This window comes from Colletotrichum gloeosporioides, assembly GCF_011800055.1.
Source record: "Colletotrichum gloeosporioides strain Lc1 chromosome Unknown consensus_26, whole genome shotgun sequence".
NCBI classification, from domain to species: Eukaryota; Fungi; Ascomycota; class Sordariomycetes; order Glomerellales; family Glomerellaceae; genus Colletotrichum; species Colletotrichum gloeosporioides.
Window position 1 is genome coordinate 63,858 of NW_025544671.1, and position 72,089 is coordinate 135,946.

Here is a 72,089-nt window from a genome sequence, read left to right on the forward strand (position 1 = left end):
CGACGTGAGCCTGGCGCTCGTTAGGACGCCTGGCGCTGGGGATGATAGCGCTTTCCTAAAACGGCTTCGCGGGGGAGTTGTGCAGTGTGCTCGTCAGGTTGTCAGTTGTTCTCGACGTGACGTCCGGGGGAGGAGATGAGGACATGGGTACATTTAGGCGAAATGGCGGCACCCCTTTTGGTGGGTCGTCGTCCCATTGATGCATCGTTTGCAACCTGCATTCCCAATTCGAATGTCAGCTGGTTCGAGCCACTGACATCTTCGATACTTGCCGTCAAGCCAAGATTTGATCGCAACAATATGCTCCCTTAGGTGGATACGACCAGCCGTTGATACCGACTTTCTTCATACATGCCTGGTGATCAACGTCGTGGGACCGGACGCCGCTGCAGATGCAAATATAATCGCACACGTCGTCCGGTATTGAGAGTGGCTGCTGAACAGCTGCGATGAGATATGCAGAGATATATGGATGAGATAGACCTAGGGCCGTAAAAGCCGAAAACGCTGGCGGTGGCGACGTAGGAGATGGCGGCGGAGGAGATGTAGGAGGCACGATGGCCGGCCAACCGGAACAGAAACCAGATGTCGAGCCTGTAGAACGACCTCCAGGACGTAACCTTGGGTTCTGCTGCCCGTCTCAAATTAAAGGATGCTGAGATATCAAGAGTTCCATCTGCCTCTGGGTTTCGAATACTGACAATGATGGCTGATCAGCCGTTGATCCCCCCTTTTGAATTTTCGTTCATGTTTTTGTTCAGCAAGTCTCAGCCTGCGGGCAAGGCAGTGGTTTTCCTTTTCGACCCCAGTGAGCATGCCATCAACGTGCACCCGGACACGACACGGGGGCCGCAGGTTTAGTGTGCAACACAGTGATTACATAAGACGCCCAGCGAGTGACGTAGGGTTCTGGCTTTTTTTCTGCCAGAACGCTACGTCACCAGATCACCTGATGGAAGACATGATTACATAACAGAGCGTTCTGGCTTTTTTTCTGCCAGAACGCTACGTCACCAAGTCACCTAATGTAAGGCATGATTACATAACCGGGCGTTCTGGCTTTTTTTCTGCCAGAACACTACGTCACCGCAACCTTAGCCGTGGTGCGTGCGCCCGTACTCACCCCGGAGTTAACTACCAGCGGGGTACAGCGCGCTGAGCTGCCGCCGGTCGATCACATCAGATAATTCTTGTGCATGAGTTTATTTCCTCCTATGCCTCTGTCTTACTTTGAGAAATCTCCATCCTTCCAGCTCTGGAGGAAGCTCGGTGGGGTGAAGCAATGGAGCATCAGCCACGTCTGGTGGTGTTTTAGACCCCGCCAACCTGCCCTCCGCGCGGTCTCTGGGCGGACCAAAGCTACATTAACCTGCACGCCTACGAAAGCCAACAAAACAGTTCTTCTCCGTCTTGAGCACTGCGTATGGACATGACCAAATTGATGTCGGCAACGGCACAGCGAGACTAGCGGTCGGCAGCGCCCCGGACATTTACGCGATGCACGTCATTTGCTCGTAGTTTTTGTAGTATTCGATAGACTTTATTCATCCGACTGCTGGGAGTTCTACCTCCTGTACCATCATCCGCCCCGCGGCATGCACGTTTGAAACTGCATATCACACCAGGCCTCTATCCTCCCCATCGACTGCAGTAGGTCGCGATTCCATCCGCCGATATCGTGCGGAGTCTGGCGCGGAGATGATTCAACTGATTGAAACTTCATTTCTCCCCTTTTACCGCCCCTCGTCCACTGCAGCAAGGACAACGAGTATAAAGGAGGAGGTCCACCAAGTCGATCTACCGGATGGTCATCTTGTACTTGGCGGGGGTCTCGAAGGGATCGCCTCGCGCAACCGAGGCCAGGTCCCTGTCCTTGTGGCCTTCGTCCGCTCGGTCACCCTTTGTGTCGACGGTTTCGATGGTCTTGTCCTTCGGGGTTTGGGCACCGGCATTTCCGTCAACAGTCTTCTCGGCATGGGCAGCACGCCAAGCCGACATGCGAGGAACGCGGGAAAAGACGCGACCTTTGAAAGGACTGGAAAGCCTGGGAAGAAACATGAGAGAGAGGTTAGCAAGGTGGACGTGATGGACTTGGTGGCATTGACAGCCAGAGGGAGACAGGAAAAGGAAAACCAAGGAGCACCCACCTGGATCTTGCGGTTGGAACCTTTGTCGCAGCGGGGAACAGAGCTTCGGTCAAAGCACGCTTGAAGGGCGAGTCGGATGGCTTCTAGCCAGTCGGCTTCATCCTGCCACTGGAAGACGTGTTGGCGGTGTTGGCGGTGTTGGTCGTGTTTGAATTATTGGTCTTGTGGGTGTCGAGTTTGTTGGCGGATGCGAGGATGTGGGTGGGAGGTTTGTTTTCGCTGGCGCGGGCGGAGCTGGGCATCGTGACGATTCCGTTGTTAGGCGGGCGAGACGAGGAAGATGGGACCGTTCGCGGCAAATCAGGTTGATCCGGAGAAGAACTGGAGTTGGAAGATGAGCAGTAGGCAGGTCGCATGAAGTTGGGGACTGTCGAGGTGTTGGCAGCACGTCGCACAGGGCGGGGCGAAATCCAAGGTAAACTGTCACATTCGACTTTTCTCCATGAACTAAGGTAGGACTAACCACGGTGCCTTCCTTGTTTTCCAGGTAAGGCAGTATGCGCTGCAGGCAAGGGCAGATCTTTTTTAGGTGCGTCTGAACAAGCGGGGCGGGTACGAAGAACGAGAGGCAGGCGCGGTCCACGTGTCGGCAGGCACAACTACCACTCACTTGTCTGCACAGACTTCAAGGCAGTCACCACCTCAGGTCAAGGGAGGTCCTAAAGCAGGCCGCTTTGAAAAGTCTCGGCAATGCAAGTTGGTGAAACCTCAGACTTGGAAAGCTCCCAGTGCAGTGGAAGCTTTCGGACTGCGGCGACTACTTACAGCCTGAAAGGTGCAGCATCAGACTAATGCTTCAAGTGCGGCGGTGATGATGGTTCAAGGCCCCGTACTGCCAAACCGCAAGCCAGCCTGCCATTGATGAGGGTGCAATAAGGCATCCCAACCCAAACGGAGGACGTTGGGGAAGGATTAACCCAGGCGGGCGATGAACGCAGATAAGCGAGATGGGTGAGATAAGCGGGATGGGTGAGATAAGCGAGATGAGCGACATGAGCGATATAAGATCTGCCAATGAGCATGTTGGACAGGTCCTCGTCCAAGCCCCACTCACGAGATGACAAATTTCGTTATCTCGTCACCAAACAAGACGCGACAGCGTCTAAAATGGTCGCAGTGAGGCACGCGCTGGTGTGTGCCATTTCCCAACCACACTGCACCTGTCCCAATCGCGGCCGTAACCTCACCGTCTTGCTTGTTATCGCGAAACCATGGAGAACGGCATTGCAAGGTTGGAAAGGAAATGGGAAGAAAGAAATCTCACATCGCCAGGTGAATGGTGCCTAATTGGCAGGAGAGCCGTTCGCAGTGCATGAGTTCATTTGAACCGTTTATGGTGACCCTCGATGTCAGGATCTTCTACTCTCCCAACAATTACTCCACCACACTTGACCTACAGACTGCAAATTGTCAACGCCCATGGCCTACATGACGGCAACGCCGGCCAGACACGAATTGGCATCATGCACGCACGACGAAGGCATTCAACGCCTCGCCCATCCTCTCATGCAGAATGCCTTCCCCTCTGGGCAATTGGCTTGACTTTCTGTCGTCTGGCGTTGGTTCCACCGAGGCATATCTTCTGCCCGGGTGAGAGAGGTCCACGGGTGTCACGCAGTGCCGGTTTTCTTTCCTTTTTTTCCAGGTTCACAGGCACTGACTACGAATTTCTCCAGTGGCTGACGATTTTACATATCGGCAGGCGGCTAGAACTCAGCAGTTGGTTAAAAACCGGCAGGTGGTTAGTGGCAGTTGCTGAAAGTCGGCAGTTGCAATGCGTGTTGAGAGGATACGTATCCGCGCCGTTCTAATGCAGTTTCCACTAAACACCTTCCATTCAGCAGTACCTGCTTTCTGTCCCGTTTTGGGCGTCTCAAATCCTGCCCCGCCATTCCCAACGAGACTTCGCATACTTGCCCAAGATACATTGTTGGAAGGGACAGGGGAGTCCTACTGACCTTCACCGTCAAGGTGACACCAAACAGGTGCCTTTGTTTTGGTGCTCTGATGTAATGTGTGCCCGTCCATGTCCTGAATTTCCGGGACATTGGACAGGTTCGCAGGTAAATACAGGTACGACCTTGCTGCACTAGAATCCAAGCAAGACTTCATTTCGTCTCCCACAATCCCTTCCACGAGCCATTCCTCCCATTCCCGCATGTGTTGGATCGAACCTCAAGACTACATCCAGCAGCTCAATAATGATAAGGACGGAATCATCACCGACAAATCGTCCGATGCAGTGGATGGCCGATCGGAGAAACAGAACCACAGCAATATCACGAACCACTTAGAGGACGAGACCCTCGCAGATAGGAGGACGTCGACCGACCGAGACACCCAAGATGGAGAGGATACCATGTCAGACGGGAACAACACCGGCGTGGTTGACCCCATTACAGACGTTAAACCAGACTAGTGATTGGCATGGACTTTCTCACACTTCCAAAGGATACAGACGATTACACGGACGAGCATACCAGCGATATCAGCGGGGATACCACTGAGGCTACCACCATGGACGCAGGCGAGGGAGTATGACGAGTTACAAATCTCAGTGCAGGGCGCATAGAACCTTTGAAGCGAGAGCGCAAGCAGGATTTACCTGTTCTATAGAAAGCGCTTCTCGACCATAGATAGAATCAAGGCTGAGGTTGCCAGTGCTTCTTTTGTCAGTCAAAGTATTGCTTTTAACACAAAAATCGCGATCTCCGCCCCACCACCTTCAGTGACAAGCTATCCATCAGTTTCCAGGCAAGACACTAGGCGACAATACGACGATGTCCAGACTCAACCGCACACACGGACACTCGACTCTAAGAGTCTTAGGCCTGCCATCTACTGTGGCATCCCCCAACCTTGCCCGCAGCAAAGCCCTTCTTTTAAAAGGCAAGCAGAGATCGCGCATTTGACAGGTGAGGACCTTAGGGGCACTGATGAAGTGTTCGCAGCCTAACTGACAGACAGCATCTATGCGAAAGGCGGTTGCATCTTTCTATCATCCATAAAACCTGCATTACGCATCCCAGGGGCGAGCTCTTACCTCCCAAGGCCTCCATAACAGCGCTTTTCCGTCGATGACCTCATCAAAGATCAGCTGAAGTTCGCAGTATTTCCCGGCTATAGGTCCGTACGCAGCCAACCAGCTGCTCCACTCGCCTCTGTCCTTGCCCGACAATCAAGCTCCTCCCGCACGAAGACCATGGTGTGACAGCGCGACAGCATCATCAAGCAAGCTACTGCAGCGCTACCAATACAAGACACTCAGTGATAATGTTCATGAATTGATCGGATTGCTGGTCCCTTGGCGTCATCAGGAAATGCCCCCTTCCCGCGATCGATCCGTTAGACTCGTCGTCAAGGCGAATGAAGGCCGAACGCTTCAACTACCAGACACCTCTTAATTGCTCGACGTGCGAAGTCGGGTTAACGTTGCTCAATATGAAGCAAAAATGCCCTCGACTCGGAACAGGCTGTTCCTATCAAAGCAAGCATCAAACAGCTTCATACCACCGTTTGGAACAAGAACCTGCCTGTAACCTGTTGGATCAAAGAGAGGCCAGGTGACTAGAGGTGGCTTTAGAGAATGAAACCCGCTCTAGTAGGCTTCTGATGAACAGACGATGCGCCGACTCCGAAAATCTTTCCACAAATCTTGCGGCGAAGGTTTCCCCCTGCGGGATATGCAGGACGTACCATTTCTTGCAAATCAGATCTTGTCATTAGACCCGGCGCGGAGATACTCGATTTCGTCGAATCACCTCAGCCTGAATCACCTCAGCCTGAAGGTAATTTTTGCAATGAAAACGCTGCGGAGAGCACACCTTGATGCTGAGGACTGGCTAGTGATCGGGAGTTTACGTGGACTCTGTGGATGAACTACGATGCTGATCTAACTACGACCAAATGCAGCAATCCCACGCCTGCGACGTCAACACTCATCGCAATCACATAGTGGACTTGCTGAAAGAAACAACATCTGCCCTTTATGACCTTGATATTCTCCATCGCTCTCAAATCCGCCATAATATGTGGATTTGATTTCAGTCTCCTTGCGTGTTCAGTCTCAAACGCAAGGCTGGCCATAGAAGCAGCCATTCTTCAAAGGCTTTTTCCGCCTGAATAACTCGAACACATTCTCGCGTTTCTCTAAGCATTGAATGAGAACTGAGCCACCGGCATGGCAGTCACAGGTTGCGCGTAACCTGAACTTCAAGAATAGTTGCCATGGGATAGAATGGCCTCAGAAACCGACCCTTCTCTTCTCATGTTGGTGTCTGTTATCCGGCAAAGGCAGATGTGCCCGGTCTCATCACAATGGACAGAACTCAGCCCACATGGTGATGAAAATTCCATTTCACCCGCCCCGAGAAAAGCGGGCTGTTGTGGTATGCAGTGGCACGCTTGCGAAGTAGGCTGTCAGGTGACTCGTGCAGCCTGTGCTTCGCGACCCGAGGCGCAGATGAGCGGTGGCGATACTTCCCTCACTGAGGAGAAAGTGCGAAAAGCAAATCCAGGGTGCATGCTTCCAGCCTGCACAGGTCGGATCCCAGATTTTCCCGAACTTTCACGTTGACGGTTGAGCCGTGCAATCGCCGTGTTGACTTAACATTCGCAAGCTCGGCGTGATTTCGGGTTGTGGAGAAGAAGCGCAGCGGGAGGCCGCCGGGGGCCGCTTTTCCGGCCCTTATTCTGCGCCAATGTTGGTGTTTTATTTTGGTTTAAAAACGCCGGCGATCGTCAGGCAACTGAGTTTCTTCAGGCAATGCTGTATATTTTTGACGCGACTAAAGGTGAACAAGGCCCGGAATCAACCTGTGGCCCGTCTAAGGACCGAGCTCGCTCACTATGAAGACTATAAACCCAAAGCCTCTTCAAGCTCCCACGAATCGAACCTGTACCGCGGGTGCTGACGTGAATGTTGAAGGCTAAGGTGGTAGATATCGAGGGTGTGAAAAAGACAGGCTGGTTGAGTGTTGAAGCGACCTCAAGACTCACTTCTATAATGCCCTGGCACTTCACACCAAGAGGCAATTTGGACGCTTAAGGCTACCAATTGACCAGCAAACCTTCAGCATCCTTGCTTTTATCTGAAGAATCTTGCGTCTATAGATTCCCTTCGAAGCTGATTAGCGAGTCGCGTTATTTGTTGCGAAGGATGCGTCCTTGGAATTCCAAAACTTCGCTTTAAAGCAGCCTCGCAAGACGTAACTGATACAGCAATGTACACAGAGATGACAGAGATACACACAAAGCTATGTGCATAGACAGGAATCAATGAAGCCTCAGACTACGCCTGATACCTGATAAAATATCATCTATTGAGCCATAGTTGAATATTGCTTGCGTAGCCTGTGTGTGTGTGTGTGATTTCTCACCCATGCTGGTATGTAAAGACTAACTTCTCACAGATTCTTGGCATTCATACATCTTCACACGTCACTCAAGCTATCCGAACATGCAATGAATCATCTGCGCTGTCTTAGCTATAGCACTGGATGTGAACGGCACCGTCTGGCGCTTCAGAAAAGCGAATTCTATCCCTGTATGGCTTCAGAAACTGGCGTCGGGAGGAATCATGAACAGCCAAACTAGCACGGATCGATTGGATGACGGATCTTATGGCTCTTTGTTGACACCTTGACATGATGAGATGGCGGGTATGAGAACGCCAGCTTTGTAAGAGATCTGCTTTTGAGACTTTTAGACGCACTTAGTTTAAGTGCGTCTCTTTAGAAGCCAGATATTACATAATGCGATATTACTGTTGCGTTCATCTCTTGCGTTTGGTGTATATGAATTGTCTCATCCTCTCTTTGGTAAGGGAATGCGCTGGATTTTCCAAGATAGGGAGGAAATCTCTGCGAAGCGAGATGCAACGCGCTTGTGGGAATTTTATGATTCTTTAATGGGCCATCTGGTGAATTGTCACCTCTACACAATATCCTAGGTATGAGAAACACATTATGTAGCAGCATGGAGAGACATCTATCAGCCATTCACTTCTGCAAAATCATATCTTACACCGAAGCCTTTTGATTCGGAAAAACATCTACAGACCTATTCTATCACATTAGACCGCTTGAGCTCTTGCCTTGCCTTGCATTACACAGTTCTAAGTCTCTGCAAATTGAAACCAGTTTATTTTTCTGGATGGGATGAACAGTTTTATTCTTACAACTGCCGCGCCTTATGGTCTTATTACTTGTGCATAAGGCATACTTCTCCTAGGCTTGCAGAGGCTCACTAGGCTAGTTTCTTCTATGAACCCCTACTTTTAACGCCTTTCGGTCTTCCCATTAAGTGAAGCTTGCAGTCGACAGTGTCTAACCGGCTTTTCGTTCTTGATCATCAACCGACGGTGGATTTAGGTAGCAGGTGAAATGACGAGTCTGATGTAGACGAACATTCAAAAGTATGTGATTCGTTGCTGAAGTATATTGAAACTCACAAAGTATTGCTAGGCGCAATAAGCTGAAAACGCAATTTCGGACGCGCAGCAAATGACCATCAAGTCAACTGTGATTCACTTCAATACGTCTTGTTCTTTCTCTCGGGCGAACATTCACTTCAGCGAGTAGAAGTTCATTTTTATGAGTGGAAGTTCATGACTTCATCTCAATTCGTATATGTTCACTTCAATGTTCTCAGGTTCACTATAGCTTAAAATGGTGTAAGGGTCTCACAGTTCTAAGCAAATACCGAACATGCGAATTATTGCTTTCATGACGGTGGTAGATCAGGAGTGCGCGGTGGTGGACTGTGAGAAGCCTCTATGTTGGGAGCATTATGAGAAAAGCAAGCTTTCCGTTCAAAGGCGGCGTGTAGATTTCGAACGGCAATTTACTAGACCAAAATGCTGTGTTCATGTTTTGATTGCCTGGAAGCATACCATCCTGCAGAAAAATATATAAGCTGCATTCACGGGCCCAACTTGACGCCTTTTGCCTTGGCCCTCTTCGTTTCTTCAATCAATATAACTCAACAGTAGCCGGCAAGGTCATGGTTGAGCTACGAATAACATTGAATTACCAGATCATTGCAATTATTTGGCATCTTTGAGCAGTTATTGCCTTGCGAAATCTTCTAAGCAGATGGGCTTCGGAACTGAAACCCACTCTTGAGTCTGAGCCTGACAGTCCGCAAGTGAGCATAAAGCAGAAAGACTGTTTCGCGATGACGGTCCGGACTCACTCCGGTCGACAATGTCGTGCCAGATGCGTCGTGAACTACGTCGATTCGCCGAGCAGGAATATAATTCTCGTTGAGGCTGCTGCGACAAATGCATCCGACCCAAATGGGTCCTTGTGAGCGATCCTGACCGCACAATTTCGATGTCGCAAGTATTCTTTGATGGAGAGGAGAGGATATGCGATGATTCCCAATAAAACTTGCAGTTCTTATTAAAGGAAGAATGCAGTAGTAACCATTTACTCCCACTAAAAGTTCCTTCCTTCGCGCCGCACGTCATATTCGTGTTTCCGGAGCTACCCCAGGGTGGCATGAGGTCGGATAATGACACGAGGCTGGGATGTTTTCCGAGACGTCAGGTATGGGCTGTTCGGAACGGTTTCAACTACTCATGATGAAGCAACTCGTGGATATTCCGCCTCCTGTTCGACTGGATCGATATTTCCGGAGTGAAATCAATAGTCTGACTGACCTTGTATTGTATAGGGGATTGAACGAGAATTATCTGTTTCATTGCAGCATGTTTCTTCTTATTTGCTAAGTTGCGGGATATCCATTTCGACAACGGCTAGGCCGCAAGTAGAAGTTCAGTAAGATGCTTCAGCGAACATGCAGGCGGCGAGTTGACCAAAAGGTTACCTTTGCTACTCACACCCTAGCGCCGTCTATGTCAGTTCAGTAAAACAGCTTCCCGGACGGCGTATTCTAATGTTCTCACATGTCCTTCTTTACTTCTTAGTTCTTTTCATACTTTTGTTTAGCAAGTCACCGCTTGCGGGCCCGCCTTTGTAACTTACGATGACGGAGAAACACTTTCATGTGTCCCAAATCGGAGAGCACATGTTCATGCTTCAGCTTAGGCCTTTTGTCCTGATGAAGGGCTGACCTGGTCTGTATCTGTGTGTGGCTAACTCTAGCCTGCTCAGGAAGGAGAGTATAAGGATTGGCTGGCTGTCCTGTCAGCAGTCGCTATCTTTTCACACCGAGAATCGACTCGAATACCAGGAGTGTCTGCCCAGATGTTGCCATCGAGCAGAACTCTGAGGTCAAATGATATTCTCCGGCATCCGTCGTCTTGTTTAGTGGTTGAATTGACGTCGAAGCGTCAGGTTGGTGGGTGGAATTAGGTGGCATGGCTCTTATGATCAGTAGCTATGCATCAGGCATAAGTTGCTGCTGCATCAACTCAGCGCACGCGTCGATGGCAACAGTGTCCTTGGCATGGTAGCGGCTGGGATCGGCCACGGAGAGCAGGTGAAAGCGCAGGCCGGTCGTGGCGTGAAGCCCTCTACCTCGTGAACAGCGTGTCCGACGATATGGCCGAGAGTCTGGAGCCGCTCTGGCCGGCCGGTTCAACATTAAAAGGTGCTGGTGGTCGCCTTGTAGGCGTGAAGAAGTCGGCCTTCCAGAAACTCGTCAAAGTCAAGCGGATCCGTGCGCCATCCGTTGTCTGCGACGCGAACTGTGGGCCTCCAGACGTTGTTGGTGGCAATTAATAGCCGGGTGCCAGTTCTACAAGTGGCCACCAAGTTTTCTTGTACAGTCGCTGACCGCGATGACGCTGCATGCAGTCGTCGCGCATGCTGGCCTCGATACTGGTGACCCGATTGGGATCTGTACGCTCAACTGCGCCGCGCTGGGCTCGAGGCGGCTCGAGGAGATTGAACGAATGGTCTGCAAGAGTGAGTCGCCGTAGAACTTTGCGATGGTGCTGCCCGACGAGAAGCCGCCAAACGTTAGGTCATTGAAATTTGACTCAGTTTTGCACGTCAGTGAAGTAGGTGGCATGCATCAGAGACAACGTCTGCTCCATAACCCTCTCTTCGCAAAGGGGTCATCAGACGACCCCCATCACATTCAGTTCAAATCATTTATACCCTGATTTGGACTCAAGGTTGTTGACGTGAACTTTTGGAGGAGCAAAAGACTTAGGTTGATCAAATTCTACAACATGTGGACAGCTACCATCTTGACCGAAAGAAATGAACCACCTACCATCCCACAGACGGCTATTTTCGCCTTCATCAGTCCCAGTCGTCCAACCTTCCCATGCCATACTCAGTGTCTATTGCAAACATCACGTCGACTTGCCTCTCAGGCCTGAGGCTGGTTGAACTTGCCGCTTCAGGACGCCCACCACGACACTCGTTTTCAGGCCCAAACCTTTCCAAGCAACAAATCATCCCAGGCCAGTCTCTCCATGTCGTCCTTCCGTCGGTAAAAGCACAGAATCCAGCACTCTGCTTTTCCGCTATCCCCTTTGTTCTCCGCATCGCGAACGAGTCTCCTAATCACACAACCCCCAAACATCAACCACCATCGCCCACACATCTTTCAAAACACCATCGATCAATATAAGTGGCATAGGAGGGTGCCAGCGAGCGAATCTACATGGCAGGTGACATTATAGATGGGCAGGCTCGGCCAAGCCGATGAATCGACATGCCCTGGCCTCTGGGTAAAATTGCGATATGATGGAATAATGGGAACGACAGACAGGACTGGCTGCAGGCGGCAAGAAGATGCCTGGCTGAAGCTTGGGGTCTGCAGGATCAATAGCGTATCCCAAGCGTTCGCTTGAGCCTCTTGGGATTGGGCATACGACTTCAGGGTGATAGATGGAAATCCCCGTCAACCATACATTATTTATTTCAGACGTGTAGGCCTGCCCTTCACGACGTATGCCCCAGGGAGCGATCCGGGGGTAGCTCTGACGTCGAAAGATAGAACAACAATAACAACAACAACGACAATATAGCCTGTGGTATTCGTGGTAGTTATAGTTGTCTTCAACTTTAGAAGCTTGTTCGCAAGGGGCATCGCGGTCCTGATGACGCAGGATCTGCTGATAGTTGTCGCTAGTATAATGAGCGCTTGAATACAGCGGCGAAATGTATGAATATCCTCTGGGACGATATCTGGCTCTTTGATAACATAGCGGTCAACTTCAAAAGAAGTACTGGTGGCGCATAAGCGGGTGACGATCATTACCTCGGTGCAGTCCTGGTATACGCGAGTAGTAACTGCAAAGAAATTTCCAGTCTGCATAAGTGGACTCGGTTTAGCTGCTATTATCTCCAACTTACAAACGGTTCGTAGTTTGCGTCGTGGCGCACGAAAAGAAACCAGTTGGAGAAAGGTAGTAGCAATGCGGCACATTTGATGGGTGTGATTTCTGGCTGTGCAACGCTGCTTGGTGGTCGACGACATGTTCTCTGCACCTTCTGATTTCCAGCTATGGCCAGCAGTCAGCTCGGGCGTCAAGAACAGCAGGGGCGTCATTCCGTGTTCAGCCGAGCCCATTCATTTTCTGCGAGATGATTAAGACCCCGGTTAGTGTTTCCAGCACTTGCTGCACTTTGATAGGCATTCAACAATTTCTCGGGTTGCGGGGTGGCTATAGCTCGACGGACGGCACGGAAGTTCATTTGGCCCAGGTGTTTGTGTTGTTCGTGATCCGCGTAGATTCATTTCAAGGAGCACCTCGGACATCGCCTCGAGACGGGACGTTGGTCGCCTATGTTTTGGAACTGCTGGAAGAAGGCATCCTTGAGAACCGATACCGCAAGTGTTGCCGGATGAAGGCCGGTGTCGGGGAGGTACAGGCCATGCCTGGCGCTGTTATTGGGGACGGCGTTGGTCGCAAAGGTGTCGGTCGCCTTGTCGGTAGGAATGGGGCATGGAACATCGGTTTAGCAGCAACAAGGTACCCTGGCTACTTTCAAGGAGTTGCGTGAGCGATGGGTTCAGGCGTGGGGAAACCGAACCTCAGCAACGACCTGGGCCACAAATCAGGACCTTGATAATCGGGACTTGGAATGATAACATCGTCGCTCGGGACCTTGATGACAAAGGTAAGACCTTGACGACCAGGATTTTAACAGCCAGGACCCAGCTAGGTCCTCGACGAGCAGGTCCAAATCGCGTGTCTGATACTGGACGCATTCTCTCGGTTTTCATTCAGCAATGCCGACAACAGCTACACCTTGGACCCAAAGATGGGCGGCAGTGAATCGCACGAGGTGCACAGCGGCCAAGCTTACTAGCTTGAATTCAAGAGGTCGACGCAGAGTTAAGTCGGAATACATTATCAACCTGAAGACAGAGAAGAGTTCGATCTGACAAGATTCGCAGGGTAGCAAGCGCCCAAGTGGATAAGGCAGAATACCTTCGGTGATCAGATTCACGCCATGCCAGCAGGTCTACCAAGGGACAAATCACCAACTCACCTTCTGCCGATTTTACCTGGGTTAGCAAAAGATCTGGCTCCCTGTGAGTGAGCGGTGCGGCAATAGAGACACTTAATTATTGACTCTTTTTGTTATTTATCTATACACAGCTGGCGTTTAAAGATGTCCTCGCCGCCATGGGCTCAAAAAACGCCAACGTCTCCCGATTCACCACCACGGCGTTGTCTTCTTGTGATAGAAATGCGGCTTGATAATCAGCGGCGGAGCTGACCAAGTAATGGAACACGGATTGTAAGACATCGGAACTCTGCCTGTTGTGCGCAGACTTTAGAAGATGGAAGACTCATCTGACATACGCAATGGGGGTGGCACGGATTCTGGCCGTGGACTCGAATGGATGACGGCTTGCGCAGTCTGAGGCTCATCGAGCTGGGAGCATGTGTACTGTCAGCTACCTAGAGGAATCGGGACGATCTCCATCACCTAGCTTCTGTTCATTTACACTTAATTACACTGAATGGGCGAAGGAATGGCCGAGCTGCTCGTGCTGTTGTTCATTATGAAGGGACACATGAAACTTACCTGATAACGTCTCTTGCATCTTGTGAGGAATAACCTTGATGAAAACAGGATAATATCCTGAGAATTCACGCTGACTCCTTCGCCGCCGTTGTCGAGGTATGTCTCAGTGACGTCGGACGTATCACTGATATCGTCTCCTTTTCCGTCTTCACGTTTGATTCCCGGCCGCACGGGTGCAGCTTGGCCTGTTCTTGAGGGGATAGGTGAGAGTTTGAGTGCTGTAAATGGTAACCTGCCCGCCAGGGTTCCCAAAGCTACAGCGCCTCTCCGGGTGCCGCGGCCCTCGGGGTTCTCTTTGGTTGCGGCCAGCCATGCACCCAGTATGCAACGCGAACCTTGAGGCACAGCTCCGGTCTTCTCTTCCATCTGCATGTCTTCCCCCTCAATTGTTTGAATCGCATGCAGTGTCTGCACCTCGTCAGGTGGGAGGAAGCATTGACGAGACTGTGTACTTCGTAGTCACAATCACAGGCTGCTTCAGTGGGTCTTTTCCAAGTAAGGTATCTCAACTTTAGACCGTCTTTGGCAGTTTCGCCTGTCTCAAAGTGTCTTCACTAGGAGACGCGCACTCAGGCTCAGTGGTGCACACAGACCAGCTAAAGATTTCACCTCCTGCTGCTTGCAGCAACTGCCTTCATAGCGTTCGTTCCGAAGGTCTCGCCATATTACACGCATTCAATTGACGGTTGTATACTGACACCGTAAACGCAAGAAGAAAAGCTTGAAGTTTGCATTTCACTCGTAAACTATAGAGTGTTTAATATCTTAAATTCAATACCCCCCATGCTTGTCGTCATCAGACGGGTGAGTGGATCCTGGAATGTCTCCGTATGATTCAATCTCATCCATAACCGTTGTCAAGATCTTCAGTCCCTTCTCCAGCTCCTCATCCGTAATGGTCAGTGCGATATGGACACGAATGGCTGCCTTGGTTGGGTAGATAAACAACCCTTTCTGCCACGCAAGTCGGGCGATTCGGCGAGGTGTTACCGTGCCGTATTTCGGCTCCATTGCGATGCTCATGTCAGCACCCCGGGAGGTGACGTACTTGACCCAAGGGTAATTCCACTGGCTGGTGGCCTTCTTCCACTTGTCTTCAATGATCAAAGCCTTCTCGGTCAGCTTTTCTTCGTCGTAGATCTTCAGTGCTGCCATAGTTGCTGCTACCGCTGCAGGGGCCATGGTGAATGTGCCGCCAGTTTGGAATGAACCGACCAACGACATAGCTTCGTTGTAACCCAGAACGTACGACGCCGGAAACGCTCCCCCAGTGATAGACTTGCCGAGTGTAATCATGTCGGGCTTGTTCTCTAGACCGAGCCAGTCACTGCAGAGAAACTTGCCGGTCTTTCCGGAGCCCATTCGGATCTCATTAGAGATGAAGAGGATGTTGTATCTTTTGCACAACTGGCGAACTCCAATGGCAAAGTCAATCTCCTCTTGAAATGTTCTATTATCGCAGTTGTGTCAGCAAGTGGCCTGCCTTCCCCCCCAACTGGCGGATCTACACTGACGCCGCCAGAATGAATGTCTTTTCGAATTGTTGCAGGCCCTTATGATGAGCTAGCGCACTTCAGAGGAGGGACAATAATACTTACGGGAGCTTTCCATGGATACACTCCATAATCACACCGGCAATACGGCCGTGAAACTCGCTAAAGACAGCATCAAAGTCTTCAACATATCCGTAGCGAAGCAGTTCACCCGTTCGGGGGTGACGGTCAGTCAAGTTCTTGTTGAAGGCATCGTAGCCTGGTAATACCAGTCAGTCTCTAATATTCATAAAGACGTTGTTATCCATCTCACCTGCCTGATTGCCTGGATTCATGATGGGCCAGATGCCCGAGGTTAGGCCATGGTAGTTGTCCGAGGTTCCAAGAACAATGACTTCTTCCGCTGGGATCTTCCTGTGCGTTATCCCCCACTTGCGAGCAATCTTGCAAGCAGTGTCAGCTGCCTCAGCGCCAGAAACCATAGCAGTGACTTTATCGTAGCCGAATCGCTCGCAAAGCTCTTTAGCTAGCTCTAGCCATCCAGCAAAATAAGTAGACATATTGATCAGAGTAGCTAATGAAGGGTTTAATTAGCATAATAGAAACCTAGGGAAGTTAGATGCTCACCGTTCCGCATGCAATCAACAACAGCCTCAATCAATTTTAGGTGGCCATGTCCAATGTTGGTTGCGCTGAACATCGTGACAAAGTCAATGATTTCTTTGCCATCGACATCCTAACAACGTTGCCTAAGATCAGCCAACCTCTTGAAGATGCGAAATCAACATACCATAAGCGTAGAGCCTTTTCCTGACACAAGGAATCCTGGCGTGGGTGCAAAACCGCCCACAGAGTACTTGTCCTCAAGCTGCATCAGCTTCTGAGCAGCACTGGACAGAGGCTCACCGGTTTTCAGGGCCATTTTGACAGTATTTCTTTTTTGATAGGAGTAAAAGTAGAACCTGCGACTCTCTGCGATTGGACTGTGTAGCGTCTTAGTGTTGGAGTCCGAAGTAAAGTGGCTGATTAACTAAATTGAAGTAGTCGATTTCACAACTTTGTTCGTCTTTTGTATTTCCACCCTTGTCACCAGAGCCTAATTGAAGTGCTGTTTTTCAGTACGAATATGAAACTCCGCTCTGAGTTATTGTTTGACAACGTGCTGTAGGTCTCTGTAAGTCCGCGATAGCCGAAGAGTCAGCATTAGCGACTGCCAGATAGCATACTAAGAAAGCTTGGCAGCCTACCTGATAACGGGGAACTATCCTCGGAATAGAAAAAACACCCCAACACCCCAGTGAGCGTGAGGCAGCATTGAAGTTAAGGTGCTACACATTCTACAAGCACAAGCCAAATACAGCAACACGGCACTTCCGGGACGGAAAAGTGGAGGCGAGCAATTGCTCTCCTTGAAGCATCATTGCGTAGTGTCGGCTGCTTGGTGAAATTAAGATCTGTGCGCATGCACTGGTTTCCGAAGTACCAATTCATCTCATTCCTGAGAGTACAACCAGAGAGCTATGTCATTCGGCCCAAGGATTGAACAGCACCAGCTGAAGGCGAGCTGCGACACGGCCAATGTACACTTGCTAAGTTATTTCGTCTCCAGGTTTAGGCTGCACTTAAGGAGAACTGAGAACTTAAAATTATAGTAGCTTCTGGTAAGCTAAAGGGATTGGATTTTGGCAATCTACCTATGACACGAGTCGCAAGAGCTCTTTGGCTCGAGGTGTATCATCAGCTACACGTAGGTGCAGACCGTACGAAAATGAGCCAGAGATCGCTGCGATCCTTTCGTCAGAACACGCGGCCTTGATAGAATACAAGTCCTATGCATCAAACGTCACTTTCGCGAGTTTCAAATGCAAGGAAATGAGTTTAATTCAAAGACGCAAACAAACATACGTGGTGCGTGGGCGTATTCAGCATCCCCATGTCCAATCTAGACCATCTTTGACCATTTATTCCTAAAAGTGCTCCTTCCAAAATTTGTACAGTACGAATGCATCAGACGCTTCTTTGCACGTCGTCCGGATACTCCTAGCAAGCCCGCCCGGCCCGCAAAAGTATACCCCAACCGTAGTTCTCGTCTCAACCTCAAGCCCTGGAGCATAGGTGCCGTTCGAGATCTGCTCTCGCATCGAGACAAAAATCTTTCCGAAGTCCGGACGACCGAATTGAGTTCCACTCCTTAGTTTCGTGATAGCATCTTCTCCCCTCCCCGCAGTGTTGAGCATAATGTTGGCCGCAGCGTCACTGTCCATTTGCTGGGTGAGATAGATGTGGATGTTAAGGAATGAGCCGCCGATGTCCTGCGCCTCAAGTGACAAAAGGAGCTGACGAAACCACTCCGACGAGGAAATATCCCGACACAACCAGACAAATTCCAGTCGCCGTAGACGACAGTCACTTTTTGTTCGACGCATGTTCCAAATCTGCTCCAAGTTCGCCGCCCATGGAGTAACGCCGATACCTGCCCCGATGATTACAGCAACTTGATGCTTAGTGATATCCTCCGCTGGCGCTCCGTATAGTCCGTCGATTCGAAGGCACGGCAACTTCTGGTCTTGTTCGATAGCGACTTCGTATATGCCGTTCGGATCAAGTTCTTCATACATCTTGGCTTGTTGGGGTCCTGCGCCGACGGCATTACCTAGCGCCTGGGTGAAGTCTCCGACTTGCCGCACGTGGACGCTGATATATAGGTCAAAGGGACAAGATGTGATCGTGAAGGGGTGCCACTGGTAGGGGCTGACTTCAGGGCAATTAAGAAACAGCCACTGGCCAGCTTTGTATTTCATGCTGGGCTTGCGAAATTGAATCTCGACGACGTCTAGATGAATCTTGATTAGTTACATCAGTGGCGTAGGGAAAGAGGAACGTACTCGATGGATGATGAATGACGCGTACAATCTCGGTTGCTCGGCGCGCTCGTATTTCCCTGTAGATGCGTTCTACAAAGTAAAGCCCGCCGGTCCAAAGCTCCCACCTCCATCCCATGTACCCAAGGCAATGGTCCCAGAATCCTTCAGCAAAGGGTGACAGTGCCTCTGGGGTATCGCGGACAAAGCAGCCGGTGGTGTGGGTGTAAATTCCGGGGAAAAAAGGTATGAAGAGATGGTGAGTGTACCAGAAGGTTTCAAAGGATTGTTATCGAATTCTGTAGTGCGCCGTGGTGTATATTAGGAGCATACATAGCAGCATGACATGTCCAGTAATCGGTCCAGGCTGCGTGTAATGAATCTGAGCTGCAGTTTCCGGACGGATTTAGGATGCCTCGATGTTGAAAAAGCTAGAGAGGACACGATCAGCTCATGATATTCAAACCAACAGCAACTGACATACTTGATGTAATGGCCAGCCGTGTGAACAATAGTAAAAGTTAGCATGGCATAGGCAAGCTGCCGATGAAACCAGATGGACTCGTCCAGTGGAAGCCATCGCGCCGTCGGCCGCACCCACCGCATCAACGTTCTGCACATCGGCAGTAGGGTTAGCGTCGTGTCGATGCTCAGCACCAATCCTGCGCCACGCGACATCCATATTGAGTAGGCTAATGCATTGACACCGCTCAGTCGTTCATTAGTTGCTTGGGAGTACCAGCCGTATGCGAAAACTCCCCAATGACCAACCCAGAATATGATGTTGAAAAGGAGCTTTTTGGCTGTGAAAGATCGCAGGAACGTCTCTGCGGAAACCATGACGTGGTCCTATGAATCCCACTGATAATAACAAAAGCTCGCTAAGGGTACTCTCGTGAGGAATGTGGCTGTTGACGGTTTGAAGCAAGCCAGCTTGCTTAGAAAGAAAAAAGAGTGTGAGTAGTTGCATCAGATACAAGACAAACTCTTCAGATAGTGCAGAGTAATTTAACACAGTCTTTCCCTGATTGCCAAGCTAGCCTAAACCAGGAACTAAATAGCGGAATCGATTTCCCCTGTTTCAGTCATTCATAGGGGGCTCACCCATCGATCCCCGACATCCGCGAGCTACCGAAACACCCCACTGTAGGGGTTACACACCACCCGAGAGTACCAATAGGCAAGCCGCGTCTCTTTCTCTTAGAATCTAGCACCCGTCATCAAAGCTATATAGCTGGCTGGTCAGCCGGTTTCAATGTGTATGTATTTAACGTAAACATATATAGACGGAAATGGCTAGTCGCTTAAAGAATAGCATAGAGGATATGTTCACTCAAAAGCAGCTAAAGAGAAACCCGTATGGTATCCTCCCAGCAAACCTCAACAATATCCTGTGATGATCATCTTGTGATAATATAACTCAATTGTTCTGCTTCAGCTTTTGAAACGGTTCTAGTTGTTAATTAAATATTTATTATTGTGGGTGGAATGACAACCCGCTTCATCAGGCTTATAGTGCCCAAACTTATGGATTGGAACACCCTCATTAAACATAACGTCCACCTGCTCCAATAACTTTCCTTTACACTCAGGTACAAACAGCCAGGTGAAAAGTAAGGAACAAGCCGCAACCAAGCCAAAGATAAACCCAAATTTACCTTATAATGCAGCATAAGGTTCAAATAGCAGATACAGAATCGAGAAGTTGACAGCGAAGCTAGAATGGAAGTAAGTAAGCAGATTCAGACGTGTCTTTAGGTGATTCCCATATTAGTTACCTTGTGACGACGTTTACCACAGACGCAGTCCTCTGAGAAGCATCTCAGAGCCGCGGAGCCGCAATTTCTGTGGTTACAACATAGACTAACGGTGCCCAACCAAGGCAATAACCACCAGTAAACAAGGGCAGCATGGCAACAGTCGCTCTTTTCACAGGCATTGAGGGGTTGGAAATGGTCCCAAGCCCGCCCACAGCCATGACTGCAGCCACTTGACACAGGGCTCCTGCCATCAATAGAGGACTGTAGTATAAGGTAGTCAGCATAACAATCTCGTCGTTTAGTACGAGCCTTAGACTTTGCATTACCGTCTTCCGATTCTGTCGTTAAGAACCAAGGACACTCCGCACATGAACAGATTGACAGACGCATTAATTACCGTCATATTGAATGGGTTAACACTCCCAATACTGCGAACAAATACGGCACCGTACGACGATACAAAAGATTGACCGCTGGCCTGTTGAAAGAAGTTCATGACCACAATGATAGCAGTTCGAGTTCGATTCACACCTTGAAAGATCTCCCAGTATGAGCTTTGTCCTGGGTCTAAGGCTATAGCGGCCTGGAGGGCTGAAAATTCGTCATCGATTTCGCTTGCGGTTAAAACTCCAGAGCGCAACTTTATAAGAGATGCTCACGCTTGCTCTGTTCAGTCCTCAGTGAGAAGCCATCGAGGCGACTGCGCGAGGGAAGTGGTCAGTTTGATGAAGGTCAAGCTCAAGAATTATCGAGTTACCTCAGGAATAAACCAGATCACAGCCATAACAATACTAGGGACGATAAAAAACAGGCCGAGGGGGATTCTCCAAGCATTGTTTGTGGACAGCATGCTAGTTCCCCTGCATATGCAACTCATAGTGAGTCTCCCAGCCTAAATAGTCTCAGCTCTAGTGAATACCTTCGAGTCGGGATTTGAGGAGGGTTTCCCACCATCATGCTGAATTAGTAAGATCCTACAGCAAAGCCTCGAATCTCGGTCGGCATGATCTCTGACTGATAAACTGGAATAACAGCCAGCTCCATCCCAACATAGAGGTCTGTGCGAAGCATCGATTAATTAGTTTAAATTAAGACGCCAACACAGTGTGGTTTGTACTCACAGTTCAAAACACGGGCAACCATGATTTGTTCTCGACTGGACGAAGTGACTGCAATTACGGCGCACACAATAGCATGGGCGCTCATTGAGAATATGCACCATCTCCGGCCAAATCTGGCACTAACTATACTACCAAAAATCACACCTAAGGCAAGGTATCAGCAATAGTCTGCTAACAGATGTGGAGATATGCGTTCGCTGGTCAGATAGAATAGGCAACGGACCAAAAGCAAAGCCAATATAGTTCAAGCTGTTGAACATAGAAAGCCATGCAGGGTCGAGCTCATATTCTCCCGTTTCTTGAGAGAGTCTGCCGAATTGCCGTATGAATGGCTCCATGGCTTGAGTTGTTGTGTAGCCATTGTTGTTAAAGCCGTAGTTCAGGGTTGACGTAGCAATGATCAGGAAAGCTAATAGCAAGGTACGATTGAAATGTTTTAACACTGGATAATTCGATAGAATAGCCAAGATAGTTCACAATGCTTCATTCAGGACTGATGCAAGATGTGGACCAACTAAATGGTTCTAGAGTCAGACCTTCAGCTGTTGCAGGCAATCAGAGAAAGTTACCTAATGGAGTAATAACTCTAGTGAGCATTTTCTCACGTGATGTTCAAAAACAGGGGCTACCCTTGGTGGGGCGGCACTCGGGGGGCAATTAAAAACGGGCACAGATCCCGCGAGTGCCTGTGAAGCGAGGCGCTGCATGTCCCAACTCTGCATGTTTCTTTTGCTCAACGACCCGCGTCTCCATTCGTCTTCAAAGAATCCACGTTGTCACGAGCGGTTATCTTGGCGGAGTAACCGGAATGGCGGACGCACCAAATCCTAGCCGCTCCCGCCGGCAAAGCGAGATATGCTCGCAATGCCGAAATAGGAAGGTAGGCACTTGGACAGACGTTGCTGGTGTCCGCTCAGGGGCTGAAGATCTTGTCTTTGTCAGGTGCGCTGCGATAGTACCCCTGGCGGCTGCGACAACTGCCGTCGTCTGGGTTTCGACTGCTCGCTCTCGTCGCCGTCGTCGTCTTCTGCCACCCGGCCAGCTCCCAGTCAGCTTCGGTTGGACCGCTTGCGAGCAGCCAAGGCTTGCGTCGCATGCCACGAGAAGAAAGCAAAATGTCAAGGCGGCACCCACCCTTGTGACCGTTGCCGGATGTATGTGATTGAATGCCGCTATCCACAGAGTCGCCGGGCCCGGGCGCCAAAGGGACGTCGCGGGCCCCCGGCGGAGATCGGAGATGCGACAGCTTCAGCCCGGCTGCCGGTGTCTCCTGCCGGCCCCATTTCTCATTTTCCGGCATTCACCAGCACTGTACCAGTAGACCCGAACACTGAACATCGGCTGTGTTCACCGAGGTACTTGGCACCCCTTCGCCTGATGCTCGTGTCTACCGTTTGGTTCACTTCTCACATTCTCATTAGCAGTACGGATATCCCTAAAGACACTGCCAGGATTTGTATCGAGGCCTTTTTTGAATATGTCTACCCTATACCAGGTCTGTGTTTTATTCACCGTGGCACACTGATGCAAACCTTCCTTGACGGTACACTCAACAGCAAGCTGCTACTCGCGATTTGTGGTGTCGCGTCCCGATTCACCGCGCGAGTGCTACCATGTTTTGCTGCTGCTGGCGACGGTCCGAAATGGCTTGAGGCCGCTGAAAAACAGATTTTGCAAAGCCCGCACCTATTGAGAACGGATGTCGCAGCACTCGCACTCATTGCATTCGACCATGGACTGTCACGCAGGTTTTCAAGGCTAATGGGAGTGCTGGCCTTTGCGATCCGAATGGCCTACGTGATGCGTTTGAACCATGAAGATAAAGATATCTCATTCGAAGGCCAGGAATGGAGAAGACGCATAATGTGGGGATTATGGATGATGGAGACAACCAGTTGCGATGACTGGCCTAATTTGTCATTTTGCCGCACCGAAAGTATTCATCTACAGCTGCCATGCAATGAGCGCAGCTTCAACATCAATGTCCCCGTTGACGTGGGCTCTCTTCGTCAACAGACTCAGGACCCCGGCAAAGATGGCTATGGGCTAGCCACGTACCTAGTTCGGATTCATGACATCCGCCGCAGGGTGACAGAGTGAGCTGAACAGATATCACCAAAAGGCTGTGGCCATGGATTGGACTCAACTTACGTGTTCGCAGGTGGACGCATTCATTTCAATCTCCCGCACAGACATCCACAGTGGTGCAACTGGAGAATTCCATTCGAGATTTCGAGCAGGAGCTTGAAAGCTTTCACCGCCTGCTACCGGAGAACCACGTGATGAATCGGCGGAATCTCTCTCGCCGCATTTATCTCCCTTCGCGCACCACATTTGTCATGCTCCATATATGGTGGCACGAGACGTACATCAACCTCTACTGTGAAACTTTGAACAAGATCGATGAGGAAGAAACCTGGCCAGTCAGCGATCCTCCAGCGACGCGACCCATCGAGTACTACCGCAGTAGGTATCTTCAACATGCCGTGGCTATGTCAACTATATTTTCGACCATCCTATCATCCGACAACACTGTCTGTATAAGCGATCCCCTTCTAGCTGATTGCGCTTGGTCGGCGGTAAAAGCTATCACCCTCACCAAGCCCCCTGCATTAGACGGTCACAAAGCCTTCAATCCGGTTCCGCATCTTCAATCATGTGCCGATATCTTGATGAATTCGGCCCAGTTTTATCCCACAACTATGATGGTTCGCGAAAGAATTATTGACATTTTGTCCAATATGGAACAGATTCTGGATCACCCCCAGCTTGCAAGGTTAGTTTCTCATTTCGTATCCTCAGTCTGAGAACTGAAAGGAGCTAACGGTTTCTCAATGCCGCCCTACAGATCCAAGTTTACCCATGAATGTTTCCTCAGGAACGAAATAACAAGACTAAGCTTTCCGCCCGAAGATCCCGACCTGTTACCCAAAGATGGCCAAGGAAACCGGTTCTTAGAGGACAACCAATGCTGTAGCGCGTCCGTTTTCTCAGACCAGATGAACGATATTCATGGTCAACAATCGCATGATGGGTCTAGCGTACCAGAAGCCCTCGGAGTCATTGTAGCTGCTCGAAACGAAGATGGAAGCGATACCCAGCCCGAAAGCACGGCCTGGTCGTTTCAAGGCCTGGACTGCCGGGTCTTGGAAGAACTAGAGTTAGATATGGACATGTTCCACCAGCAATAATACCTGACAGCACACAAAGTGTTTCAATGATTTCTCCAGCAGGAAGTTCACAAGTGATTCAGCTCATGAATGATGGTAAGACTGCGTGATTCCCAGTACTGAGGGCAACGATCCTTAGACCTAGACGTCATATAAGTGGCTTCGACGTGTCAAGAACCCCAACACATCACTCAAGGAGACTTTTAAAACTAGCAAGGATACGTCTGAATTGTAAAGCGACCTAATCCTATAAAACAAGCAATGGTCTGACTATAATCAAACACCATGTATTGAAGATCATCTTGATTTCAGGCAATGATCTTCTTCTCGCCGGGGGTAGCCCAGCAGATCTGGTCTGCAATTCCCTCAGCCTCAAAGATCGCCCGGAGCTCCTCTGCTCCCTGCATGAAATGGTGCCATGACTCAAAGTGGACGGGAACCATCATGTCTGCACCAAGCTCGCGCATAAGCTTCGCAGCATCCTGGCCGTTCATCGTGATCTGAAGTGGTACTTCATATCCTGGCAGAGGAATCCGCGCTTCTCCAAGATTCATCACAGCAATCACAACGTAAAACCGCTTCCGAATTTCCGATAGCTCAGGCGTCAGGACGGTATCGCCAGTAAGGTAAACCACATTGGGCAGGCCATCCGGACTCAGACCAAACTTCTCGGTCTGCAGAATGAAACTGGTGACTTCCCACCAGGGAGATGAGTGCATGGCGTTCCGGTGATCTTCCACTCAACTCCTTGAATTTTGAAAGTCAGGGTCTCCCATGGCTTGATGGGTACAACCCCTGGCCGCGGGGCAAGACGATTCGCCCCGTCAGAAGTAGTAATGACCCGACGACCGTCGAGAAGCTTGGTCCTTCGTCGTCCAGATTATCAATGTGGTCCTCGTGGCTCAAGAGGACGGCGTCAATGATGGGAAGCTGATGGAGCCCAAGAGCCGGGCCAGTCTCAAACTTGGCAAACAATCGTTGGGTTCCCGGCGGCATAAGATGTGTTATTTCGTATTCGTTTGGAGCATCATTGAATACCGGATCCGTGATGAAACTCACGCCATCGATCTCCAAGATGACTGTGGCTGTTGTGATGTGTGTGACGCGAACGGTGCTTTTAAAGTTGGGAGGCAACATCTTTAATGAAGGCTCGAGCTGTATGAAACGTTGTCTGGATCGGAGTCGTGTATTTCCGAGGTGATACTGCGAGATTAACCCAAAGTACTTGTGTGGTTGTGGGCAAGGTGTTCGTCTTATAGCTAGATGGCTTGTTGAAGTCACGATCATTGACAATCCACTATTGTTGAATTATCTCTTAAAGGGTAGCTCACTTACAGACTTTGTGTGTGTTGTCATGATTTGCAGGCTTAGCAATCCTCTCATCTGATGCGATTCATAAGCAAGATCTTTGCCCTGACTTAGAAGCTGATTATTAAGAAAGGGTTTAGCTGGACGAGACTCTTGAGACTAGAGGGGTGTGGGGATCAGCATAGACCACCGATTGCCGCGATGCCCGCGAATGGCCTAGTTCCAGCGAACACTCCATTTAGATTAACATCCCTGCTCAGATTGCACTTGTCGGGGCCCTCCCGACTCGTCCACGAACTGAATCAGCCAGTGGCGCGCCTTCAGTTCCATTTCCTTTAAATTCTACCTGTCGAGCTACCCATTTCTATCACCAAGGCCAAGAACGCAAGTACGTGAACGCCATATCAGATCAAAATGCCGTCCATACAGTCTACTCTCTTCTATGCAGCCGCCGCTATCAATATCCTGATTATCCCCAAACACGTCAAGGTCAGTGCAACAAATATGTCAGACGCTATCAAGACTATCCCTGAGCATTCCCCTGCTATCAAGCGAGGAAAGGAAGTTGTTGGGACCACCTGGGATTTGTCGAATGGAAGTCTCATCATTTTGGGTATGAAATCTATTGTTTAACTCTCCTTTGGTATTGCTTAGAGACTGATTGTGGTAGCTCTGCTTAATTATCGATGGGCTAAGACACAGGGACCTTCCAACGTCGAGGAGAAGTTGATGGCCGTCGTGAGTGTACTCTCAGGCTGGTATGTCGGCCTTCAATACTTCAAAATCGGCATGTACGTCCCACTCAGCGTGCTTTGGCTAGCGCCTGCAGTCAGCCTATTTGCTTGGCTTTGGTAAATCCTGTGACTAGATCAGGGCTTAGAAGGCCAAGTCAGGAGTTTCAGTCTTTAACAGATTTTATCGACGACATGAACCCCAGTCAGCTTTTCCATCCTTGTGACCACGTCGTAGTTTGAAGGTTAAAACAGGATCCCGTTTAAAGTGAACAAAGCTCGATTATTACGTTCATACGGGAATCAAGAGATTCGAAAAGTCATCGGCACACTCGTTGACTGCCAATCGTCTGAGCGACCAGCAGTGGAGCGATGCGAGACGGAAGTCGGCCAGGCCCCAGCCCGAGGCTCGAAACCCGGCCCGAACCCTGCCTTAACATACCTTAAGAAGTCGGCCACATCACTTTGTAGCGGGGCGAGCCCGGCGCTTGTAGCTAGATTGGTCGACCCTTTTCACGCAAGTGACTAGGGGTCCATGTCTGTTAAGCTCAATCCGCTGAACCGCTTGAGGACCAAGGCTCAAAATGAACTGTAGCTGGAATCTATTTCCCACCTCAAACATCACACCTCAAAATTCGAATGGGCAAATAGTACGGCGAGTACTTGGATTGGTAATGGGTGGGTTATCAAAACGGCCGAAGCAGTCGCAGGGATCCACATGCTTAGACTTTGACTTCCCCACTTCCCCGACTACCCCGAGTTCCGCGAGTTCCCCGATTTTCCCAAATGCTCCGCTTCCCGTTATCGACCTCGGACATGTGTCTCCACATCACCGCTGCACTTTGATTGAGTTACTTAGTAGGAATTGCTGAGCTAAACAGACCACAACTGATTTTGTGGGTCACTTATTCCCAAGCAACCCGCTGCTACTCGGAATCATTCGTTGTACAGCAAGATTATCCTAATGAAGTTTAACTCCCTTACCTTAACAACGACGACATCTCATTTCGGATTCTACCATTTTCAGCCATGGACCTCGAGACAGACACCGTTGACGAACGAATAGAGTCTCTCGCGCTCGCTGAGAAAATTGCTCTTCTGTCGGGAAGAATATGCGGCAAACGATTAACATCGACCATGTCGGCATTCCCAGCTTGAGGACTACTGATGGTCCAGCCGGCGTACGCGGGGCCACATGGATAGGCGGCCGCCGAACGACCTTCATTAATGCCATGCGGAATTTCACTGGCTGCGACCTTCGATGTAGACTTGGTTCAGCAGGTCGGTGTGGTTTTAGGCAAAGAGGTATGTGTCAAAAAATGTTCAGTCCTCCTTGCGCCAACTATCAATCTCAGCAGATCACCCCTAGGCGGCCGAAGCTTCGAGAATTGTGGCAAAGACCCCTTCTTGACCGGGGTGCTTGCAAAAGCGATAATTATGGGTATTCAGAGCCAAGGGTTTAGTGCATTATGTTAAAAACGATATAGAAACACAACGATATAACATCGATCAGAAGATTGACCAACGCACATTACGCGAAGTCTATCTTCGACCCTTCAAGATTGGACTTGAGGCTAGGCCTTGGACAATCATGACCAGCTACCAGAAGATTAATGGCGAGCACGTCGACATAAGCATCTACCTCATAAAGCGCATTCTTTGGGAGGAGCGGGGTTTTAAAGGGGTCGTCATGAGTGACTAGGGGGGGCTTGAACGATACGATGCAGATCCTTCTGGCGACAACAGATCTCGAGATGCCAGGACCTGCCATTCGGAGGGGTAATCGACTCATGGCCGCGGTTCTCTCAGGCTAGGTTGATGAGAAAGCTCATTTGAATCCCTGTGTGAAACGCGTGCTTAGATTGATTAAGAAAGCGAAGCTTCTCCCGGCACGAAATGGAGAATGGATATATCGACAAGACGGCCACATCGACCAGCAGATAGAGGAGTTGGAAGCTGACGATGTCAGCGGATTCCAAACTCTCGTTCGGCAGGCGGCTCGTGACGGCCTTGTCCTCCTCAAAAACCAAGACTTGCCCCCCATACGACCACAGAACCTCAATACCGTCGCAATCATTGGCCCCCACGCAAAACAGCCAACAGCTGGTGGTAGTTGAAGCGCAGCAGTCAACCCCTACTACATTACGACCCCGTATGACGCCATTGCTGCTCAGCTTCGCGAACAAAATCAGAGTTTCTGTATCAGTTTTGAACAAGGAATGCCGGTCTCCCGAACACCGCCGACTCTTGGGAACCAGATCGTCAAACTGGACTCCGCGTGTGACGGCCTACGCATGGACTTTTACGCAGGGAACAGCTTCGAAGGGGACATCGTCGCGACATCATTCTGGAAAGACTCTCATATCTACCTGATGAGTGATGGGGACATACCACAGTGTCTTAGTGGAACCATCTTTTGCTATCGAGTTTCAGGCGTCATCAAACCGAGTGTTTCTGGCCCTCACATCTGGGGCTTAACAAATACGGGAAAAGCTAAGCTTTACATCGATGACCAACTCATCATTGACAACACCGATGGGAGCGAGACGTCTGGATCGTTCATGGGTTGCGTTAGTCGCGAGGCACAGGTCAACATGTCTCTCGTCAAAGGGCAATCATACCACGTACGGGTGGGCAACATTGTGGTTACGCCCTCGATCAAAGCGTACGATAATACTCTTTTCGACAAGGCATCAGGCATCCGCATCGGTCTTTTGCCAATTCATGATGAGAAGGCGATGCTCCAGAACGCTATTCAGGTTGCGAAGAAGGCTGATCTCGTTTTGATAGTCGTCGGCCTGAATGCTGATGAGGAAAAGGAGGGGGGTGACCGTTCTTCAATATCTCTTCCATTAGGTGCCGATCAAATGATCCAGGCAATTACGTCAGAGCCGTCTAACGTGGCTATCATTGTTTAGTCGGCATGTGCCGTGGCTATGCCTTAGGTTAATAACGTTAGCGCTATTGTCCAAGCCTGGTACCAAGGCCAGGAGAACGGAAATACACTCGCTGATGTTCTCCTTGGGACGTATAACTTTTCCGGGAAGCTCCCTGTAACCTTCCCACAATATTTAGAAGACCACAGCTCCTGCTCGCATTTTCCAGGAGATATTAAACACGACTACGCTGAGTATAGCGAGGGTATACTAGTAGGGTACCGTTACTTTGAGAAGTATGGTATTAAGCCCCTCTGGCCCTTTGGGTTCGGTCTATTATACACTCGATTCGAAATGTCTGATGTTGGGGGTGAAGATTGGGCATATGAGGGACGTTGGAGAATGGATGCAGGATCGTATCGTTGTTGGGTAGGGAACAGCTCAGTTGACATTGTTTCTGAGATTGATATCATAGTTGGAGAGTAATCAGACTTAAGGCTATATGTCTGATGTTTATGATGTTTGAGGCCCGACGGGGAGGGGGCTTATAGTAGGAAAATATACCATGACTGCATTTCGGTCAGTGTTCAGTCTTCAACCTCCAAATAGCTCTGGGGCTTGTGTTATGGCGCTTCAAAGCTGCCAAGTCGGACTATGGTGCTGAAGTACTGTGAGCGCCAGCTTGCTTGCCTGTGTTAATCCTGCATCCATCGCGAGACAGACGGTCGCCTTTCTCAGAGTCTCTTCGCACAGCGACCAGTTGCCCTGCTGATTCTAGCCCTCAAGTCATGGGATTAAGAAGGGTCACTCATGCCAGCTGCCGATTTGACCAACTTTGGGTTTTCAACAACTGCTCCCGTTCACCTTCTGCTAATTTTCGCCTGCAATAACTGCCGAGTCCAGCGCCAGAATCGGCAGTTGCCCGCCGAAGGCAAGGTTGGGTGAAGGAAGACGATGTCAACCACGCATCGACGTCATAGTATTCGTCGACCGTACGTCCATGAGAAACCCTTTCTCAATGCCATCTCCAGACGGCAAAGAAGAAGAGCCATTCTCCACCGACCAGCCTTCGGCTCAATCAGTCAGCTGTCGTCAATCGACCGCGCGATACGCCGGAAAGTCATGGATCGTCTGGAGCACTTCGACCTCTCGTATGTCGTCCCTACTGCCCCTCCACAGTGGTATTTCGTAGTCGCCTCATTTGAACGCTGCTTTGCTAGCTTTAGCATTCCGATAGCCGATATGAATACCGACTCCTTTGGCCCCAGACCGCGAACAATACCTCCTTTTCGACAGCCAACGACCCTCGCGCAATGCTTCTGTGCAGGCCAAGCCCAACACTCTGCAAGAATCCCGCACCCTGCCCATCGTCCTGGCCCCGACCGCCATCGCCATGACCCGAGCATGACCCAGAACTACAAGATCTGCCCTTGGCAAGCCTGGTTATGGAGCTGGCCGGGATGGCGTGCATCTGCATGACTGATCCAGGAAGCAAAGGGGTAACCTGCCACTCAACATAGGATCTCTGAAAGGAGCACGCAAGTCCCAACCAGACCAAACATCATGCGCGACAACTGGCGACGGAAGCATGCCTAGACAATCAACATCCTGACAGTCCCATTTGGCCCGTTGGTTGTGCGCTCTCAATGCCTCGACTCCACGCCCACGTCCACGCCTTCACGCATGTGCCCAACCCGGATTCCTTTGGGCCCTTTCAAAAAGACCACTCCCCAAGACATCACCCCTCCCATCGGTCGAGCGGCCTGGAAACAAGACTGGCAAAAGCTTAGAGGCCTCTGCTGGGCCACCCTTGCGGCCATCTCATCGTCGCAAGGATGATCGTCCGAGGCCGCTTATGACATTACCCTGCCCGTCATCTCTCAAAAAGGCATCTCCTCTGCTTGCACAAAGCATCAGCTCCAAATCACTTTCCACCCGAGCTGCCGCGGCAGCCGAATAAAGCCTACCCAGTGCGATCTCTAACTTCAAGGTACGCATGCCAACCTACTAGCTTCTTTCACCAATGACTCTTCCTAGGCCACAAACTCACACGCACCACACACTGAGGTTCACGGTGTCCCTCATGAGCAGAGGGCCCAGCCTGAGCCTCCTCTTTGGCGTGGGAACTAGCCACATCCAGGAAGACCTACCTACGACACGATGGCTACCTAGATTGCATTGGAGTCCTTGACAACCATGGTTCCACCTTCGAGGCCAGCAATATTGTTTCCAATGTGGCAGCAAGGAATTTACCCCCTCCTGGGACGTCTTGGGACCGACAGAAGGGAAATCAAGCCGGCCGACCAGAGACGCAACGCCACACGGTGGCGAAAGTGATACGGGTGGCCTGTTGTGTACATCGTGGGAAGGAACGAGCATTTGAGCTGCCAGACGTTTGCTAAGCGAAGCAAGGATGGTAGATCAAGCATGTGGGCCAAAATACTCCAGATACCGCTGCCGCAAGAAGCTTGTGTTCCAAGATACGCAAACTAAGGACGAGAATTCTCTAACTGCTGCATGCGAACGAATGGAATCTTAGTATTTGAAGTGCAGTGTCCCTGGCAGAAGGCGGGGGCGACACCAGAGCTGGCCAAATCCAAGCAGCTTGCTCATCAATAACTGTTGTTCATGTTACCATGAATGTTTCCTTCCGCTCCAGGTTTCAGAGGTGATTTATCTGTTTTACACGACATGACCTAGTCCCTCCACCACAGTGACGTTTCTGCCGTCCACTTACAACCCCGTTTGCCCCGCGCAACACCCATGACCAGGCACATACTCTGTGTGGTTTGCACTCTAATGCACCGCTGGCCCCCTTGGGCCCCGTCGAGCACTTGGGGACCACAGCGAATGCCGCACACGACGACGAGCTTTTGTTGGAGGCCTGCTGGTACTCCATACACATCACAGGTATTAAGCTTCAAATACACTGCCACATCTGGTCCTAAGAAGCGTTCTTCCATCACAAAAGTGAGTTTAGGGCGTACTCTACTCTTATAGGTACAGCAGAGTCGGGTGCTACAGACGTTGATCTGGGTTAGGAGATTATTTCACTAGACTGGACACCACTTCACGGCCACTAATGTGCCCTGTAAATTGAGCGACTCTATTGGCCCGGCTTAGGTCTAGATGAGTACTGGATTCAGGAAGCGCTTCGTCGCTGATTTTGGTTTGTTCAGCTAAACCCGAGCCGTGGCCTTCTGTCTCGGTTAACAGTGGCCGGTGGGCATAACTGAGGCTCCATCTCGCTCGAAGGGAGCTTTTCACAGCATGAGGAATCGCGGGAAACTGTTTGATCGCTCCTTACCGCCCGACTTTGATGTCGGATCCAAAACGGCATACCAGCGCACGGGTAGAGAGGCGAGGCGCTTTTGTGCCAGGCCGCGCAAGCTCGCCATACTTCGCCGACCCCACGGGCATGTGTGAGGGTGCCGGTCGGAATAGAAAGGGGAAGCGGTCCACGAAGACACTCAAACACCCACGCGCAACTATATAATAATGAACTAATGCTTTGAGCGAGACCATCAATTCAGGCCTTCGCCGTGGACTAATGGAGCGATGACGCGGCACACTCAGTTGCTCTTTCGATATTGATATCCGTGAAACGAGTGTCTCACGCGCTCAGATTGCGTGACGGTATGCCCTGTGTGGAGGACTTCTGAATATCGCTGAATATCCGCGGGAAGACAGTGAGCGTGGACAGATAAAAGGGTCATGGGTCCTTCAAAGAATCCTGATTCCCGGTTGAAGCTCACGGATGGGACACGCCTTTTAGATGTAACTCGTTTGGGATTCTCGAATTCCGCCACACTGGTCTGGCAAGCTGCAATGTCCATGCTACTACGGCAATATATGTAGACACTGTGTCTCTTGCGCGGAGCGTATGCACAAACATTCAAGAGACATGAGAGGTCATGAAATGTACTTCAACAACCGTCCTATCTTTCTCAGATCGTCCAGAAGGTCCAATCATGCTCGACGGGCAATTTTAGTTCTATCGCGAGAAGAGGGATGTGTTTGAGGCATACCTGCGTTCTCAATCCTTTACAGAAGTTTATGACATTCAGGAGCAATCTCTAGATACAGTGAATACCACCTCGGAAACATAGGACATCAGCAGAAACGGGAGATAGCAAAGGAATATGTGCTTAATAGCATGCTTCCAAAGCTGAGGACGTTGCACCGGGATCAGGTTGCGTTATTACGTCCCTTCGGCCATCAGAACAGCATACATACAACGTTATTGTTGGTCTTGGAGACAAAAGTGTCCGTACTAGGGAAGCCTTTAACAGACATCAATACCCGCGCTGCTGGGCAAGTCGAGACCTGAAGATGGGGCTTTAGAGCATTCAAGGTATCTACGGCCTCTGGTTTAAATCGTCAATCTAACGCCAGTGAGTTCGTGCCTAAACAGCAAATGGATTTGCAGTTCTTCATCATGAAGTTAGTTGGGCATGAGATGGATGCCAAGCTCGCTGCAACGATCGCTCTTGATCACAACGGACACATTCGCGGTCGTCTTTCATTGCTTGTTCTCGTGTACTCCGCCAGAATAGATCATGATGCCAGGTATGCTGTCCTCGCAGTAGAGTTGTGGGCACGCCAGAACCACGGCCAACAAACATTGCGCAAGTGCTTCTGCCAAAACAGCGCACCATTTCATCAGGTCGCGAGAAAGAACACGTCTACAAGGTTCACCTTAAATAATCACGGAGCTGGAGATGACAGCTTCTGTCTTCTGGTTGCGTCAACTCTGATGCCGAACCTGTTTCTCTACAATGATGGGCATAGCACAGAGAGAAGATCCTGGATAATTCAGAATATGAATAGCAGAATATGAATAGAGAGACTCTGGACAGCGGAGGAAATAAAGAATGGCGACTTGGTGGTAAGTCGCGCTCTCGCAGTGAGGGCTTTTGTTGCGACGTCGGAACCGTCAGTGGACTGAGCTCTCACCAGACTGATATATTTACAACCCCAATATTAGGGATCACGACTGCCTATTGCAAGAGTAACGGCTTATATGTGTGTGATATCTTCTAGCAAGCGGAAAACGAGATGTGTCTGGGCTTTGAGTCTGAGGAAAGATGACTCATTACACGGCATTATCCTCGATCTCACAACGACGATTTCTCTCAAGGTATCAGTTTGTATAACACCACTGAATATAAGCATAAATACTATAAAAAGGGAGATAAATGAAGGAGAGCAATGAGATGGTGTCAGAGAGAAGGGCTGCAATGTTGAGCGTGACACGGCTTGCCCTCAGGCAGTCACGCTCGATCAGTTGCTCCGCAGTGCAGCTAAGACAAACCTATCTCAAGGGACTTATTGCCTTAAAATTAAATGTGGCTGCCGTTTTGGCTGATTATATAGACATCACAGCCGCTGGTGTGGAAGACTGAGCCAAGATAGTGAGGGAGGGACAGTGAATTACTGACATTGCCTCGACTTTGAGTTGAGCCTCAGAACTATTTCGAAATGTACAATGAGCGGGAGTGGGAGTTGGAGTCGATGCGACTCAACAAAGGGCGGTTTCCTGTATGCCAGGCTCGTTTCAAGGGCTCACTCGGGGACGAATTCCATGCTGAAAGGGGTGAATAAAGTAGCAGAACTGAGGGATAGCAACAGCGAGAAGCCAAGCGAAGGGCTTGAAAATTATGTACCTTTGCAGACGTCTTGGATGCGGGTGGAAACCACAGTCTAATCTCAATTAATGTACTCAACCCTTTCGAACATTACTGCTGCGCTGAAGGCTTAGTAATAACGGGGCATAGATTAGCTTTTCACTCGCTGCTCGGGGCAGAAGCAGCATGATGATACGTCTGGCCGATACTTCGAAGAGTAAAAGAATACACCCGCCAGCCCGACCGATGTCAGAGGCCATCGGCCACATGGAAGGCTTGAAACGTAGGTTGCTTCTAGACTGGTCTCCAGTCCGGCGACTTGGGCAAACGCTGCCGTTTTGAAAAAGGCAAAATCTCTAGGAAGGATATTGAAGAGGGAGCAAGGGCGTGTCTGCCGTGGCTTTTGGCGCATTCACGACACAGGGAACACCACAGGCCACGAAGCTTGAGATGCACAGCGACAAAGAGTTGTCTTATCCACGATGAAGACATGAATGCCATTTCGGCATAAGGTATGCTACTGAACATGCTTCCATCCTTTTAACTACAAGACTGATGCAGTCCCGTCGACCATCCAAATCTCAGTCCATCTCTGAGCCAGGCCCCCTCCAAATACAATCAATAACAATCAATGTAGATCGAGGAGCAACGAACATAGCATCCTTCTTCAAGTGAAGCAGTGGGTCATATGGTTAAGTGCCTGGCTGTCAATGCTAGGCGATGTTCTCGTCGTATGTGAATTCATAAGGTTGGTGATGGAGCCACTACGCCTGCGTCTCATCTGATGAATCCATCACTGGTCCTCTGATAACGGGGAAAAGGTCTCGCCCGCCTGCTCTTGCCGCGTCAATGTCAGTCGTATCGCCTTCGACTCGCAGTGATGGCGAGGGAGTCTTGGAAGCGGAGATGTTACAATCTGAGGTTTTGAATTGGTCAACATGATGCACAGCTAGGAAGAAGACGAAAACAAACAGCAGCTCACCTTTGCAAGGTGATTTTTCTAGCGTCCGGCTAGCAGACCAGCCGGTCCACAGGTAAAAGACTTTTTGCAAGACGGCTGAGCAGTCTGTCTTCGAAGTCAAGGCCAGGTTTGAGAATGGGAGATTGAAAATACCGAAATCAAAGTGGGGGAAACGCAGTGAAAGCATCTCGGCCAGTACTCTTTTCAGTAGCATTGCAATGTCCATATCCAAAGGGCGGAGTTCCATATCATGCGAGCATCTTGGCATGACTGGCAATTTCCGGTCGCTCTGATGCTTTGGTTCAATTGTTGGTCTTTAGCAGGAGATTACTCTGTGGAATGACCGCAAATTTCCGAGCCGACAGTCTTCTCGTGGTCTTGATACGACGCATACGCCATATTGGTTGCAGCGACATGATCATGCGGGTCCAGCTAGCGACGGAGGACGCCACAGTCTGCTGGATGGCGACGTCAAACTTGAGAATCTCTCGTGGGATCAACTGGGCATTATGACCGACCTCGGAAAATGGCACCAATGTCTCCAATTTGGTTATCATCGGCGTCGGTTTCTTCGGAAGAACAGTAGCGCGCCCAGGGTCGCAATCAAAGGATGTGAATGGCTGAGGGAAAGATCGGTCGCACTGGTGCTTCGCCTGGTGGAGCTTTTGTTAGTTCGATGAAGAGTTGGAATTCCTAAACATCCGCGCAGACTTGGATTGAGGTTGGAGATATTGGCGACAGATGGGAGCAGGGAAACAGTCCTTTATGCAGACCGGGAGATCCTGTGCCATATTCAGGCATTGCCCATGATTGGCGAGGGGTGGATGGGTGATCCTACCTTGACAAACCAGCTGGCCATGGATTCCAGAGAGAGTTCGGCATGCCCGTGGTTCATGGCCGGATTATCGACCATGATGCGAGCGCGTGAGCATCAAGGTGGCCTTCCGCGGGGAAGGGAAAAAAGGGTTGTCAGGCTCTTCGTCAGCTGGTACACGTTCGAAGGGGTGTGTGTGCGCATGCCTCATGGGAGTTGACCAGGGCGTATTTGGAATTTGTCGCAAGGGGAACGGGCGGCGAATGATTGGGAGTTGTGGAGGTCGTCAAGCTACCAGCGCGGATACGAGAACCAGAGTCGCGACAGGCACTGCGTCTTCTCTGATGCGGGTACTGTGGGAGCTGGCGAGCGATGTATGTTGGAGAGGTGACGTCTGAAAAGTCCGAAAAGAATGGCAAACTTGGCCGGGACAGATTTCGTGGTGTTTCGGTGTGTCAACGGCGAGGCGCGGACAATGGAAGGGAAACGGACGCCTGGAACCAATCACCACCGGCACGCTTAGCTGAAAGGGAAGGTGGGCTCAGCGCCACCCGCGAAAGTTGATGGTGGTGCCTGCCGTGCTGTGGCTGCAATAACGCCCAGTGACGTAGTGTTCTGGCGGAAAAAAAGCCAGAACGCTCCACTTTTATGGAAGGCAGGGGAAGTCACTCCCGCCAAGGTGTCGCCTGTGCTTGCACAAACGCCTGGATAATTGTACAAGTACCTGAGTTGTGTGCACGCGTCTGATTTGTGCACAAACGCACATACTCGTAATGCAATTGAGAACACACGACTTCTTCCTCGCATATTTGCCCACTCTTGCCGCCTGAACGAGAGTCTTTTCGCAACACCTTCTCTTCCCCTTTGCTGCTGAGCTCCGACCTTTCCCTCGCGCAAACGCGCCGAATCTCCGCCGTCCATGACCACCGCCCGTCCGACACAACATTTGGGGATTTGCCTATTGAATGCCGTTCCGAACAGCTCCAACGGTTTGCAAACGCCTTGGGCGGAACGACATTACGACGTCCACGGGCAACGGCCACGAGCGACGGCATGCAAGCCTCAATATCATCATCGTCTCCTGCACTGCCAAACACCCACAGGGTCCCGCAAATGCCTCTGCTGCCGACAACAAGATCAGCCTCGGCCACCCATAGAGATCTCTTTACACCTACTGTTCCGTCGCCGCTGTGTGTCTGTCTCTTGCTAACGCTCCTTGGGGCATATTTCACTTCAGGGACATGCGAGTCCTCCTCCGCCGTTTTTGTCCTCCAGCCCTCTGGCAAGATCCAACATTAAGACTCGAATTCTTCTCCCATCACGCAAGCTCCTCCATCCGTCTCATTCAGACGACATCGATAATGGCGAAAAGGATTGATGGGAATACCTGGACGTGGCATTGAGATGGATGATTACAGTGTTTCCCAAAACGACGATCGAAGTGCATACAACCGTCAGGTGAAGAGCCTGAAGAGATGCCCAGCTAGCACGAAACTCCCATCGATATCGATTGCGACCCCGCCTAGCCTGGTGTCGTAAGGACCGACGGTCTCGCAGAAGCTCGAGGACGTCTGAATTGACCGCTTGAAGAATTCCGAGAGTTGCCGGGCAAAGATCAACGCTCATCACGTCGCCATGCCTTAGTCGACCTGGAAGCCTGTCGATACGTGGTGCCAGTTGCTTTTCTCCACATGGCCAAGCCCTACTTCAAGTCGACGGTAGATCGAGCGACTCTCGTCGGACTGCCAAAGGTAGAGAAGCCTAACCGTACAAGGGGGGTTACTTCGTGATCATGATGACCACAGCTTTGAATGTTACCAATTCTATCCGGCAGGTGTTGCTCCCCCGTCCAAGACCAGATCCCAACACGTCGTATCAACCCACCACCACGGATCTGTCAAGTGCGCCTGGTGGAAGTCTCCGATAGGTCGAGAAAGTATTGAGATGCCGTTATCTTCGGGGGCCAGGTCCAGGGCGTCGCCATATGGCAAGACTTCAAGAGCTTCAGGTTTCCTCTGGCCGACAAGTTGACTGTTGTAGATGCCGAATTGCCTCCCGAGACCATTCCGGCTTACATGTATGACACCAACCGTCCAGTATCGCCAGCATGATCGTCCGCAGGCCTGCTGGTCACTGGGTTCGAAGTATTGATGGGCATCGCTACCCAACGATCCCATATAGTATTGAGTCTTTTGTACCAGAATACCGTGACGTGATAGTATCGAAACGTGGTAGGCAGAGGACTCGGTGACGGCTGCTGAAGGGCAAATCTACACTTTCTGCAAGACGTTTACTTCCTGAATAACAATGACATTTTTGACCCAAACGACCTATCATGGCCCTTAGAGTAAAACAACGACGCATTACGGTGTTTATGTCGCTTCAATCGGGACAAGTAGCCAGATACCTACATCTTCATCCTTTCGCTAAGCGAAGGTGCCCATTTCGCGAAAGATGTTGCCCATCTATTCTCTCTGACCACAAAGTGCCGCGACAAGAACAAATGGATCCGAGTCATCATTTCGCGGTGAAAACAATTCCACAACGCAGCGCTCTCACCTGCGATTCCTCCATTTCTTGTCTAATGAATGATGGTTCCTTAACTCAGCGCCATGATATTCAAATTGCTGCAATGTGAATGATTTTGTCGCATGAAGTTGCTCACTGTGTTGCTGGTGCTACCGAGCCTCCGGCGCTGACGTGGACAGTCGCACCAAATTCGTCCTTGGACATTTCGGGTGTCACCTTCCATCATCGATCCAAGTCCTCGGGAGAAACGCCGTCCTTGACAGAGATGCGGAGGGACTCAATGTGCAGCTGGAGATGAGGAGAAATCCAAAGCATCTTGGTGTAATTTGATCATGAAATCGAGTCTGTTCATGGTTCAGATCTATCTCAACAGCATGGAGGAGCTGTGTTTCTGGGTTTAGCTTGGAGTTGTCAACCCCAAACCCAGAATTCGATACCATCCGAGCAACGTTGGTACCAGGCTTCTATCCCTATGGTAAGCCGAGCAACTAAGAGAAGGTCACCATCTGGCGTTCCTATAAGTGAGACGCAGTGATCATGCGGCCTCGTCAATAGAAGAGTTCTTAAGAGAAAGGGAATAAATGAGAAGACGAACTGAAAGCACGGCGGAAAGCAAGAGCACGGAAATCCTGTGTTGTATGACCAAATGATAAACATTGAGATGGCTTTCGGAAAATCAGAAGTGACATACCAGCGACATCTGCAGCAGAACCCAGGAAAGGGGCTTCATTCGGAGTTACAACTTGCATTTCGATATCATGCTGGACGACGCCCGCCACGGACCGAATCAAATATGCATTGGGGGATACTGCATCTAGTATCTGGAATACTTGACTGTGTAGGAATGATGGACCTGCGACGCGGGCACCGCTTCCCCTCTGGATTCGAACCCATAGCAGACAGATCGGTATGCAATCTTGTAAGCATTCTTGCACTCTATTTTTCATTGTTTGAGTACGCAATGGACTGAATTTAGAGTAGTCAGATAACGAGACGATGATGATTTCAGCTTGAGCCCTGTGGGGGAATTGTGTTGGCGTCTTGACCAGCGATGACGGGAACTGCGGAAATGGTACCGAAATCCCCCCTCAAATCCCCACCTCAGAGATGTCACTGGATTATCTTTCAATCTGAAGAGAATAGATATGGAACGCTCCCTGCACGCCCCTCCGGCCGCCATATTTTCCGCAACATACGTCCCATTTTAAGCAAGCGGGCTGGACTTAAGATGTAGTCGACGAAACGGACGGCTTTCACCGAATTCAAGAGTTTCATTGCCCTGAATAAATCTATCATACCTTGCGAGCGGCCGCTTCCTGAGTCCTCCGGGCTGATGCAACCTTTACTCGTTGCCAGACGTCTCCGCCACCGGGTTGATCCACTTTTCGAGCGGCGTCATGATGGCGGCTTGCTCCTCAGCGGCCGTTCATGATGACGGAATGCAACAAATCTTTGGCGACGACAACTTTACTAGCTAGCATTGGAAAAGTCTCCATGTGACCGTTTCTTACATGCATTCTTTCAAAAGATTTCATCAGGCTGTGCTACTAGTCGACACGTTCTTCCGATGCAGCTTCAACACGCCGTCGGCCACTTGGTAGATGACCATACTCAAACAGACGCCCTTCTACCCGTTTTCAGTCTTGCTGTGTATATGGCCAATGTGGGCCCTTCTTGCTGACTGCAGAGGAACCCCTGCGACCTAATCATGTACATTGCTGTTGGACCGATCGCTTCCGAGTTCATTATCCCTGCCGTGATCATCTGAACGGAGAAGCCCCACAATGACCCCGGTCATCACACGGAGGCGGACAAGAGCTCCGATGCAGGGCGCGGGGAAGCCCAGAGGGCCGATGTTGCCGGGTCAGGTGTCATCACATCACATTTGTGTTGGTTTACTTTCGCTCGACCAGCGGTTTGAGTAGGCATTTTCGGTTTCCCACACACATCAAAGGCGAAGGAGAAGTCAATCATGGTAAGCCCATCCCTTGCTATATCTCCCAGGCTCTACTAACCATACAATTCCCAACAGGACCGCGAAAATGCGGGAGTTGCAGACCCGAGCTTAATCATGCCGCCCTCCATCCCAATCACCGCCATGACGGCAAACCCGCTAGGCTCGAGCCCACAAGTACCAGCCCCGGAGTTCTGGCTGAGCCTCGTCAACTTCAACTTTAATAAGCTCCAAATCTTCATCTCGGAACCTTTGCAGACGCAGGTTACATTGTGCATGAGCCTTGTTGACGGAATAACAAAGTACCTCCAAATCTTTGAGAGCTGCTACCGTTCCATGTCTGACCTTCCATGCCCGACGTCGCCGTCACAAACGAAGTGGCCTGCGGGACAATCTGAGTGCCTTGCAATTGCAGCACCAAGCGGGTCAAATGAAGCGCTTCTGTGGTGGATGGATACGAGCATAACGTTAGCAAATGTGTATCTTTGTATCCTGAGGGACGGTCTTATTGAGTTTGAGACTCGATTCGACTTTGGGGAGGAGAAGATGCGCAACGCAATGGATCTTTTGGCGCGCTGGTTCAAATGCTTGACTTCCATGTACTCGGAGTATCAAAGACGACTGGGACACCCACGTTAACGTGGCCTTCTTTTGCAATATGTGCGCGCAGGGTGGACGTGTTAATCTTGATGACAGCCTTGGGTGAAGATGAGACGATTAACTCATGGCGAGTAGGCTAGGAAGACTGGAATTCAAATTGGTCGTTCGTTACACGGGACGAGCTTTTTTATCGCCGGAACTTCTGACGTTGCACTTGCGCAGGATTCAGTTTGGGCTCATAATTTGGTCATGAATGGGTTCGTAGAGCTGGCTAATAAATTCCAACGACACTTCGACGATAGCTCTCCCCACAAGAGCGACTAGCAGCTCAAATCTGAAACTGCACGCTCATCTAACAACGCCATGGAATTGATGCTGCCATTTGCAACCGACGCCATAGGTTCAATCAAGTCGCGTCACTTGCATATCGACATTCATTTAGCTGCGATACTCAACACATGAGGTTCTCAAACTGGAGATCTGGCCTCGGGAAACCGTCAGTGACAGCCGCCTGCTTAGCATGACGGGACAGGGAGGATGTCGCCGATCACATTACTTCCGCTCATCTGAAGCTATTTGATGTGAATGGTTGAGATGATGGGTGTGGTCAAACCCATCGATTTACCCGCTTTAGCCGCATTTCCATCTCAGCATTCCACGCATTCGTGGAAATCCTTTCTAGGACAAATTATTCGCCATGTTCGCGTTATATTCAGTCAAAGCTGCGCGTCACACTACAGACGTCTGGCAAACCTGCGTCTTTTGAGACAACTCGAAGAGCTGTGAGAGGCCCCCGTCATTTCCGGGCTTCCTCTGACACCAGACGCACGGCCTGTGGTTGATATGGTTTTTAGTCCTGCCAGTCTGTGGGGTAGTTTGACCTTCCAAGATTTATGAAAGTTGAACGACTGCTCACGCGTTCATAGAACCCTGGATTTACAAGGGCTGTCTGTTCGTTCGCTGTGCCTTTGAACCAAAAAAGGTTGCGCAACGGGCGTCAACGTTGTTTTCCCGAATTTCTTCGCCACATCCCCGAGGACTATTCAACCAGCGAAGGAAACAGCACCAACTACATCATCAGTAACCAAGTGGCGATGTCTTCCTGCTAGACACAGGCAGACTTGTCGATGATGTCAATGCAGCAACCAGTCTCATATCAAAGCGGCCCAATTGCTCCTTGAAGAGCGGGATTACCACTGCTCAAGATATCTTTCCTGGGATTTAGGAGATGCTGGAAATTTTTGATGTCATCAGCCACGCCAGGGAAGAGCCCTGGGACTCGAATATTTCCCTGTAAGAGCCATACGGCAATCAATAAGGTGCGCCTCCAGGCGGCAAACTGCGATGGAAAAGGTTAGAAGGGAAGAAAGGTACAGGAACCCTCGGACTGGCTTGGTATCAGACCGACAGCTGCGCCTTGTCATCTGCCTGAACCAACAGCCCACCAGGGACCATGCCCGCTCCATGGAGGCATGCAAGGGGGGCAGAAGAGTGTGCTATTTATCATCAAGCAGCCATCGTGCGATGATAGCTGGGTCTCGTACTACAAATCACATTGTCCTTGCTTCACCTGCGCTTGACCTATGAAATACGCGAGTATGTCCGTTGTGTGATTGAATTCTATTCTGGGCGTCCTCAAATTCGTCAATCAGATGATTACATTGCTGCTCGTGAAGAGTGCGGAACAATACTCTTTATAATTGAGTTTGAGACTCATTTGCCACTAGATACCTGCGTCTCTGCGTAGCCCGGTGACAGATAGCTCGAGAGGGCCGAGCTCTTGAACTCATCCGCACGAGTGCTTGTTTGGCCCTGTTCAATCAATACGAATGCGTCTGAGCTTGAAGCAGAATTGTGGCAGGATAGCTGAGACCAATCGGCTCGGCACGAGCGATCTCGGATCATGCAGCAGGAAATCAATCAGATTGAGTAATGGCCGGACATGGTGAGCTGACAGAAGATTGATGCAGCTCGTGGAACATGATTCACATTTGGATATCTGTCATAATTTTGTCATTTTTAGCTAAATCCCATGAGTCCACAGAACAACATCCACTGCTTCAACAGCGGAGTCGGGCAGCCGTGAACACGCCCTTCAATAATCGCGCCGCCCAGAATAGGCTGCGCGCCCCGTCGGTGGGCCCCACAGGCCTTCAACCTGATTATCTTCAGTTCTCCGAGCGATCTTGTTTCCGAGAATTTCGGCGAGATTGGTGTACTGAGCCCCATCAGGGGCGCATGTCTTGTTGGCGATCGTATGGGGAACTTCAGTGGCGCGGTTCTTTTCAGGAGTGAAGTCGAATCTCTTGAATATCGAGGACGTTTTGAGACCACCTAGTGGGGAAATTTAGCAGTAGTGTAAGAGCAGTAAACAGTGCTCAGGCCAGTGGCTTCGCAGTGTATGTATCTGAGGGTCGGGAGTCAACTCTCTTGAATAATTTGGGTCGGGGTGTAGTGAAGGGAACGGCGGGCGGTGCTTTCTCGACCTCGGCCTGGGGAGCGGGATCTTACAATACACCAGCAGCAGGCTAGCGGCTGAATTGCCGTTCCGTCTCCTGGAGGCTGAAAAGCTTTTATGGTGATGGAAATCGCTCGTTGTGCCGGCCTTCTGCTTGGTAGGAAGTACGTCGGAACACAGACTCGGCGACCTGCGAAGCTCCTCAGAGATTGACGGCATATGCTCCATTGTAAACTGAGGATGGGTCGAGTTCAGATTGAAGGGGCTTGGTGGTCCTGGGTGGAAGCCAGTCAGCAGGTTATCAAGGTGTTGCCGGCGTCTGGTCCCAAGCCGGGCAGTGACATACCTGTTTCCGTGGTATTTCCTCGGCTTTTTCTGCCAACGTTGTGGTTCAGCTTTGGATGTTTTGTTTTGGAAGCCTCTTGTCGCGGGGAGTCAGTAGGGTGTGTGCGGATAGCACGGCGACGTGGCGTCGAGAGGTTGAGGCTTGACTGATGTTAGGAGCTTGTGCTACTTCGGTCGACGTTTTCAAGGAGGTGCTGCTTGCAACGTCCAAAATCAGCATCGGGCGGGCGTTCGACAATTAAATGTTGGAGTCAGGCGTGCAAGGCGATAGTACGGTACGTTGATGAAGTCGCTCAGGTCAACGTGGCGGGAGGATGACGGCCAGATGGCGGAATGGCCGATTGCTTGGGACGGAAATGGAACCGAAAGGGAGAGGCAAGTCCGAACACCGGTGCCTGCACGATGACTCCATTCATGTTGCAAAAAAAAAGAAGCGACATGCCTTTCGGTCCTGCCTGGGATGGTTCTGTTGCTATTTTATAGGCAGGAGCCAGTCTTGTCCGCCATGCGCCTGTCCGAAACACCAAAATAATCCCTTTCCCTTCCTTGTTTGTCTGAACACCGTTTAGCAGTGCACAACCTCCTCACGAAGGCTCCCTATTTGCGTTGAGAGTGGTGTCTGATGCACCTTTTGCGTTGGGTCTTTTCGCGTTGCCGCAATCGAAGCAAGTCTAATTCATCATCCTGGTCCATCGTCTAAATCGTGGCTCCCTTCGACTCCGGCTTGAACCAGCGACTTCAGACCCCGAACATCCAAGCCGCGCCCTCAACGCGCAGACCATGCGGCACGGCAACATGGGCACCTCTGCGATAGTTAGTTCCGAAGATTACCTCGACATGACGGATCAAGTAATTGATGCCGAAGTCGCCGATGTCGAAGATCGAACTCGCGCCACGCTGGAAGAGACTTCGTTGGTCTAGCCGACCTGAAACTGACTCGCGAACTAGCCAGCCTGTGGGGTGGCCAACAACAAACTCGAACCCACGCTGCAACCGAGATCACCCATTCGACTGGGTTCACTTCTGATCCTGACAGTGTCTCGACCGATGCCAGCACACATAACAACGACGGTCCATCCAGCAGTACCGTATGGCCAGAAGAGGATAGATCGGACCGGAACAACACCACTGGAGTCGAGGGATCCACAAGCAATGCCACATCATCTGACAACCAGATGCCGATGTCAAACTTCGAAGACATTGATCCCGAGTCTTCCGACATTGAAATGTCGTCCTTGGATGGAAACGTTTCAGATGGGGACGACTTCGCGGGCTGGTTCGATTCATGCGGCGGAGGGTCTTCTCAGGGCGGAGGCATTCCCCCTTCCAACACCACCAACAACAACAAAAAGCGGAAGGTCCTTTCCGTCACCGACGAGGGTTCCGATGGCGACATAACACGAAGGGCTAAGAGAGCGAAGACAGTGGAGTTTTAAAATTCGGCTGAGCCAGATGTGTCTCTACAAGGGGTTATTTGTTTGGGAGCAAGGGAGCCTCAAACTGCAGTTCATCTTCCCAACCCGGCTAGGAGTGTTGCTTTATGGTTGAAACATCGTATTGAGATGCAGTAGTTCGACGGATGACGGATGGGAGCGATTGTCTATTGCCTAAATCAGGTACGATAGGTTACCACCTCACTTCATAAGAAGCTGCAGGAAGGCTAGTTGGAACTAGAGAAAGCTTCAAACGCACGGAGGCATCTTATAGAGCGCCACACAGGCATCATCACAACAAGCGGATGCTTTCATACCGCAGATTTGTAAAAGTACGCCCCCTGCAATGAGCCAGTATGTTGCTCATCCAGTATACTCAACATTACGCAGAGGCCTCTAGGCCACTGTCTATTGTAACGAAAAGGACCGTTCCATCTTCTTGTGTCTCGCGAGTCTTCTGGCTTGGCCGTAGTGATCGTGGCTGAAGCGGGAGATCACGTTGCCCGCGCTGCGTGACAGAGTTGGGAAAACATGGGAGACCTGTGGAGCATGAGGTGGTGCGTATAGAGGACGACGCATCTTTCTTCCCTTCTAAGTTTTCTTCTTCGCAGTTTCTAAGTTTTCTTCTTCGCAGTTTTCCGCCTGGAGGAGCACCTTGTTGACTGTCATATGACTCTCACGGGGCATTTCGGTGGTATGGCCTTGAAATGGTGCTGATCGTGCAACGAGGTCAACTTGGTTGGCATCCTATCGTATTAGCAGAAACCAGGCCATGTCCCTAATGTAACAGATATACGGAGCAGAGACAAAGCTTGTGGCCCGAGGCGGGACATGAGACGCTGCAATTTTGAAAGTGTGTGTCCAGATTCACCCGCAAACAATATCCAGTGTCGTAAAGTAAATGTATTGGCGTCATGCAGCAGTCGATGGGATACGAGCTGGGAGTTGGGACTCGGGACTTTGAGACGACTACGGGCTGTGCTATTGACTCATGGTGCCACAACAAAGTGAAGAGGCAACATTGCAGACATTGAGATATTCAATCAGCGTTGGGTGGCTCTCCGCTCATACTGAGCACCAGTGCCGCCTTCTCTGACATGGGCAGGGCAGATGGTGGACTGGCTATCTGTACCGACAGCTTTGAGCGCCCCATGACAGATGGCCATCCTAGGGACGTCTTTCAGTCGACGTGGTGATCCCAGTAGTATGAATCAATGCAGACTTGACTCGCGAGGCAACAGCAATCAACACGAGCAGAGTTCAGGCTCATTTAAAGCCCAATGAACTCAGCCGAGGCACAACAGCGGACGTAACCCATCACAGGGAATGAAAGAAGGTTTTGGTAATGTGGCTTTGGCGCAGTCCTGTGGACAAACAGAGTTTCCATGGAAAATACCCACTCTGTATATTTCTCTCAGCGTTGAAATGTACTCGATGGAACTGGCATCTGCCATGCCCGTAGGCGGTGATGCCAGCCGCGGCAACTTATGCCTCTTCGCGGGGCCTTGTCCTTCCTGGCCTTCTCGTCGCCATATAATGACTGCGCCGATCTTACGGACTGTTTACGGCGTAGCTCCTGCTTGTCTGCCTCGTCGAGGTTGATGAGGGACTTTTTCTCGGTACCTTCGCGCTTCGTGACCACGTCCGGGTTGTAGAGCTGGGTCGGCACGTCTACCTGGTCTTTTGCACGATCAGATGACAAGGAGTTGGTTTATCTATAAGCGTCATTTATTCATTACGCCAGAACAACTAGATCATTCAGGGAACAGTCACAGTGGGAATTGAGATTCAAACCTTCACTGCCACTCGTATGGGTAATATCACAGTAAAAATAGACTCATATTGAGATGTGAAGATGAAGCCTAAGGACGCTTTCAATCAGCCTTCTGACTCCTTAGGTTCTGCTCTGATCAACGAGCAAAAGGGAACTTTTTGGTGGTCTATAGGGATGTTGGGCGATGGTAGAAGACATATAAAGACGTTCCACATCTCTGTCTCCGTGGCTTAGATTTGGGCAAGATCACCTGTCGAAAGTCGTCGACGCCTGCATCTCAAAAACCCTTCTATTAAGATTCGAGTCTCTGGAGACTCTCAATTGAGTCCTAGCGTCAAGCCTGTTTGACCAAGGGGTTAAAGAGTCCTGGAATAAAGACCGGCGTCAAGAATGAAGTTTACCTTGACAAAGATGGCGTACACGGAAATACCTACTGTCTTCTTTGATTACAGTGGCAATGAAAGTCCCATGCAATGCTGATGGAGAATGTGGCGATATGGCTGATTGTCAGTGGCGAAGAATTCGGATACTCACGCAGAGCTGACTCTAAGATGTGCGACGGGAGTGATGGAGGAATTCAACGAGATTTCAGCAATGGTAATGATGGTACAAGTCTTCTCCGCCTTCGGTCTCGGGTAAAATGTGCATCGCTACGCATATGTCCATCATCTCCACCACAATCTCGGAATGCAGCTGAGGGACGGCGTCTATGTCCCCCCTCAAGCCTTTCCCAGCCTCTCCCTCAACTGTAGCCTCTCCCTCAACTGTAGCCTCTCCCTCAACTGTAGCCTCTCCCTCAACTGTCTCTCCTTGCATATCACTGAACGTCAATGGCCATCTCAGCCTGTCCACATCGATACTACTCGCCCCAAAACATCGATTTCGTGATGAAATCTGAATTCTCCACGCAAGGCCTCCGCTTGGGATATGCTGCTTCTCCCCGCCAGAAAGCAAGTGAAGATCTGCTTGCTTTTGTCTCTATCACAGATCTTAGTTTGGTGTCTCAGACTGCTCTACTTGCTGTTTAAGATGCTGCAAATGCTTGTGCGCCTAAGTGTGCACCCGTCAGACATTGCGGAGACATAAAGACTTCCCAAGTTTGCTGTCGGAATCCTCATCACCAGGACAACCCATTTCTGGCTTATGAAGAGAGGTCTTCGGGTCTTCTACTATCCTCGGAAACGTTGTGGCAGTGTCCTGCCATGGGACGGCGACAAAGCCCAATAGCAAGAGGGCCGATGAAGCCATGGGTACATCTGAGGAGGTCGCCTCTTCCTCGCCATGTGGCATGGGTGATGCAGCCTTCTCCAAACCGCTGAACTTTACAAACGAGCCGGTATGCTCTGTTTCGTCAATCGAAGAGCAGGTCTTTCAGCCGCTTCCCGCTCTCCGATGGGTCTCATTGGCCCGCGAGAGACCAACGATGCTTCCAGCCTCGGTCACTGCGTCGTGGACGTGGAGGCTGTGCGTATGCTAATCGATGTTGCTGTCGTTTCTGTTGTGGGAGATGCCGCAATAATTATTTGTCTCAACTTGGAGTGGAGATGTGTGCGACATCGTGCTTCACTATTATCACAGACGTAATGCTGCCGGAAATCTTTTCAGGGGTCTGGAGGGGCCCACGCATGGTCCAATAGTTCTGCTTAACCGGTACCCTTGGGAAGGTTTTTGGTTTGTGGATCGCACCCTCTCTGTCCATTTTGATGAAAATGAATCTTCCCCACGAGCAGTGTTTCGAAGGAGGCTATAATTGACCAACAGGCGGGGTCAGGCCCGGCCAAAGCCTGCGAGATCTCCGACGTCCTCATTCGTGCAAAAACCACCAAGGTCGGCAATGATAATAAGCATCTCGGCGTTGCGGCCCGCCCATCAAGAAAAGTTCAAACCGCCAGCTTATCTCGATGCCGTCGCCACATATATGAATTTGGCGCTGAATGCTTAGGTACAGGGAGCCCCTTTACCTGCTATCGCTCCGTTACGGAGTGTCGAGAAATGGAGGCGCGCTGTAGACATTGGTCCAACATTTAAGGAACGTCAACGCTGCTAGAGGCTCCTCGAGAGGGCAAAGTATGCGGCATCGGAGGAACAGATGTACCAAAGCTTCCACCACGGATAGATCATTGACATCCACAGGCTGCCGAACTTGACGCCGGCGGACGCTCGCGGATCTGCTCGCCTGCGTGTCACAACTACTAGTTGAACATACCGCAATTCTCGCATCAGCCTTCTCAAGCCTTTCGCCCCCGGAATTCCCGAATCCCTCTTCATGATCTCCGTGAGCGTTTTCTGGATCTCGTGCCGGTTTGATGTTGACATCCGCCATGGGAATGCTTTTGCAACGCGGGTTGCACCAGGATCTCACCTGAAATGCAACAAATCAGCTCGGTGGCTTGGTCACATTTGCAACGCTGGCCCTCAGATAACCCGCCAGGAACCAATATTTACCTTGCCCAAACTCTGGGCTCCAGCGGTAGTGAATTCACATCAACCTCAAGGCTCGGACGACCCCCAAAAGGCCTCATCGTATCAACTTCAGGTTCGATTGACATGACAGCAGAAAAGTCCTCCCAAAAATAGTGATGCGAAATTGGTGTGGTAATGTTAGACCGGGCTGCCGGGTTGCCGTCAGCGAAGCCAATCTCCGCCCTCGGCCGAGAATTTTGTTTGTGCGGTCCAGATGCATCCCTCCGAGCTTCTGGCGATCGGGACGATCCGGTCCGCCTGTGCGAACGCAGTCGCATCTGTAGTCTGCTACTGCCGGGAAACATCCATGACGGCGCCGGCTTGCCGCAAGTCCGGCCACGGAGGGCAGAGGCGGGCTGGGTCAGGCTCGATTGTGTCGTGAGGAGAGCTGGGGCGACGGTGCAAGACCCAAGGAACATCAGCAATCAGTCAATCAGATGAGCGTGTGGGGCACCAGTGACGTAGCGTTCTGGCTTTTTTTCCGCCAGAACGCTACGTCACTATTATGTAATCTCTTAGTTGGGTACCACTGGAAGGCGGGCCGCTGATTATGTAACGACACCTGCTGTCTCTGCTGTCGCAGTGACGTAGTGTTCTGGCGGAAAAAAAGCCAGAACGCTACGTCACTGTTATGTAATCTCTCAGTTGGGTACCACTGGAAGGCGGGCCGCTGATTATGTAACGACACCTGCTGTCTCCGCTGTCGCAGTGACGTAGTGTTCTGGCGAAAAAAAAGCCAGAACGCTACGTCACTATTATGTAATTGTCGAGGTACAGTGAGCACAGCTGGTCCTCAGTCACACACACGGTACAATGCCCAACATCCAAGCAGTTGAAGGTGGTCCTGGTGCACCTTTCCGTTTCGCCGTTTTCCCTCTGACATTTGTTGGGCCAGGCTTTCCTGTTCGCAAACCTCTCGACAAGATTTGCCCTCGCCCTCTCAATCTCAGGATCCCCTGCTTCCAGGCTGTCATGGATAAATGAGCCAGTCTTCGGTCTTTTTCCTACGCTGTCGCGCTGTCGAGAACTGCATCCCTCCCTGCTGGGACGAAACCTCCATCTCGTCCGTTCAGCAGCTGCGTCGTTTTCGTTCTCGACTTATCGTGGCCGCCCTGGCCCAAGGCTTCGCGTAAGCTTTGTTGCTATCTCAATTCTGGATCCCGACCTTCCATAATCCTAGTGATTCTAGCGCCCCGGCAACTCTGCCTCTTCAAAGACCCAACCCTCCCGCAAGATGTGAAACGGCTGCGTTTATAATCTTTGCACGCACAACTGCTGACTTGACCCGGCCCTTCGTAACCGAAAGATCGCGAAGGCATGCAAGACAGCAGATGCCAAGATGCCTATTCTGTCTTCCCCACGATGCATTTTAGCACGACCATTGGCTTGGATCGTCTGCTGGCTGGAATCAGGAGAGGTTCATCCTTCTGCTACGTCCATCTTCTCTTGGTCTTCAAGAAAACCGCCATCATCGGCCGCATTTCGTTCAGCTTCCATCATCCTGATGTCTTTGAGCAGATTCATGAGGGGACTTCAGCCTTTGCGGTTGAAGCGGGGACAGACACCACCAAGGCCAACGACTAAGACCTAGAAGACGCCCATCAGCCTGAAGAATGACCTGAGTTGGAAACAAATAAATATCTACCATAACCAGCAATGCACACCACACTTTACAGGCTGGCCGGAATACAGAGGCTGACTCGATTTGGATGACATAACATCAGTTCAAGCATCCGGACTAATCTCTGTCAGTTACAGTCACAAGCTTGATTGAAGACTTGTCTTGACATCCAGACCTCGAGGGCTCGATTACACATGCCTTCCTCGAGCTCTCTCCCTATGGGCTTTCAGGCTCTTCTCTCTCATGCAGGAAATACCAGAGACAAGTCAAGGCAGCCAGGCCGACTCAAGCAGCACCAGAAGCTGAGACATCACATATGCCCCGCAATAACCTGCAAAGAAGAGGTCTCTATGGGAAGCATTTCGAGGAGCACAAGCGTCCCAGATTGGAACGAATTTCAGCCACCGGCCAAGGCAGGCGAACCGCATAAGTGCAAAATCAAGTGCACTCACACTGCCGCCGTACTTGGCCAGTAGAGTAACATCAACACGGGAAAGTCCATAATGGGGATATAAGATTGGCTCGGCCCGGCCCAGGCAGCCAGGCTTTGCCAGAGTGGAGTCTGGACTTACCCAGCATCAATTATGGCCAAAAACATGGACGAGCTCCTTGGCTGAGGACATGCGGGCATCCCTCGGCCTAGATGGCCTGCCTATCTTGTGCTTGAACCGCCTAAAGCATGCACAATCTGTCACTTGCTGGCTATCTTGCGATATCTAACCCATCTACAGCTCCGTCTTACTCTATGGATTTTGACGTCGTCTGGGCTGGCTTCGCTGACATTGTAGCTATGGGCTTGCAACACAGATGCTCCTAAATTCTCTCAATTTCCCTGCTACCGCCGTCATTATTCGGCTGCCATTTTCCTGCGGTTTCGGTCGCGTCACAGCGGCTTTTCGCACTTATTCTCTCACCTGTCAGTCGCTCGTATTCTGACTCTGTACAGGAGATATTTTTACAAGCGAGAGACCCTGTATAATGGATGTATGCTGCGCAAATGAGCACATACGACCATACCCATTGGAAAACTCGGGATCCCGTCCGCTCTCCCATAGATAAGCCAATGAGGGCTGGAGTAGTAGTCGGGTCGGTGACGACCGGCGAATGCCCGGTGTTGTATGTGTTCTTTTTTTCCTCCTCTTTTGCCTGACCTGCTGTGGTCGAACCGTCTTTTGCGTGATGCTGTGAGCAATTCGGCACTAGCAAGTTTTAGCTAGAACTATGTTTAGCGCGTACTAGATCATAGCGAAGCGCGGGAGACTAGAGAGCAAGATCTTTAAGACTTTTATTAATCAGATCTGATTATATTTGCCTAGATATTGCGAGCTGCTAGTAGACATAAGGGAGGCTTTTGACTAGACCTGTATGTAAGGCTTTGCGAAACCTTAGTAGCATAAGTCAGAAAACTGCCGACATCGAAGGGCAAGAACATTTGATTTAGCGGCGATTCTTAAACAAGATAAGAAATCTACAATACCAGGCCAGCCTTTCTAGAAAAGTTCTCGCTCGCTGTGCTCTTCAATTGAAGGACAAGATGATGTCGACCTCTCGTACACTCATGGATCTCGTCATCACAAGTTCATCTTACTTGGCATGAGAGGGCTTCGCTGGACTGTTCAACATGACCGCGAACGTCCCCAACAAGCAAGATGGCTCACAGTTGCAAGGAAAAGCATGTAGCCTCATCCCAAGGCCATTGGAAGTGGAAGTTTGTCGACCCGCATTGGAAGAGCGCAAAACTGATCTTCAGCAACTTCTTTTTCCTCTGCGGACAGGATAACTGCTCCAGAAGTTCGAGATTGTCTTTGTTCATCACAGAAACTACCCCTGGTTTGTCCAAAGCTGACTCGCACTTCTTACCATCGATCATCTCTGAAGTCGTGATCAGTGTCAATGTCAACGAGAAGAAAAGAACAACAGCCTTTGGCCTGCTCATCCTCACGAACGAAAAAGGAGCAGAACTCGGTACTATGAGCAATGCGAGGGTACCTCATACGTCGTTGGATGCCCATTCAGTCAGTTCAAGTCAAATGGGATCTTGCACTCAGGTCTCTGCTGGTCTTGCTGGATCTAAGTCTCATATTGTTGTCATCTTAATCAGCTCTTTCGAAAGGCTTTCTCATGGCTTTTACCTCTGGCTGTCAAAATTCACTGTTGCAGATCTGGTTCACACAATGGACTTTTTCTTGACGTTAACAGTCGCAAGACTGTACCTTCTGAACTTGGATTTGTCAATTAACGCAATATCTTATTAACAAATTCTATATCTCTGCCTGAACTAGAGTCACTCATCCTGAGCCTGACTGTCTGGAGTCATGAGCAGAAACAGTATTGAACATTCAAAGTCAAGCATATCTCCGAGTGCATGACCCGGCGATTTGGTGTCGACGTGGTGGATATGCACGCCAGACCCGGTCAAGAAGCTCATTGCCAATATTGACAAGACCAGAGACAGAGAACGGTAAGGAAGAAGCAGGACATCGATGCAGATGTTGATGGCGCTGATCTATTGCAGCAACGACGCGGCAAGATCACGACGAAACAGGGTATGAATCTGCCTCTGAGAAGTCTGGTTCGGATATTTCTGACGATGAAGTACTTGGTCGTGTTCTTGTAGAGGGGAAGAAGGCCAGGCATCAGGTTAGCAGTCAAGGCATTGCCGATGACGAGCATGAGCCTTTTAACTTACTAGATGGGAACGCTCTTCCTTCTTCCTCTCTAACTTTTCTTCGCAGTTTGCCGAATGGGAGCGCTCTTGGCCATGCCTTGTTTACAAAAACTCTCAAGAATCGGGCTACTGGAGATGCCAGATATAATAATTCCAAGACACGTCTCGGCGGCCCAACGCGTACAGTTTTGTGGTGCTTGCTTCCACAACATGGCTGACGAACACATGGATAACGTAGAGGGACGTAACGCACATCACACTAGCGCTGAGATCAGCGAGTTTGTGATACACTGTGGGACCTGCGATTTAGGAGACGCGCTTCAAGACGGACGGCACGTTCCACTATAGCCTTTTCAGCAGGAGCCGCCAGTTTTCTATCCCGCTGGTCCTCGTGTTTCCTGGAGGTCTTTGCCACTGATGCGATTGACCGTCATTTAGGTTTGGCACAAGTCCAACCTGTACTCGTAATCATCTATCTTTGGGTCTTCGACCGACAGTTGTAGAAATGAAGACTTACAGGGATTCTTCGCCAGCTTCGGCGCAAGTCTCGGCTAATCAGAAGGGTATTGCTCTTATCGAGGCACGCACTGAGGATTCCAGCAAGAAAACGGCACGGTTTCACATGATCAACATCTGGAATAACGCCGAGCTTCCTATGCGGAGCCTATTGGAGCAGCTATACCACTGCCATCACTTCGTCTTGGACTTATACAAGACAGATGCGACTGATTATTCTTATATCTTGGAGCCCTGAAGACGCCTCTAAGTTACAAAATCTTCTGGACAAGCTTGTAAGACCAGGTTTATTTTACTGCCAACCATACCCATGCCTTTTCTGGTGCAACGTTCGTTTTGCATCACGCGTAATACTACCAGCCCGAAGGGTACCCAGATGCTTACTAGCCCTCTCTGCACATTGCAGTGCGCTTGACGTAGTCGCTTTAATGATCGCTATTACTGAACCAGAGCATGGTGAATACCGTCTGGTGTTTATCTGATGACAAGCATGCATGAGTCTATATAAAAGCTGAAAGTAAACAAGGCAAACATATCAAACCCATATGAAAGTAAAGCTGCGGACAGAGTGTATTGCTCTGCCCTTGGAAATATTATTCTATTGCCCAGACTCCGCACACTAATTTTCATCAATTTGTGACAAGTTTCATCAATTCTCCCATCTAAGTCTGCGGGCTATCGCCTCTCAAAAGCCCTTCAATATCACCAGGCGCTATTGACCAGGCATGCGACCAAAATCAACGAGAAAGCAAAGATGAGAAGTAAGATGCGAAATCCAAATGCGAGGAGCCCAACGCCAGCAAAGAGGCAGAAAGCACAAACCAAGCAATAGAAAACTCTCGATTACCAACAATGAAAAGCCACAGAGCACTGGTTCCGGTACTGGAATGAGGTGGCTTGGCCCATGCTGTCATGTAGCCAGCTAATTACAAGAGTAGAAAGCACGTCAACCTTCCGCCTCAACTCATCGTTAAACACAGTCCCCTCGTCAAGGATAGAGACGCTCAGAGACAGTATATGGCTTCTCAGGGCGAGAAATTCGTCCCCTCGATTGTCGCACGATCGATAAATGAGTCTGAGGAGGTCTTGAAGGATGGCGTGCCAAACCAGACGCAGCCTCTCAGTGGGACGATCATCAAATGCGTTGCGGACTTTTTCAAGGCCATTAAGAACAGCATGAGCACGTCGTTCCTGTTCTGTAAATTTGTTAGTTGAACATCTGTCGACACTACTGGATGATGCATTTCAGATGCAAGGACAGTACTCACCTGAAACAGTGGACAACATCTCCTGTTAGATGTCTCAAGAACGATGACGCGATCTGATGAAACGTTGGCGTTGGAGACTTTCAGGTCGTTGGGGCGAATGAAGTAGATGCTGGATAAGGTGATGAAGGTAAGACGCAGCTGTGTTGCTAGTGCACGAGGAGCGGCAGACGAAATCTCCACTGTTCAAATATCAATTGGTCGTGTAAAGGTGCCTGGTAAGTTGGGAGTGAGAAGAACAGAAATAACATGCAAGTTATATATGTGCAAAAGTGAGACTCATGAGGACACTTCTAGGCCATTATATTCGGCTGGATTCGCAGTTCTTTGTTGATTCCAACGGCAACAAGATTAGATCTTATCATCATCCACTAAACCCCATCAGAACGAGGAATGGGAAGGGGCGTAATGAAGTATACCAAATCAGTATGAAACGGGCTTTGAATAGAACATGAAAGGCTGTTGCTCCGGTTGATAATCACTCAAGTCTTTAGTTCCAGTAAGCCTTTCGAATAGACTTGCTCATATCTCTCTCCAGTGGTCTTCGATATCTGAGGAGCCACTAGAAGCCAAGAAATACCAGAGCACCATATTCTTCTTTCCATACGTTAGAATCATTAGCGGTCACATACTTCCCGTCCCACATTGCCCCATTGAGAGTGTGATAGAAATAATCTGTTTGAATATCTGCAGGAATAACGTTGATCCTTTTGGCGTCTGCAAATTATTCGTGTCCTTTTGCCTTTCTCGTGCTTCAGAGGAACCCAGACGGATATCCACTGAATCCAAATATCCTGAAGGGAAGTCAGATGCCCCTTCTCAAGGTGTTTTTGAATATAAGGGTGTACTTCGTAGGCTGTAAGTTAGATTATACTTGCACCTTTCACAGGTGGCGTATAGAAGTGGCGGGGACTGAGACTGAGATCAAAGGGATGCGCACGGTGTCTCAGGTGCATGCGAAACGACAAGCCTAGCTCGATAGATTTGTTCCAGCTAATCCGCCTGGCAGCGCGGGTGGAACAAAGAAGTCTCCGTCTACCACATGAAGGAAGATATAGCGTGAAGTGAACCATGCGAAGACGCCCCATACTAGTTAGGCTGGAGGTTTTCTTAATGTGATGTGAAGAGAAACAATTTTTCAAGCCCCATACCATCCCTGTTCTGAAGTCTTTTGGAGTACTCCTGTCTATATTTAGTCTCTGTCGCAGCGGTTGCTATGTGTTTCTTACGTGCGCCTAAGTCCCACCAGGATGTTTGTCCGTGGGCTTCTTCATCTTGGACAAAGTCCAAAGTAACAGAATGTTAAGCCTTATTTCTATGTCAATATGTCGTATGTCAATATGTTGGAGCCCCTGGTCATTTTAGGCTACTTTTCAGTTCAAAGTCGGAAAATGGAGATCCCATACGCACCATGTCTGATTATGTTTGAACGGAGGAGTCTAAAATATCTGGCAGAAATAGAATAGCCTAGCTTCTGTTGGACGTCTGTTGTTTTGTCAGTGGTTGATCCGTTTTTGGACCGAGTGAGGATCGAGTCTGCAGTTGGGAAACATGCAGAACTGGGTGTGCCTTCGTCAACGCCGGCATCTTCTACCAGACCTCCCCAGTACCATGGCCCAATGTCCTCGCACGTAATGATCAAACATGGTCTGTAGAGCAAGCGTCTAGATTTATTGGATAACCAGTCTTGCGCGAGCCTTGGTCTGGGGGTAAAGCAATTGAGTACTGCATCTAGATATCTCTCAAGCGCGTGTCACAGAATTTGATAAGCATCAGGGCTCCGTCGCTAGTGCACTTTATGGCACAGAGCCACCAATGGTTACCAGTGAGGAATTGCGCAAGATGTCACGAAAAGACTGACTGATAACGACGTTCGGCTTGAAAAGGGATATAAGTGGCTTATTCTTTCAACAGATCCCGCGCAAAAGGCAACGGTTACACAGTAACCATGTCTCAGGTCAGCTATCATAGGATCACGTTCAAATTTCAAGTCTATATCCCCAACCGGTTCGTATTTGAAGCTGGCGTTTCAAGCCTGGGTTCCCAAAGTACTCCCTCGCGCCGAAGATTGTTAAGTTGTACTGCCGACAAAGGATCTCCCTGCCTTTGGGCGAGTGGGGCGCAGACCTGTGCATATCAGACTTTGGCTCTTTCAGCTCACTATTCTGTCGCCCACGACGCTTAAATTTGTCAGGGCCTGATCATCATTCAGTTGTGCACGCGATATGTTGGCTGAGATGGCACCTCGTTCAAGTCTAATCGGTCTTCCAATGAAGGAAAATCACTGGAACTACCCCTAGCCTAGCCGGCGAGGCATGCGAGAGTTGGACGCCCAAGCAAAAGAATATTATCCACTTGGTCAGCCTCTGACATTTTCTTGCCAAAATTGATTCACTTCAGCACATCGTCCAATTCAGAAATGCACTGGTTCTAGGTATTGGCCCTCGAAAAACTAATTGAATCCGCCTTGGGGGTTGGAAACACTACAACGAAGATGTTTTGACTTTGTCTAACCAGTAGGTTAGGTTTTGTTGTTTTTCCCTTTTCCATAGTTAGAAATCCTCCTGAGCATCGGCCGCATGCGGATAGCCTTCCTGAATGTTCCTGCTTGCTGAGCTTACTATAAAAGCTTTATTTATTTGCAAAAAGGCCCAGTATGTCGATCGAGTTTGAGTCCCGAGCGAAGGCGATATTGGCCACCCGCTTCGCGTCGGCTTCCATGTTATGTGTGCAGCCTACAGAAGCCAGCTCATCCATGACTGCGTCAAAGTACATCTGATGTGCGAAACAGAACCAGGGGCTCATCAAGACTTTGGACGGTGCTCGCAGACGGTCTTAAATACCAAAACCACCGTGCCAATCAGCTGGCATGCAATTTTCTCCCATCATGACGGTGATTCATCCGTAGTTGGCCTTCTTGTACTAATGATTCGGTTCATTTGCAGATGGTTTGTTTCTTGTGCAGATCCTTCGGGCCTTGGGCAGATAATGGCGGTTCATGGTACTCATGCATGATCTCCGGGATCTTGGCCGTTGTCTCCGGGAAACCACGTCCTAAATCATGGGAGGCATGAAATGTTTACTAGCTAGGTGACCACTGACTATTTCAATCGAGATCCTGGTGTTATTGAGCTCCGCTAGTGTGGGACGTTGATGTCCAGGGGCCCCATTCCCGTCGCCCCTGTAGTCTTCATTCTTTATTGTTTTAGCCAAGCTAATACCAGCCAGTGGATTTCACAATTGCCGTCTCCCTGACTGGACCCCTGCCAGTTGCTCCACGTCAATTGCAAAAACCAAGCCAAGAAAAAGAACAGGAAAACAATCCAGTCACCTTTGAGAAGTGAGAAGAAGCGCCTGATAATGGTCTGCGCCGGACAGCGGATCAGCAATTGTAGACCTGGTCCTTGGCACAGTTGCACGGCTGACTTTGTCTTTCAGCAGCGCATACATCTTACCTCATAGGCGCGACCAAAGTTTCAGCTAATGTCGCGTGAAAGGGGTAACGTAGAAGCGTGACAGCACTCTTGGTGATTATCTCGCCTATGTTCGTGATATATCCATGTCAGCAAAAAAGGGAGATGTTCTCGCGATAATAAGAACAACGCATTGGGTGCGAACTTGGATTCTCTGAAGAATCGGCACCGACGAGGAGTCGACAGCTGGAGAAGCGTGCAAAGAAGAAACGAGAGCTTTCTTCAGGCGCGATTTGGGACTTTTCCTTCGCCATGCTGGACGAGGTCAAATAGAGACAGGAAGAGAAAAAATGCTATTGATCTAATCATAAAAGCAAGTCTGGCCTAAGACAACTTTGCAGGCTTAACCATGGTCACCGTCGAATCACACATGGCTTGGGTATCACACATGGCTTGAGGATCACAACAAGTCTGCCTGGTGCATGGAAATTTTAAGCGTTGCAAACATGCAAAGGTGGTGAAGATATTCGTCCGTGGCAAAGAACAAGTGACTTTTGAGTCAGCCACGTCACAAAAGGCAGCAGGCCACCAGGCAGTCGACGCCCAACCATGCGTGGGCTATTCCATGCCCCCAAGCCTGTGGCGGAGAGCCGATACGGTTGCTCGAATAACTTTGTGCAAACAGCTATTTACCGGTCGCAGCGACGATCATGGCCTCTGGAGACCAGGAATTTGGCTCGGATAGACCTCCCACTGGTGATGCCGGCTTCTGGAACCACTGGCGAGTCGCCTCATGATCGAGATTCAATTTCCCGGGCGGGAATATGTAATTTTGGCAGTAGCACCTGCAACAACAACCACAAGCCCGTAGCCAGGCAGTGCAGCACCCAAGTGAGGTATCGCAGCTAGCTCACTCAAGCTGCAAGCGCCCTCTCATCTCGTCAATTGCGGCTTTCAGCTTGATGATATTTGCCTGGCATTGTAGCACAATCACCCACATAACCACACCTAAGCGATTGGATATCACAACTAAATTCAAACTCTGGACGGTTTAGTATCAAATTCATGTCTCTCGGGCTATATGTGACGTCAGCCGTGACGGAGAACGGTTTATATAGGCTCTCCATCATGAAGCGGTGCTCAATGATGCCAGGTGTGCGTGGGGGGAACATAAAAGACCGTTAGCGGTTGAATTACAGATGATCAGGTCTGAAGATGCTCAACGCATTTGAAACTTGATTGGACATTAAGTCTTTGCATAATAATTTCCTGGACAACGGTCAGGTTAGCTTTGAGCCCGCCCGGAATTCCTGAGCAGATGTCTGAAGAGGAGAAATGTTGCAACTCGAGCAGCGCGCCAAGATGCCACCCGAGTGTTCTGCACATAGTGAACTGCTCGTTATGGGTAGACAAAAGGTGAGGAGGTTGGGGATTTCAATCCTTCCGAGTCCAAGGGATTTTCCTCCCGGGCTGGGCCTGAGAGAGCAATTGCGAGGGGGACAGAGTAAACTTTACATCCGCATTATGCCTGCGGATTGCATCTCTAGCGGCGCCATGTTCTCCCAGCCGTACACACTTAAAGACTTTTTCAACTTCTCCTCCTTTATATTTTTCTTAGCACATACTATTAGTGTATTACACTAACCTATACTAATTATACTAATACTACCTATTTTCTTCTTTTTCTTTAACTATAGCTAAAGATAAGGAAATAGCTAGTACTAAGCCTCTAGCTATATTAGTAATATAGTTCTAACCTATCCTACTACCTATAAAGCTATAACTACTAAATACTACTACCCTTATAGACTTAAACCCTTCTTAATAACTTCTTAGAGAGGTTTTACTATCTAAAACTAAGAGAAAATAAGCTATATAAAACTTATTACTAGATATCTTTAGAAGTATATTACTATTACTAAACTACTAAAAAGTAATATATAATATATTTATATAGGGACTAATAATAAACTAAGGCTAAACCCTTATTATATAGGGGTTAAGTGAAATTACTTACTTTTAGGATATATTTAACTATATTAAAATAGCCCTTATTAATAGCCTCTAAGTATATCTTATAATACTAAAAGTAGAGGAATAATACTATAAAGTAGCTAAATATTTTAAGAAGATCTTTATAATAGCTCTCTATTATAACTTCTATAAATAATAACTAGAATTTACTAGCCTTATTAATAACCTTATTATTAGAAATATTAGAATTAGAGGAAACTTAATTAGCCCCTAGCTAGAAGTAGTTTAGTATACTAACTATAGAAATAGTAGATAGAGTATTTAAAGCTTAATAGTAACTTATAATATATAGCTTAATTAAAGCTAAGCTATAGCTTAAAATAAAGTTTAATAGTTTAAAAACATTAAACCTATAGATAATAAACTCTTTATTAGAATCCTAAAGGATACTAAATCTAAAAATATATACCTATTAATAGTCTATAAGGAAATTAAAGTATATTATAAATTATAGAGTAGTAATATTATAAAAATAACTAGGATTTAAACTAGTTTTACGTTTACTTTAAACTCTAATAGAACTTAATAGAAGATACTTAGTAGTAGCTTTAAGCTACTTAAACTACTTAGTATAAGTACTATTAAATAACTTAAGATATAGATTATATATATAGTTTATAATATCCTAACTATAACCCCTAATTTTAGAAGAGAACTTATTAATATAAAACTAATCCTCACTAATAAAGTCCTCTAGTAGTTAAAACTTAAGCTTATAAAATATATAATAGCTACTTATACTAATAAATAAGCCTTATAAACCTAAATTATCACTTTTAAAAAGACACCTCTAGTTAAGTAGTTTACTCTATAAGATAGTAACTATACTATTAAACTTAAACTAAAAATAAATATTAACTAATACCTAAAGTATTTTAACTAGTATAGATTTAAACTATACTAAAAGAACTAATACTATTATAACTATAGTTTAAAAAAAGTATATAAAGACTATTAACTCCTAACTTAATATACTAATTATAAAGAGGATTATAAGAGTACTAATAATAAGTACCTACTAAAGCTAAAAAGAGACTATAATAAAATTATATATCCTACTAAAGCTTAGAGGAAGAATATTATCTAGAAAAATATAAAAGCTAAGAAAGTTATAGAGGAAAATAATACTATAAGATACCTTATAAAATAAACGTAATATATATTACTAACTAAGATATAAAGCTATAACTATTTTTTACTACTAATTAAAGAAATAAAATCTAATATCTTTAAAACTCTAAGAGAAGATTACTCTAAAAGTAGTACTACCCCCACTCCTATAGAGCTTAGAACCTTAATTACCTCCTCACTAAATAAATAGAGGACTTATAGTCTTTTAAGTAAATATTACTAGACGTTTAGATATATATAGCTTTACGCTATTATATAGGTATAAAGCTTATACTAACTTAATATTTATATAGAAGCCCTAGGTCTCTATATATATTAACCTTAATAAAGGACTAAATAAAACTTATATAATTACTAGATACTCACTATATAGCTTAAAACTTACCTAGATATATTATAATAATTATCTATAAGTTCTTATATATATTAAAAATTCACACTAATATCTTAGTATAACTTAAATCACACCTTAGCTATATTAAGATATAATAAGACTTACTATTAATAATATTCTTTACCTTAATATCTATAGAGATAGTAATAAACTATATATCTTAACTATGCTTAAGTAATAAACCCTACTAGCTAAGTTATTTATAGTAGGAGACTTTAATACTATATACCTAGTATAGTAGCTAGGTGCTAAACTAAATATAGGAGTATTATAGTTCTAATACTAAGTTAAATAATATAACTTTATAGTTATAAATAACCTTAAGAAGTAAATATATAACGCTAGAAATATTCTTAACCTTATTATAATAAACCTACTATTAGTTAAAATATAAATATTAAACTATTAGTATATAAGCTTAGATTACTATATATTTATCTTAGTAGTTTCTAGTATACTAAATCTTAGTATTAGACTATAAGTAGCTAATATACCTAAATACTACTTACCTAAAAACTATATTATACGTTTTATAGAAGAGATTAAAGACCTTTTATAGGTCCTTAATTTATCCTTAGAAACTAAGGATAATCTTAATAAACTTATAAGAGATATTCTTATAATTTTCTATACTATATTAGTAGTAGCTAGAAAAAAAAGAAACCTAAAGAATACTTCTATTTACTAATAGAATAATAAATATTATAACCTTTAGAAGGATTATTATATATTAAGAAGAAGGGATAGATATTTAGAAGAAATTAAAGAACTTTAAAAGCTTTTTTATAAAGCTATCTATAAAGCTAAGATTATATAATAAGTTAAAGTAATAGAGGGTATTAAGAATAATAAAAATCTCTTTAAGATTATAAGTTAAGTAAAATATAAAACCTAATTTAAATCTCCTCCTCTATAGAATAGGGAAAACTATATCTATATACCTACTAAGAAAGTATATTTCTTATAGAATAAACTCTTTAAATATATTACTAAGTATATTAAAGTTAACCTTAGTATACTAATAATATTATAGTAAGTTATTCCTTAGGATAATACTATCCTATAAGAAGAAGTTTAATCTACTATACTTAGAGTAGGTAATATTATACTAAGAGTTAATAGAATTATAATAGTAATACTTTAAGTAGTATAACTATACCTATAATATACTATTACTATACTTTACTAGTAGTATATAGAGATTAAATATCACCTTAAAATCTTCTATAATACTAAAGTAGTAATAATACTAAAAGTTAGTAGAGATATTAGTACCCTAAAAGGCTAATACTTAATTTCACTATTATTAATAATTAATAAAGGTTTAGAGAGACTCTAAATAAGAAGAAAGCTAATACTATAGTTTAATATAAAGTTTTATACTTATAGGTTATAAGAGTACTACTAAAAAGATCTAAAATAGATATAGTTAGCTTACTTATATATAATATTAAGGCAGTAATAGATAAATAACTTATATATACCTTAATTACTATAGATATTTAGAGTACTTTTAACTTAGTAGTTTATACCTATCTCTACTTATATATAAGGGAATAAGGCTAGCTACTAAATCTAGTTAGATAGGTTAAGTCTTTTATAACTTAAAAATAAACTAAAATATACTTTAAAAGCTATACTATAGAGATAGAGCTACTTAAGTATAAGCTACTATAAAGCTTATTTATTTCTCTTATTCTTTACTTTATCTATATAGCTTTAATCTATAAAATTAGACCTTAAGAGTATAAATTTAGTTATATAGATAACTATAGAATCCTCTATATAGGGAAAACCTTAGAGGAAAGCTATAACACTATATAAAAACTATTAAACTAAACTATAGCTTTTAGAGAGTAGTATAAAATATATTTTAACTTTACTAAAATAGAAGTATAATATTTCTCTTAATAAAAAGAGAACTATAAACTTATAATTACTTATAGGAAGTATATAATTACTCTAAAGCTTACTATAAAATAGCTTAAGGTTTAATTTAATAATAAACTAAGCTTTAAGTATTATATTAAAGAGAAAGTAAATATAGTATAAGCTACTACTAACTATATTAAAAGCCTAAATAAAGTCTATACTAATATACTACCTTATACTATAAGAAAGGTAATATATATAGTAGCTATCCCTAAAGCTCTATTTAGCTTAGAAATATAATACTTTAGACTAAATAAGTTTATAATAAAATAGAAGAATAAGATATAGCCTAAAGTATAATATAGCCTATAAGACTAAATTAATAAACTTTAAATAGTACTTAATACTACTATAAGAGGATATATACTAGCTTAGAAAACTATACTAATTCCTATACTTATATAAGAATCTAATATACTACTAATAGAACACCTCCTTAACTTAGCTTAATAGAGATACTTCTTAAAACTTAAAACTCTAAATAAAAACTACTTATTAGTTACTTAAGTAGCTAGCTATAAGTTATAGAGAAATAAGGGTAACACTATATAACCTACTAACTTTATAGACCTCTTACTAAAAATTATTAAATTTCTTAGACTAATCTTCTACCTATAAATATATAGTAATAAACCTCACTTACTAAAGCTAAATAAAGAAGAAGCTACTATAAAGTATTAGAAGTAGCTAGAAATATTTAATAATAACTAGTTAGTTATCTATATAGATAGATTATAATTATAACCTATATAAATAAGATATAGCTATACTATATTTCACAAAAGTAAGGTTATCTATATAAGCTACTACTTACTACTAAATATAGAGGTATATAACGCTAAAATAGAGGCTATTAAAGCTAGATTATAAGTTACTATATAGTTAAACCTAATAAATAGTATTATAATATACTTTAATAATAAAGTAGTAATATACTACCTTAGAAAGGCTTCTACTACCTCTTTATAAGAAGCTATACTTAACTTTAAAAAGATTATAGTAATAATACTAATACTAATTAGAATCTAATAGGTCTTAAGATATAAGAATATTAAAAGAAATAAGCTAGTAGATAAACTTACTAAGAAAGATATAAAGTATAAATAAATAGATCTTTTTATATATATAGTTACTTTTAGCTATATAAAGAGACTTACTAAGAGATTAAAAACTTACACTTTTAATATCTAATAAGTTATAAATAGCTTAGCTAGTTATAATAAACTAAAGTTATATACTAATTTAAAACTAACTCTTAAAATATAAACACTATACTAATAAGACCTATACTATCTTATAGTAGCTAAAAGTAACTATAAGGACTTTACTATTTACTATAAATATTTCTAATATAAAGATATAAAGCTCTACTATATTTATAGTAAATATAAGATACTAATATACCTACTCTTTTATAGAAAGAACTAATATAAAGTACTTTAGTTTAGCTAATATAAATTTATCTAGAAATAACTTAATAAAGACTAAGAGAAGTTTATTAAAAACACCTAACTACTATAGTAATAAAATTATATACTATATAATATAGCTACTCTACCTAAACTTCTTAATACCTCTAACCCCTATATAAGGCTTAAATTAGCTAAATATAACTAGATTTATTAATTACTATATAAACTTAGGCCTCTAGCTGTTTATAGTAATTTTTACCTACTTAGAGCAACAGACCCTCTTAACTCTACGCCTCCTGATAATATATACAGCCTTTAGTCATATAATCCTCTCCCAACCACAGCTGCACTTACATATATATATCAGTTAATAACCTCACGATCTTTAACTTCACTTCAATAATAATATAGTTTATAATTACTTAATTACTTAATTACTATAGACTACTAAACTATTAACCTATCCTCTCTCTCACGCATCACCCACGCTACTATTAAACACCATCTCTATCACTACTTTACCATCTACTATCTATACTATTATTAGTAACGCTCTCTCTATCAGTTAGCATAAGGCGCACTCACTAATAAGCCCTACTATACCTATACCTATACCTAAGCCTAAGCTGCCTCTACCTTAGCATTATAGAGGGCTTACGTAAAGAAGGGCTACTCTTTAGGATAGCTAGAGACGTATATAACCTCTATATAGAGGCGTTTAGGGCTATTATTTATTACCTTAATCGTAATATAAAGAGGGTCCCCTTTAGGGGTATTTATAAGGGCTCTAGCTATTACTACTTTAATAATATACTACTAATTAGTAAAAAAGTACTTACTAAATTTAAGGGCTTTATTTAGTATATAGATATTATCCTATATAGTAATACCTTTAGCTATTTACTTATAGAAAGGTATACCTTATAGGGGATTAGCGTTCTTATATATCTCTTATAATATAGATATTATAAAGGACTTATTATAGGTTATAAGTTATTAATATAGGTTTGAGGATAAGGAAGAAGAAGAGGAAGAGGGATAAGTATAAGGCCCTATATATAGCAGAGTTTTTATACTTCTAGCTATAAGAACCTCTTCTAATAACCTCTTTAGTTAAGGAGTTATCTCTTATATAGTAGTATTCACAGCACCTCGCTAGAAGATTTAGTGAAGCTATTATTAGCTAGGCTATAAGAGCCTCAGTAACCTATTTAGCCCTAATATAATTAGCCCCACTATATACAGCGCTACTAGCCCCACGCTGCGCAGCTAGCGCTATTACTATTCTGCTAGTCTATTTAGCTAGGGCGCGCGTTCAACTTTATAATATTTAGAGGGTTTACCTACTAGTAGGAACATATAGGGTTTCTATACTGTTTTCCTTAATTAGTAGAGGGTATAGGTTAAAGTACCTATATAGTGTTTCTAGAATTATGCCTGTATATAGGGTGAATTTTGCTATAGTCTTTTTGTAGGGGGGGCTGTATTATAACTATAAACTTAACTATATAAACCTATTTCCCTTTACTTTAAAAATATAGTTAATATAAAGATATACTCTCTTTATTTTAAAAAATAGATACCTTAATATAAAAGGCTAATTATAATCTAAACTTATATACTATATTATATTATTAGTACTACTTTTATTAGTTTATTTAAAGCTACTAATATTAATCTTATATATTTCCCCTTACCTTAATAGGTTAGAGTAGGTAGAGAATATATATATTAATACTAAATATTTCTTCCCTATATATTATATATAATATAAGAGGGTATCCCCTACTTACTCTATATAATATATAAGGTATTAAAACTATTACCTCTAAAGTATTTAATATATTATAACCTAAAAATAACTAATATATTAATATTTTATAGATCTACTATTAGAGTATACTATATAGTATAAAGATAGAATAAGTTAAGATAGTAGGACTTTACTTTATTTTACTTTTTAAATCTCTTTTATTATTCTACCCTAATCTATATATATACTTAGAATAGATAGACACTAAAGTATCTTTTACTCAGTTCTAAAGCACTATAGACGTTAAATAAATACACACACACACACACACACACACACACACACACACACTTAAAGACTTCGTGATCAATAACACTATCGAGCGGCTGAGGAGACTTCCAAGGCATGCCTTGTGACACCTCTGCTGTTCATTTGCTCTTTTTCATAACCGCTATTCACGCCACCACAGACGCCCCAACTCAATTCATTCTCAAAATCGCGCCTAATCATCCAGTTTCCATCCGTACACTCGGCAGTGAACATCCTCAGGGGGCGCCTTTCGTCATCCTAGAAGACGAGCAGCAGTGATTCACTCAGTGGCCGTCGGGAGGACTGGGAGAACGCCCTAATCATCCTTAACTTCTGTCCTATGTTCATGTTCCAGGACAAGGATGCGCTGAAGATGCTTGAGCCTCAGCGTCTACATCTGAGATACGTCAAAACACTTAGCCCTACCCAGTCCCGGATCTCACTCGAGGAGCGTCGCAAAGGAGTGCGAGGTTCATCTGGTCATCAAGGAGGCTCGCAAGACTAATCTCGCAAACTAGTGTTTCATCCAGCTAATGGTAATTGTCAACAGCTGGAAGCACTCGCTGCATTTGGTATGGCATAAGTGCCTTGAACGAACGAGTGAAGTGGTGAGTGTGATGAAGGGGCTAACTACGTGGGCTGCTAGGCCAGAGGCTGGAAGAATCAACATTGCTTTTAGTCTTACACAACTTCATCAAAATCCGGAGTGACCATTGGCTGACATGAAAATGACGCCTGAGCTGGGGTCAGGGGCCTGAACCCGACTTATACTTCACCTGCCCTTGGAAGGTGTGGGTGCTGAGGAGTTGCTGGTAGTGCCCCCAAGGTGGTTCAGGGAAGCAAACAGCACATCACTTGGGAAAAGGGCACAGCCATTCGGCTGCATGATTTTTGAGAACGGCTCGCATTTGGGGGTGTTCTATCGCGGGCCAGCTGTCTGAGACAAAAGTTTCCTGTGGCCAAGAGCATAGATTGTCATTCTCGTTGAGCTTCTCGATGTCCGTTGGAACCGTGGTGGCGCGCTTTCCAGGATCATGCATCCTGGGCAGTCAGTCGGATCCAAGCGTGCGACCCTTGACGGCGTAGACTAACAGGGGGATCCTTTCCCAGTCGACGCGAATGGCACCACAGCTGTGACCAGCGGAGCACACGAACATGTCGATTGGCATGTCCAGAAGTCACAGAACGATATCGATTCCGGAAGCTCATCCGAGTCCAAAGAAGTAGGGGGCTCCAAGCGAATTTACTCGGAGGCAAGCGTCTTGTGATTGGCCGGAGGGAAGTCACTGCACTGCCACTTGAGCTCATCGAAGCTGGTGTACATGACCTATAGCGGACGGCTGTTGGCGTAGGTGAAGACTTACGTTTGTGTTCATTCGAGGCCAAACGTATTGACGTTGTCGCCTTAGTTGGTGGCTATCGTCGGCGTTCTCCTTATCGCTGACGACGCCAGTCCTGGAGACAACAATTTGGCGCACGAGAAGGAGTCCGGCTTATACTGACCGGCAATCTGGTCCGAGGCGGTGAGTTGCTCAACGTACGAGCGGAACGAGCACGCAACGTGCTTCCTGGTTCTGCTTTAATTCCGTCGGTATGATTATTCTTCGTAAATTCATACAGAACGCTTTTTTACATAGACCCTCCACCTTAGATCTTCTTGATAGTCTCGCCAGAGTGATGCCGCGCAAAACAGACGTCCTCAATGACTTCTTCGTAAAGAGAGGACGATTCTGGGTCACGACCTCCTTTTCTGCCTTTAATTCCACCCGCCCCGCCACCATCCACTCAAATCGTTGGATACAGTCCATCCTGCGCTAGCTCACGACAAATTTCAATTCCTTCCTCATCGTTTCTTTCGTCTATTTTTATTTCGCCACAACCCCAAGACCACTCCAAGGACATGGTGACAAGACGCGGAAGACGATTACGACAAGCATACCCACTCCGGCGACCAGCAGCATCAGCAGGGTGCCAAAAGGTATCAACGGCTCGTCGAACACTGGAGCACGGTATGATTCCATCGCGTTTGTCAGTCGCCGGCATGTCAAGCATCAGACACATCTCTCTCGCTCGCAATACGCGCTTTGGTATTCATTCCGTGAGGTATAAGCCGGTAAGTCTTATGTAAAGAGACAGCTCAAGGCTTGCTGTCGATTAATCTCTCCGTCGATATGTCCTCAACGTTGAACGAACAACTGCTCGATGACCAGCACTGGCATCCCCAAGGCTGGGGTCGAGATCTCTAGGGCCCTATGCGAGCTCAACAGTCGAGGTACTAATCGGCAGAGGGGTGCCGAAATCACCGCTAGCTGTACATCTGAAGACAGCTATCAGGGCGAATGAATGACACCGTAAATCGTGGACTGGTGAAGGTGGCGGACACCTTTAGGTCATGCAACGGAGTTGATGTCAAAGACTCATTGTGGCAGAGAGTGTCTTGGCGGCGCTCTCGGCACCTTTCGTTGAACGGCAATCCGGGCGGCGAATTGCTCGGATGGTAGTGAATGGTTGACGAGATGACAGGTTGTCGTTCGTGAATTTATTGACCGTAGCCATCAGGTAGGCGCCAAACGTCAAGAAGGTTAGCCTGCATTGATTGGTATTGTAAACATATGGAGACTCTGAGAGGTTGGAACCAAGGGATCCAAGGCGTCAGGTGAGAGCGGATACATGCTTCCTTACCTTTTCTTGCTTTGTGCCTGCCGGACGATAATGCAAAGGACTGTTCTCGACCTACATCACATCAGGCAGGGGGCTAGAAGTGAAAAGTCCCCTATCCATCCCCCCTCTGAACAGGCGTGTTCTCTCAACATGGCTGAGCAGCACCCACTAATGTCATGCTGGGCAAGGCTATAGAGTCGACGGATGGCCAGTAGATCATATGGGTCATCAGGTCATGAGGATCTGGCCAGCCCTGGAATTATGCTGTAGGTTCTGCCCTTGTCTTCAGATATTCATTCCAAAAAGCAACGTACCCTTGAGGAGTTGAGGAAATGATTGACACCTTGCGCTTCATGCCACGCGAGCCAAGGGGGGTTGGAAGAATGCAATGTGGCAACACTGTGCTTAGTTGCTGAATCAATAGGTTAAGCTGCATGGCTCAGGTAGCGTCAGTACCCCTTCAGAAACCCAGCCGTCTGTCAACAACAACGAAGTGTCAGGATTTGAAGTGACCGCGATCCACGGCAACCTTCACCTTTTCTCGCCGCTTCGTCACCGATGTCAGATACCCTTGACGGATGGAATTGAATTC

At 47.4% G+C, this 72,089-nt stretch overlaps 7 protein-coding genes across 7 annotated transcripts; 2 read left to right on the plus strand and 5 right to left on the minus strand.

The window, feature by feature from the left end:
- Positions 1-14,881: 14,881 nt before the first annotated feature.
- GCG54_00015560 (Ornithine aminotransferase car2) lies at positions 14,882-16,525 on the minus strand (the record flags this gene model as incomplete). Its single annotated transcript, XM_045415342.1, has 5 exons — positions 14,882-15,560; positions 15,709-15,862; positions 15,917-16,177; positions 16,231-16,339; positions 16,394-16,525. 5 exons carry the CDS (start codon positions 16,523-16,525, stop codon positions 14,882-14,884), a joined length of 1,335 nt encoding a protein of 444 aa, XP_045267129.1.
- A 1,045-nt stretch (positions 16,526-17,570) lies between these two features.
- Positions 17,571-18,404, minus strand: GCG54_00015561 (Respiratory burst oxidase-like protein A; the record flags this gene model as incomplete). Its single annotated transcript, XM_045415343.1, has 1 exon — positions 17,571-18,404. The coding sequence occupies one exon, from the start codon at positions 18,402-18,404 to the stop codon at positions 17,571-17,573; it is 834 nt and encodes a 277-aa protein (XP_045267130.1).
- Positions 18,405-20,546: 2,142 nt separating this feature from the next.
- GCG54_00015562 (uncharacterized protein) lies at positions 20,547-21,101 on the minus strand (the record flags this gene model as incomplete). The annotated part of the gene is made up of 2 exons (XM_045415344.1): positions 20,547-20,864; positions 20,982-21,101. 2 exons carry the CDS (start codon positions 21,099-21,101, stop codon positions 20,547-20,549), a joined length of 438 nt encoding a protein of 145 aa, XP_045267131.1.
- Positions 21,102-21,187: 86 nt separating this feature from the next.
- On the minus strand, positions 21,188-21,785 carry GCG54_00015563 (uncharacterized protein; the record flags this gene model as incomplete). Its single annotated transcript, XM_045415345.1, has 3 exons — positions 21,188-21,282; positions 21,346-21,489; positions 21,569-21,785. Coding segments are annotated over 3 exons (456 nt in total), but the record flags the coding sequence as incomplete, so codon positions are not given.
- Positions 21,786-22,722: 937 nt separating this feature from the next.
- Positions 22,723-24,234, plus strand: GCG54_00015564 (uncharacterized protein; the record flags this gene model as incomplete). The annotated part of the gene is made up of 3 exons (XM_045415346.1): positions 22,723-23,433; positions 23,538-24,121; positions 24,201-24,234. The coding sequence occupies 3 exons, from the start codon at positions 22,723-22,725 to the stop codon at positions 24,232-24,234; spliced, it is 1,329 nt and encodes a 442-aa protein (XP_045267133.1).
- A 589-nt stretch (positions 24,235-24,823) lies between these two features.
- Positions 24,824-25,234, minus strand: GCG54_00015565 (uncharacterized protein; the record flags this gene model as incomplete). The annotated part of the gene is made up of 1 exon (XM_045415347.1): positions 24,824-25,234. One exon carries the CDS (start codon positions 25,232-25,234, stop codon positions 24,824-24,826), a length of 411 nt encoding a protein of 136 aa, XP_045267134.1.
- Positions 25,235-26,237: 1,003 nt separating this feature from the next.
- Positions 26,238-29,472, plus strand: GCG54_00015566 (putative beta-glucosidase K; the record flags this gene model as incomplete). Its single annotated transcript, XM_045415348.1, has 4 exons — positions 26,238-26,436; positions 26,494-26,614; positions 28,674-28,930; positions 28,988-29,472. 4 exons carry the CDS (start codon positions 26,238-26,240, stop codon positions 29,470-29,472), a joined length of 1,062 nt encoding a protein of 353 aa, XP_045267135.1.
- Positions 29,473-72,089: the final 42,617 nt, after the last annotated feature.